Raw genomic sequence first — 72,089 nt, 5'->3', positions numbered from 1 at the left:
AAGGCAGGAGGAGAGTCCACCGTACTGATGTGCTCACATCCCACTGTCCCCTGAGTCTGGCAGGCAGGTCAACACTTTACCCACCCTGCTGAGGACGCAGCCACAGGGTGAGTACGTGTTATGGCTTCAGCCAACCGGCAGGGCCCTGCAGGTGTGGGCAGCATGAGGCCTGGGTGCTGCAGTCCCTCTTCCTGCTCAGGGGGCACAGCAGAGCACCCAGGGGCACCTGAAGATAGGGATCAGGGCTGCCATCTGACATCCGTTCTTACAGTTGTGAAGGGCCCAGAGAGGAATCTGTACCATAGCACGTGGAGGCGGGCTCCTGCCCTCAGAGGAGCCAGAGTGATTAGGTGCTGACTCAGGGCTGGACCAGGTGCGAGCCCAGCTCCTGAAGGGGGGGGTGGAGGGCGGTGCCACATACTTACAACTGTAAACCTACACAGAGCACAGGGTTTATTCTTGTATTATTTATTTATGCACGTATTATTATATTATTTATTACTGTTAACTTACCTTTGCCCCACCCTGTAGTTTGTAGGGGCTAAAAAAATAATGATTTTTCTCTCACCTTCTAAGTTCTTCTGGCTGGGCTAATAATAAAATTAACAGAGATAGATTCACAGGAGAAAAGCAGATTTTAATACATGCACATGGGGAATTCACATAAGCATGAAAATTTCAAAGACAGAGAGGCAACATTGGGTATATAGGGGATTTTGGACAAAGGAGGAAAAGGGGGAAATGAGGCATTAGAGTTCAGAAGTGAGAATGGGTGATTTACAGGTGACTGAGGAAGAACAGAACGTACATGGCAAAAAAAATTCTTCTAGGCAACTCAGAAACAGTGGGACACAGGGGAACCTCGCTAAATGGCCCCTGCCCGAAGCCCTCTTATTTACCTTACTTACTTCAAATTAGGCTAAGGCATTCATCTTCAGATTATTCCCTTTCCAAAGCAGGTTTTTCTATCTGAATCTCTTAAGCAGGAACATGGGGAAGACAAAAGTTTCTTTCTGAGCCTTGTTTTTTCATAAGCAGCTTAAAATCAATATCCCCAAAAGGCAGTTCCAGGATGGCAAAACTTTGGTTCCCTTCAACTTATACTAAAAAAGTCTTTTTTGTTGAGAACAGGCTGACAGTGACCAGAGGGGAGAGGGGAGGGAATTTCAGGGGGAAAGGGGCAGGGTTTGCAGGACAAGTATCAGGGACACATGGGCAACAACAAGGTCAGGGTAGAAACGGGAGGGGAAGGAAGGGCTGGGGGTGGACTGGGATGGGGGTAAAAGGCAGAAAACTGTACTTGAACAACAATTAAAGTAAAAATTTAGAACAACCACATCTAAACAAAAACAAAAACAAACCAAGCAAACAACTAGAACAGGAACAGAACCACAGAAATGGAGATCACATGGAGGGTTAGCAACAGGGGAGTGGGAGGGGGAGGGGGAGGGGGAAAAGGTACAGAGAATAAGTAGCATAGAGGGTAGGTAGAAAATAGACAGGGGGATGGCAAGAATAGTATGGGAAATGTAGAAGCCAAAGAATTTATGACCCATGGACATAAACTAAAGGGGGGGAATGTGGGTGGGAGAGGGTGTGCAGGGTGGAGGGGAGTGAAGGGAGAAAAATGGGACAACCGTAATGGCATAATCAATAAGATATATTTTAAGCCCTGGCTGGTGTAGCTCAGTGGATTGAGCGCGGGCCTACGAACCACACGATCGCGGTTCGATTCCCAGTCAGGGCACATGCCTGGGTTGCAGGCCGGTTCCCTGCAGGCCCACTCCCAGCAGGGGATGCATGAAAGGCAACCATACATTGATGTTTCTCTCCCTCTCCTTCCCCTCTAAAGATAAATAAATAAATAAATAAAATCTAAAAAAAAAAAGAAAATTAAAAAAAAAGATATATTTTAAAATTTTTAAATTAAAAAAAATTCTTTGTTGTTTATCTGAAAACCAAATTTAACTGTATTTTACCGGTAACCCTACTTGGGGGCCAACTGTGCACCGGATGTCCCTCTACATTCTTATTCAATCCTCCTACAGCCCGGGGGGAGGGAGCGATTGTTACACGACAGCACCCTCCCTGTGCAGGTAAGAACAGGGACACTTCGGTTTGTAGCCTGATTTGCTCCGTGGGAAACCAATGCCCTGCCCAATAACAAGATTTGTCTTTATGTGTATTAAAACTGCAGCTCTCTCAGGAAAGTTTCCATTCTATTTGGTTTGGGTCTGGGTTACATGTATTTTTACATGTATTTTTACATATTTAATTGTATTAATACTATTGTGAATGGAATATCTTTTCCATTTTATTTTCTAACTTATTTTTGCTGATATATAAGAAACATATCATATATACTACCATTATATATTTATTATATTACTAATGTATATATGTGCATATATGTATATATATATGTGTGTGTGTGTATGTGTGGGCAAGTGTGTGTATATATAGTGTCTGAATACTATATGGAACTCTGATCTTCCAAACATTTTTAAAATAATTCTCTTGGTAGTCAATTATATCATCTTCCAACGAAGGTAATTTTTTCTTCTTCTCTCCAATATTCAGACATCTTGTTTAATTATCTTGCTCATCGTATTGACAAGCACTTGTCTTTCTCTGACTTTGGCAGAAGTGTGTCTAAGTTTAAAATTTTAAAAGTACATTATGAATTTTTCATGAGACAGATTATACTAATAGACTTCCAAAATTTTGTTACCTACATATTCCTGGAATGACTATCCTTTGGTCATGATACAGTCCTTAAAATACAATTGCTGGACTTTATGTCCAATATTTTATTTGATACGTTTTATCAATGTCTGTAAGTAAGATTAAAATGTGGTGTGTGTGTGTGTGTTCTGTGTGCTCTCTTTTCTGTCCCATGCAATTAAAGTTTGTGCTATGTTTTCTTCGTTTGGGAAAGTGCTTACACCGTGACGCACATTCAGTGTTTGCCTTTATATGCAGGGCAAAGAACCAAAGGACATCAGTGATGGTAGCACTGGCCACCTAAGTGGTGGGATTGTCAGGTAGGACAGATAGCAAACCAAGGCAGGGAGGAGGAGGGAGACATGTCCCACCCACTGACTCAGCCGTCCTGAGCCTGGTCTGGTAATACCGACAGGTGTTCCAACACCACAGGAAACACCACGCTAGCATGGGAGGAGGGCAACCCTTGATATTCTATGTATGTCTCCACGATCTGGGAAAGAAAGCCTTTGAAACTGTGCTTTCATCCCAACACCTGAAAGGTAGGAGCGGATCCACAGTGCCCAAAGAGGAAGCCCATAAGACAACTCTGGTTAACTGCCTACCTCTGGTAACTAGATTTTACAAGGGAGTCTCTAGTGCCTACAGAAAGAACCTATAAAGAACTTTGGGTAACTGCCCCACCTGTAATTAACTGCCTCCTGTCACATATCTACGTATAAGATGAACAAATGGAGTCTGGAACAAGAAAAGGATTTGGGCTAACAGACCCCCACACATACCTAAGTTTGGGTAGTCATGCCCCCCTGGGAGAGCTGGCACCATCTTTACCCATCAATCAATACTTAACTTCTTCACCCCGAATCCACCAACTATATACATCCTCAGAACAAAGGAGCTGGCACACATTTGCCGCCCTGGCCTTTGGCCACCCTTGCGCTGCTTTATCTATGCCTTTCACCGCCCACCTTAGCTGGGCCCAGTCTCTTCCAAGAGAACATATCACCAGAGAACGTACCACCAATCAACCCTGCTTGCATGCTAATGATCTGCTCATCTGTAATTCTTTACTGTGTTGGCAAGAAGAATTGAGTTTCTCCTGTAACAGGATTATAGAGTTCCCTCCACCATCATTTCCTATAATAGTCGAGTGTTATTTTTATAATAGAATGTTTTAAATATATGCCATTAAAAGAGAGTGATGAGACTAAATTCACAGTTATCTCTGGAAGGGGACTAAGAAGTGACTTTTATCTTCTCTACCCTTCGGTGAACCCTCCGGCTGTAACTGCCACTCCGTTTTTGTCTGTGCCCCCTACCTGACAACCAAGAAATGCGAATATGCATGTTTACATTATCACTTTATTAAATGCTACAAACCAGGACTTAAATTATAATAAGCCAGTACAAGCAAATCTAAACTATTCTCTGGATAAAATGAACAGGAAATTCCCTGGCTATTAAGAGGGGACAGGATGAAGAAGGCTGTCAGCTGTGAACATCCCACTTTGGAAACTGGAGTCAGATGTAAGTTATTGCCTCTGCTTATATGGTATAAAAGTAGTTGATTTGTTTAGGGATCTCAGCAAAACTAGGAAGTCTTGCTCCATTAGAAAGTTAGCATTAGCTTTAGTGGGACAAGAGGGATTTTCAAAAGCTTGCAGCCTCTCACAGTACACCTGCAGCCTCACTCAGTACACCTGCAGCCTCATGCAACACACCTGCAGCCTCATGCAATGCACCTGCAGCCTCACCCAAAACAACGGTGCATAGATATTGGCATCTTTCCTCCAAAGATTCCTAATCACTGCATCCACTGGGACAAACTTTCTTCAGCTATTAAAAAAGAATTGCTGAAGTTGTGTCTTAAAAAGTAAATGTTACATACTATCTTATTGAATGACTAGGTAAGCCCTCAGCTGAAGGCAAGGGCAAGGTTTAGGCCATCAGGGACCCCTGGCTCCTGAGAATGTTTCATCAGCCCACCACAGGGCTGCACAGACTATTAAAGAGAAACACTCATTACTCAGTCAGCAGAGGAATTCATTTTTCTTCCTGCCTCTGAAGGATGTCCTAGTTTGTTGACTCTTTAAGGTTGTGCCAAATGCAGGAGTTATAATACCATTGCTAAATTCTGATGCTCACATTTGCCCTTGTCTCCCTCAAAGGTTTGAAATCCAAGGGTTTAGTCATGGCCCTGAGCAGGAAAATAATAAAACATACTGTTTGTCTTAAAACGTGAAAGTTCAGATTTTCCATATCGCAGTCACTACAGAATTTCAAGTTGGCCAAATTAAGAAACTTTTCCCATTATCTCCGCATCTTCCAGGCATTAAAGGTGATTCCAGCGCGTTTGTGAAACATGTTCCTTCGCGCAACAGTTTTTCTCGAAGCATCCACTGCTCTGACATCCACTGAGTGCTGCCGGACGTGGGACGTGGCCATGACAATGCAAAGGGATGAAGAGGTTTTCTTCCCGAAAAACCCAGCCAGGAGGAGAGACAGGTTAAAACAAAGACTCACAGCGGTATCAGGACACGCCGAGGTCAAGCACAGGGCATGATGGGAGTGCAGACCAAGGACGCCCACCGGCCCCCGGGAAAGCTGGTGCTCAGGCTGAGGGGTAACACCAAGGCAGCCAGGCCGGGAAGACCCCGCAGGAGGCCAGGGCTCCTCCTCCTTGAGCGAACTGAGACCACAGCATTTCCTCAGTGTTTACACTGTGGATTGTAAAGTACACCAAGGATACTTCTCAGCTCTTTAGGAAGAAAAAGGAAACTATATTTAAAATCAGGATGAGTGAGTGAGGTTCCTAAGACAGACGATAAGAGGAGGCTTTGCCCTCAGGACGCCCCACACTTGAGTGGAGACCCTGAGACTGACCTCCCTATGCTTGTGTCCCAGGCGGCCCACTCCTCACTCTGGTCCTTCTGAAATTATATAATTTTTTCAACTGTCAAGAGCACACACTTATCAAACACACTTCCTTCTTCAGTATCGTAGTCAACACTTAAGTCTAAGTCTGCTTTGCATTCAGCATCTGAAGAGCCTTGGGAACCATTCTTGGCCATCAACAGCAATGCAAAGCATCCACAGTGTCATACTGTTGTTCTCAACCAGAACTTGTGACCTTGACCTCTATGATACTTTTAAAACTGACAGCTAAGTTCAGGCCTGGGGAAGAGTCCTGGTAATGCCTGCATTTTCTAGGTCCCCTTGAAGTTTCTTTTTCCCTTCATGGGATTCCACATTGTGGGAATTAGATACCTCTCATGAAAGTCAAACCAGAAGTTTTGACAAACTGTCCATTATTCTAACTTCTCTGCATTTCGAAAATTCCGGGACCTACTCAGAGATGTGGCCATTCCTATTGCCTTCAGTTCAATGGCTTGGCGGGTGAAAACCGCCAATCTTCTGATTATTGTGTGATCTTCCTGAACACATTAAATAATAATTACAAACCTAAATTTAAGTTAAAATTGTCATTCGAGGAGCCATCTAAGCAAACGACTCACTGAAATGCATATCTGATAAGCAGCTCTGTCAGGCCAAGTTCTCGTACATTTAAAGGAGGCCAAGACACTCAAGACAGAGCTTGTCCTCAGCCTGACTGGAAAGTTTATTTTGATAGGATTAAAAGACAGCCCAAGATTAGCAAGCTAGGGCTGAATGCCTCCTTCTGCACTGCCCAGGAACCACAGTGGTCCTTACATTAATGAATGGTTGAAAAAAGTTAAAGAATAATACTTCAAGAACCAAATTTTAACCCCAGTTGGGTGTGACTACAAAGTCATGTCTCCAGCTGCTAGGCGGCTTGGCCTCCCCTAGGTCATGGGCGCCTCATGCAGGGCCAGACAGCCCAAGGTCAGCAGGTAGTGTGGGAGTCAGAAGCCATGCTATTTCTGGTCAAAGATCTGTTTATATACCACATCGCTTCCCTACTACAACCTACACCACCAACTCTGAGGTTTTTAGGTAGAGTTTTCAAACTTTTTTCTGTGAAAAGTTTTCCTTAGGGAAGTCAGATTATATCCGATGTCCTTGCATAACTGAAATTGCATGGTTCTAAGGAAATGCATAGGAACTCAGAATTTTAATGCCAGAGGGGATCCCCTTCATGTAATGAAAGAACAGACTAAGTGGGACTCCACAGCTTGCTCAAGGTTGGAGAATGTATTCAATATTTAACACTCCCCAATAGGCCAGCCCAGCAAAAAGGAAAAGCCAGGATGCTGAGATGCACCCCAACGTATCCATGTAACAGCATGGGCTCCGTCTCTGAAGCATGACCCCAGAAGATGGCTGCAGCAGGGTAGCCAAGCCCTGGCTTCACCTGAAAGGACGATGCTTTGTTTCCTGTCCCCTCCAGCTGGCGGGGACTGAGTGGCAGCCTGAGTCACACAGAGGGGGCTCACTCAGCTGCCCCGTATTACCACTTCCTCCTCCCCAGAACAGGCGTCCTCCACCAAGTGGATGTATCTATAAATGCCTCCACCTACCACTTGCGAGGAACCCTAGACCAGACGTTCTGGAATCACTCACCAAAGCTGGAGTGAGCATTTCCTCCTCGGGGCTCTGGCAGATGATGGGGTAACAATGGCATGAACATGAAATGCACTAAGTCGGGACCAGTGAGATGAAGCAACTCAACAGAGACATATTGCATCATAATTGCAACTCAAAAATAAAAAGAGCCCTAGTCCCAGGGTGTCTCGTGCTCCAGCTTGCTGATGCGGTTGTTTTGTGAAGAGAAGTTGGCTCAAGCCACGGAAAGAATGCATGCCACCCCAGCACGTCCTCACAACTGGCGTGAGGATCTATGTCTGAAGTATTTTGATGTGTCCCTTTTTCTTCTCTAAGCAGGGATTTTTGAGAGGTCACCAGGCCGCCACAGCATGGGAAGAAAGAACGAAGGATGAAAACCTCTCTCGTTTCTTTCCTCCTTTGAGTGCTGAGTAGGTCCGTGTATTGGCTCCAGCAACAAGTCTAAAATTACATTTGACTAAATAAAAGGGGACCAAGCCGCTGCAGAAAACACACCTCAAACTTCTAGAAAAAGAATAAGCAGCTTGAACTTAATTCCAGCAGTCAATCTATGGGAGAGGAACACGTCACAGGCAACCCTTCCAGCCCTGAATGACCCCGTGCTCCCGTGGGGCTTGACCACACCAAGGGTCCAAAGCAGAGCCACTCAGCCCTGGCTAAATGTTAGTTTAACCGGGGAAGCTATTAAATTCTGATGTCCGAGCTCACCAGCCAAACCAGAATCTCGAGAGTAAGGCTTGGGCACTGGTTATTTTTACAGAAGCTGTCCCTCCCCTCCCCCAGCCCCAGTGTGCAGTGGGGATTGAGGGCCACTGGCCTAAAGGCGAGGAGGGAGAGGCCCAGCAAACTGGAGCGCCCACAGCAGCCACGGTGGCGTTCAGACCCAAAATACGTACCAGCATTCCAGAGCCACGGACCCCTGGGAGCTTATGAAATCGTGTTCCTGGGGCACAGTTGGTTTCGTGTTGCTTTCCCCTCCACTCACTCCTTGAGGATAGGTGCAGTGTGATGGTGGGTATCTGTTGCTTTTGGAGACAAACATCTCCATGTTTCTTCGGGGCAGGTCTACGGGGACTGTCCATCCAGGCCCCCACTGCCTGGCTGAGGGATAGGCAGATGCCCCAAACTAAGCCTTTCCAGCCCTCTCTCCCAGAAACTGGACTCTTGGGTGGAGTGGCACAGGAGCAGAAACTGGTTGGAGCTGAGATAGGCTGGGACCAGACCATAAATACCTGAGAGTCCAAGAACTGCCCTGCCGTCTACGACCCGAAGTTCCTACCAGTCTGTGAGCTGCCTGAGGGTCCACCCAGTCCTTTTTTGCTTAATTTGCCAGAAGTTTAATTAATTTACTTGTGCTTTAATTTCCAGTGGTTTCTACTACTGGAAATCAAAGAGCTCTAAGTGATAACGTTATAGATCAGGGCAGCTCAGGTTTTGCCCTCACAGTTCACTGGGGCTCGGCTTGGTGTCACGGCCTTGCCAAGTGGGCCCCAGGCTGATGGAGCAACCACCCCAGGGACAGAGACAGGAGAGAGCACCTCGGAGGGGCTCACACTGTCCGTTAAATGCTCTGTCCCAGGCAGCACATGGCAGTGCCTACGGCTCATTGGCCAGAGCCAACCAGAATTCCCATGGCCCCACCCAACTGTTAAGGACAACCCTGCAGTGCAATAGTTTGCCTTCTGTATCCATTGGTTTTACATGGGAGGATTCAACCAACTGCAGATTTAAAACATTTGGGGGGGTGGGGAATCCCAGATAGTTCCATAAAGCAGAACTTGGATTTGCCACACACCTAGCACTGCACTGAATCTACGTAAATGAAGTGATGCAACCGAAACGCAGGTTGAGCTGCCTGCCACTCTGAAAGCCAGTACTTGAGAGGCAGGTGCTGATGTAAAGGAAAGTGGTTTATTTGCAGATGCCGGCCATCTGGAAGATGGGGGTTCTCTCAAAGCTCATCTCCTGGGAAGATATGGGGACTCACATCTCAAAGCTCATCTCCCCGTCTCAGTGGGGCGGAGGTTTTTATGAGAAGGGGAAGGGGAACAGAAAAAAGAGATCAAGAGAGGGGTTTGCAAAGTTCTCTACGTGCAGACAAGCACAGTCCATTCAGATGAGGCAAGATGGTCTGGAGCACCATCCTGGTTTCACCATCCTGGCTTCACCTCCTCTCAGATTCACGTCATCCTGGCTCCACGGTTGAAGGTCAGCAAATCTCCCAGAGCTGGGATGCCTGAAGGTGTCAGGGTCTGTATCTTTTGAAGTTAGTTCCTAGGATTCTTATACAAACATGCTGCTCATCTACAAGCTACATATTAGAGTCCACATTTACAGAAACAATGAGAAAAGAATGGTGGGGTGGGTTACAATTTCCCACCATTACAGTACTCGTACCCTGCTGTAGCCTATATGCAAATATAGATTATATGTAAATGCTGTACCATCTAATATAAGGAATTTGAGCATTCTAGGAGTTTGGTATCCAAGGGGGTTATGGAACCAACCAATCTCCCCCACCCCATGCTGAGGAATGACTGTCATTGACAAATACCAGTAACAGTATCCAGCTACATGTACCCAACATTCAAATACACTGAAGGCAATCACTATATTATCATTTCGGTAAGTTTTGGTGGGCTAACTTGAAAACCCAACAACTGCTGAAAGCAGCGAAGCAAGTTTCAAGTAGCTATCTTATAAAGTAAGGTGGAATGCGAACTGTTAGGAAGTTGGGCTTACTAATAATTGTAGAAACATGGTCCCAGAATTTGACAGGCTGGACTGACTTATTCGACTGTAGCCATGACAACCACAGCTTGCTACCTAATTCCCAGGCCAAATTGTCGGGCCCCTTGTTCGTAGGCAAGAAAAAAGGGTCATAAAATATAAAGCTTTTTCCTTTCTTCCATCGTTGTTTATTTGGTATTTAATATTATTGTCAGTAAAGAAAAAGTAAATGTTAAAGTATTAGCATCAAGTTTACTGTTCATCTTTATATTATGCAATGCCAGCTTTTAGAGCAAGTATAAGAGAATTTTACAGGGCCACATACCATTGGCACCTGGTCCTCTCTTTAATTAGGGCAGAGCTTCATTTGAAAGTTAATGCTGAGCCAAATCTTCCTGCTTGGTTCCCCAAGCTTGTCCCTGCAGGCTGGCCAGAGGAGTGGCACTGGGCCAGCCAGGCTGGGGGAAGCAGTAACTGGAGATTGGGGCACAGCTGTCCCCACCAGGTTTAGTCCCAGCTCCTGCAGAACAAGGAGGGCCAGGGGACCTGGCCACTCACTCACCACTCCCACCGGATCTCCGACTGAATGGCTCTGCTGTTATTATTTGTTGGCAGATTCTGCTCCATCCCTTCAGCGTAAACACTGGCATCTCTGAAGCTGGCTTTGTCTCCCACCCCATTGTTCCAGTCGGGCTGTGTTTCTGCATTTTGAGGCCCTTAAGAACTTCATGAAGTAAAAGGGACAAGAAAAGGGGCAGTCAGACAGGATACACTGGTTGCACTATGCCCGCCAGTCCATCCAGTTCCAAGGAGCTCCCGCATCTTGAATAGATAATGAAACGCGAATGCGCAGCTGGGCCCCCTTGACCCGCTACCTTGTTGTAACAAGCTAGATAAAGGCAGTCCTTCGGAAGGCTCCTGAAACACAGGGACAAACCACTCTAAGAAACAATTTATACTTGCAAGTATTACGTTCAAAAAAGAAAAAGTCAGTGTAGGTTCATTGATGGTGACAAATGCACCGCTGTGGAGCTGGACATTGTGAGGGGGGGGGGGCGGGGAGGAGGCTTGTGTGGGAGGAGAAGGGGGCATGTGCCAACTCTCCCTACTTTCTGCTCAGTGTTTCTGCGGACGGAAAATACTTTTAAAAATAAAATTCATTTAAGACTGAAAAAATGAAAAGTTATGAGAATTTCCTATTCAAAGTCGTTTTCATAGCTCAGTCATTATTACTATGTTCACATCTACAGTGGGGATGAAATGAAATGAAAACTAACAAGGAAAATACGCTTGATCTTTCAGCAGCAGCTATTTGCATGTGTAATTTGAAAGATAAGTATTATTTTAATAAACTGGAAGCCATTGACGGGCGCTGCTGTGGAGCCCTACAGGAGCGCTCTGTGCCTGGGGCGCCTTGGATGTGGGCTGCACACACTCCTCGGCGCAGACATCGCCCTGAACCCCAGCGCCCAAGTTGTGGCCAAGCTCTTCTCATTTGTCATCAACAGCATTTTATATCAGCGTGACACGTATCCATCTGAAACCTTCACCTGAGAGTAGAACTGTGGCCTCCCCTTACCTGTAACTACTGATCCTGAGCTTGGGAAATGCCTAATGTGATGGGTCCCCTAACAGTTCCATCCAGAAACTGGCGGTAGTCACCTGGGATGCTGAAAGTGGAGAGGTCCTCCAAAGACGGCAATTTGATATTGAGTGTGACGAGACTGCCAGAGACGACAGTGTACCCAGGAAAAGTCTCAGAAAGCTATCTAAGGTGAAATCTGCTCCTCGATCAGACAGGTCACAGCTGCAGTGGCATTTCTGGCACTGTTGGGAGTTTCTTGTTCATTTGATCTGTGGATTTATACAGACAAGACTTGGTTGAACCTGAAAAGTGGAGGGTCAGGGCCACACTTCATTACCAGTTCTGAGCACGCCCACCTGCATTCCTTCACTGCTACAATCCACAAAGAGCTTGGTGGCCCACAAACCCCTGTGCGTGACTGAAAATGAGATGCAGACAATAACATAACTCTCAAATATACTTTTCCTGAAACTGAGCTATAGATCATGTTTTATTTCATTGGTTAGTTTTTAGATCAGAAAAACTTAACACACTTTGCTGAGCTCGGTGTAATTGTTTCGCTTTGGATACCTGTTCAGCTTTCCAGGGGTTGATGTGATTTTTTGCACAGCGTTCCAAAGGAAACCAGCAGATTACCTCAGCACTGTGACATTAATTCCTTTGAAGGTGGTAACTGGAGATAGAAAATCTTTTGTTATAAAATTAAATGCCTTCCTAAATCAGCTGTTTTACTCAGGTATCTTTACTCACAATATAGGGAGGGAGGTATTTAAGTGTGAAACACAGCAAAAGAAATCTGAATATTCAGAATCTTTGTTTAAGTCCTAAAATAACTGATAATCCACAAATGACAAAGTGTTGCTATCAGGTCCTTTCTCCATTCATTTCATTTGTACACTTTCCAAATTGAAAAAAACTCCAATTATTTGGTTTTAGTGTAATAACATAGTGTTACTACTGTTTTAATTCCAATGATACAACACTCTTAATAATGTATTTTTTGTTTTATAAAGTCAAATGTTAAATGACAATGATAAATAAAGTTAAATGTATGTTTAAAAAACTGAAACTCTTCATAGTTACAATTAATTAAACAGTTGCTGTACCTTGAGCTAAGCACTTCAATTATCTCACGGATTCAGGAAAAACAACTCTATCAGGAAAGTGCTATCATTACCCCCTATTTCACAGGAGAGGAGACAGGTTTAAGCAGGCTAAGAAAATTATATCAAGTCCCACAGCCAGTAAATGACAGGCTGGGAGATCAGCATTAACTGAAGAACGAAGAAATTAAAGGAAAGTGGAAGTTGTCAAATATTTTTTTAAAAGTAAACAAAATTAACATGTAAAAAGATTTTTAATTAGAGGGGGAAAAAACAAACCCCTACGCTTACCTCTACCAGGCGAACAAGCTGTAGCTAGGAAGCTTGGCAGTGGGGAGAGAGAAGAGAGGAAATAAAAGGACATAGAAAGTGGGTATCATTTTTTAAGCAATACCCAGCTTGGGGGACAGTTAAAAGAATTCTGCCAGAAAAAAACACAGAAGTTAAGTTTAGAGAAGGAATTAATGGCAGAAAGGAAGGGTATAAGGAGAAAAAAAGATGTATGTTAATAAGTGGAACATTTCATTTCTGTGACTTTCTTTTTTTATTTTTTTATTTATTTATCTTTAGAGGGGAAGGGAAGGAGAGAAGGAGAGAAATATCTATGTATGGTTGCCTCTCATGAGTTCCCTGCTGGGAACTGGCCTGCAACCCAGGCATGTGCCCTGACTGGGAATCGAACCGCGATTGTGTGGTTCGAAGGCCCACACTCAATCCACTGAGCTACACCAGCCAGGCCTCATTTCTGTGACTTTCATATTGGAATTAATTGGATTCAACAAAATGATAGTTTATGATGGCATCAAGTGTGCCATCAAATATGCTGTTATTTAAATTTAATTACATGATCAATTAAAAACCTGTAAAGAGTTTGTAGTTTTTGTTCAGTGTAGATGTGCCATGCCTGCCCTCTTTCCCTCCCTGGGAGTCCCTACCATCACCTCAGTCAGTCCCACGGGCCTCTCATGGGGTGAGCATGTCACTGCTCAGTGCCTAAAGGTATGTGTTAGAGGTTCCCCATGGGCTACAGGCGAGCCAGTGGCTTCATCTGGTGCTCAAGTGAAGACATAGTCACCTGCTTCAACGCTGGAGGAAACAGAAGCTGTGTTTGTCTCACTGAGAGACTATGCAGGTGTCTTCCCAAAGGGTTTCCAGAAGGAGCCTAGTTTGACTGGCGGTTTGTCCCACGTGTTGCTGCTGCAGGTCACCCCACGTACCGATGGATGCAGGAAGCATCTGTCCTTCCATTCCCCACCCAACTGTACCCAGACATTGGAACCACCCAGGACTGTGAGACGAGCCATTAGGAGAAGCCACACCTAATACCGAGTCCTCTCTTCGCTGTTCTCATTAGCACATTCATTTTAAAGGGCACGTCTTAGCAAAATTATACCAGCGCCTTGGTTATCCCGATTAGCAAACACCACCGAGCAACTAGAAAAGGAGGAAACGTGGGTTCCTGGCAGGCCTCTGCCTCACAGCCTCTGCATGAGCCCGGGCAAGTCACCAGCATGGGTTTCAGATTCCTCATCAGAACAGGTAGAGTGGGTCAGATGACCTACAGCCCATCCAGCTAAACTTCTTTCTCCTCATAGCAAGCAAAAGCTGGAGTTAGAAAGAACTTTAAATCTCAAATTTTGACCACTATATGAGCCTTGGATATTCTCCCCAAGACTGACCGCTCACACTCACACATAAGAACACACTCACGCACACACATGCACTCACCCATATGTCACATGCAGGCTAAGAAAGCTGCATCACATAGAATACGAAAAACAGTCTCCATTGCTGGCCTGGGCTCCTTGAGAACATCTTAGGATGAGCTGAGGAGGAGGAGGACAACTACACTATGGGTCCTTCACCTGGGACGTGATGGAACTGCCAATCTATATCAACTCCTGCTGAAATTGTCACAAAACAGCAAAAGGACCAATAGACTGATGAGCTGACATTTCACAGTTGAGCAGTCATGGAGAAATCCGGAGTAAATTCAGAACGTGTGAACAACCACAGGGCCAACAACTCTGCGGATGTCACATCCAGTAATCGTCATGTGAACACATCGGTCCTTGAAAAACACAGTAGAGCCCTGAGTCCTGCCGTGGGCCCTACTCAGATTTTTATTTGAGTTACCTTTTCGTTCTCCAATCTGCCTTAGGGTTTCTGGATTACTCATCCCTGGAATTTTTAGTTAAAGAAGTCAAGGGATGAATAACTTTATAAATTAACATAACAAAGTCTCATCTAAGGATCGTTAGGTGGTAAGGTCGCTTGCACGATATCAGTGATGTGCATATATTTGGTTTCTAGGTTAAATCACAAGAAATTTATTACAGATGATAATCGTCATTTATAAAAAGGAAGGATAAACAGCTACTACATCTATTTGTTCATATCAGGTCCTAAAAAAAGTAAAATGTACAAAAAGAAATCTGTTCTTTCTTGTCTACATTAGTATTTAGATGTTCCTGCTGGGAGAACCTCAATGTCCTGAAGTCTTTCCCTCCCCTCCCCTCTCTCTCTCCATCTCTCTCCCCCCACTCTCCCCCCACTCTCCTCATTGCCGTCACATACATGACTGTGGCACATCCTTGCTTGTAAACAGGTAAGCAGGTGCTGGCAGGCCTCTTATGGCCCCACCTGACACTCAGTCACTCTTCCATAAACACTGTGTCACAGTCACTCTTAACTACTCAGTCATTTATCTCTGGTGTCATGAGACCCCTCCTTCTTTGTGCCTCTGACCATGACCCTCCCTCCGCAGGAAAAGTGCTAGGAAGGCTGCCTCCTTCCAGAAAGGCCTGACACTTCCCCCTCCCATCCTCCAAGCACCAGTTTCCTGTTATCTCTGGCCACTGGTGAGCCCCTTGGGTTGGCTCTTCACCTACACTGTAACCTCCAAAGAGCCCTGAACTTCCTTGCCATTGACTGAACTCCTACTGCTCCTCTCCCTCCACAGCCCTTACCCAAGTCCTCAAGAGCTTCGTCCCCTGGTAAAGTCTCTCTCATCCACAGTCATGTGACTAACGGGTCCTTTCCTCTGCCTCCTCAGGTTGGCCCATCCCCACAAGGACGCTGCTTCTGTTCTGTAGCCCTCCTAAAGAGATGCCATTCATTCACCCTCAGCCCACAGACCGTACCCCTCCCCGGGTTGGGAGAAGTACCCCAATACCAGTTCCAGATGACATTCAGGCTGATGCTGCACTAGCTTTTGTGCCCTACTTTGTCAACACCAGATGCCAACCTCTTGTCCTTCCTCCTCATTCAGGGAGACGCTGGCACCTTGCTTAACCTTAACCTTCTACCCCAGACCCTGCATTTATCCTGGGTAGCCTCAAGATCTCAGTTCTTGGATCTCAAGAGTGTCCTCTCAGTGTCACATAAGCCACCTTTTCTTGGTCACCTGCTGGACCTTGTCATCACCCAGAATTGCTCTGCCTATGAAAAATGAAACCCAACAGCCTATTCTGATCCCAAGGTGTCCCCGTTCATTCCAATGACTGTGACCACATCTGTCTTCAATTTCCCTAAGACCTTCCACATTTTGATTCCCTCACCTTTTTCTTCTCTACCAGCTATCTCCTGTTCTTTTTTTTTTTAATTTTTAAAAATGTACTGATGAGCAAGAGAGAGGGAGAGAGATCAATTTGTTGTTCCACTTATTTATGCAGTCATTGGCTGATTTTTCTATGTGCCCTACCAGGGATCGAACCCTAAACCTTGGTGTATGACGATGTTCTAATCAACTGGGCTACCCAGCCAGGGCCAGTCCCCTCCTGTTCTTACTTCTTCTCCTTCAAATCCAGACTCCATGACATATGGTGTCAATCACCACTTTACAAATAACCTCAACCCCACTGCTAAGTTCACTGTCTTTCCATTACACTCATCTGGCAAATTTCCCCAAATCTGGATAGCTTCACCCACACACCCGTACTCCCCCAACCCCACTTCTAAACCCAGACTTCCAAGGGCACCTACAGAAATGTCCCTTAACCTTGTGGTTGGGCCACAGACAGTCCAAGGTCTTTATCTGCAATGGGGCCTCCCCAGGCCAGACCAGCAATCCTTCCAGATTCTCTGCTAGGCTCCAGGTAGCCAATTCAGCTTCTTCATTCCTCAAAACTTCTACCCAACCACTTCTCCCCACCTTGTACCCCTTCCACACAATAGCTCACCCTCAACTTCACAAAAAAAGAGAAGTCATCAGAAGGGAGCTGGCCAGGCCATCTACAAACTCTACATCTACGCCACGGCTTGCCTCCTCCCCTCAGCCCAGTGGAATCATTCTGCCTCTTTTTTTAAAAATATTTTTTATTTATTTATCTTTAGAGGGGAAGGGAAGGAGAGAAGGAGAGAAATATCAATGTATGGTTGCCTCTCATGAGTCCCCCGCTGGGAACTGGCCTGCAACCCAGGCATGTGCCCTGACTGAGAATCGAACCATGATTGTGTGGTTCGCAGGCCCGTGCTCAATCCACTGAGCCACACCAGCCAGGGTGGTTCTGCCTCTTGGGCCCAGAAACCCATCAGTTGTCCTTTAGCTCAGCCCCTCTCTCACTCCGCCTGCTTCCTGTCAGCGTTGAGAGGCTGGACTGGCTCCCGGGTTATAGAAAAAATAGAACTCTCACCTCCAAGCTGCTTTCTGACAAGTATCCTTCTTTCTGTGGACGAACAAAAAAGGGGCCACATGCTAAACCCGACAAGCTCAGGGGAGGCCTGTGTGGCGGCCTGATAAACTTGGAGACTTACGGTAACAACATGGGGTGGTCTGAAATTAAAGCTCCTTTTTAAAAGTGAATCGTGGCCTGTAGTCATGTCTTAGGCTGGTATCTTCCCTGACAAAAGTCACTCTTTACTCTACCCGAGCCTGTCTATTGTCCTCTTGCATCTACATGACATACCTTTGTCACATCAGAGTGATCCCCTTTTTTCCAGACCCCTCAGAGCATGGTCTCCCACCAGAACCCAGAGCACAGATCCCTCAATGCCATTCTGTTCTTCCTCACACCATCTTTATATGCTGTAAACGTTGTGAACTGTCCTGCACCTACCAGTGTAAAAAAAGTATTTGTCTCTTTATTTTACTTTTTATCCAATCTCAGAGATTTCCCCACTTTGCTTTTTCCCTCCTCCCTAATCCACCACCTCCTTGTGCCTCCTCCTTTGAAACTAATGTATAAATTAAGTGCAAAACTGCCATTCTCTGAGCTTTTTCTCAATCCCTCGAGATTTTGTTTCCTGGCAATTGTCTTCAGTTTGGCTCAAATAAACTTGTAAAAATTCTCTACAGGTTTGGCCCTTTCTTACATTGACGCTTCCTAGCCAAACCTGATGCAAGGATTACCCACGCTTTTGCTCCCCATGCCTTCTCCTGCCCTGGACACCACAAAGAAACATCGGGCCCAAGCACCCCTTAAAGGAGCTCTGAGCCTCATGAACCAACAGACACTCCGACCCTGCCCCTCTTGGCTGCTCCCTCTCTCGTCCATAAAGTGCTCTCCTCCCGCAGCTTCACAAACCCTCGTTTCCCTCCCAGAATCTCATCCTTTCTAGGATGTCTTTTGCCTTTCCTTTAAATGCCGGTATTCTTGGGTGCCTCTGTTGGAATCTTCCCTTCTCTCCCTTAATAATCTCATATACTCGCCCTGGCTGGTGTAGCTCAGTGGATTGAGCGCGGGCCTGCAAACCACCTGATCACGGTTCGATTCCCAGTCAGGGCACATGCCTGGGTTGCAGGCCAGTTCCCAGCAGGGGACACACAAGAGGCAACCATACATTGATATTTCTCCCTCTCTCTCCTTCCCTTCCCCTCTAAGATAAATAAATTAAAAATCTGAAAAAAAAATAATCTCATATACTCTAATTGGATATCTCTGGGATTTAATTTCTTTTTCTACATAAGATGCTAAGCCATTTACTTTGCTTCCACACCCCCAGAAGACTATATAATCTCTGTATTTAATTTTTTGAACTAAGAATTATTTTGACACGGATATAGGTTTAAAATACTGCCAAAAGAACAAAATGAAATTTACTCTTGATGCAATCAGTATTTATAGCATCTTTACGATGAGATAGTTCCAAAACCACGGTAGGTACAATGTTTTAAGCAGTTACTGTGTGGCGGGCACAGACGGGCACAGGGACTCTCACCAAACCTACCCAACAATTCTGCAAGGAAAGTATTAATGACTCCAACTTTCTAAGAAGAGACTATGAATGAGAGAGATTATATAATCCATATAACCCGCAGGGTCATGCCCCTAATGAGTCACAGGGCTTGGAATGTTATCCTGGTTCTGACAGAAACCAAACCCGTCTCCTTTCCACCCACATTGCTTCTCCTATTTGGGTGTTTCTATTCTCATCCAGTTCAATGATGGGCTTCTCAACAATGAGAAGAGAGTATTTGTTTTTCATGACATGTAAACATTATGCAACATATAATCAACAGCAAAAACACCATCTATAAAATCAACTTTATAGATGACATCCCTAAAAGAGATTATTCCATGCCTGTACCATCTATTTTTTTAATATTATAAAGTTTCCTTTATTGAAATGTATTATATCAGGCCCTAGCTGGTGTGGCTCAGTGGTTTGATCACCAGCTTTTTAAAAAATTTTTTTTTAAGATTTTATTTATCTTAGAGGGGAAGGGAAGGAGAGAGAGAGAGAAATATCAATGTATGGTTGCCTCTCATGCGTCCCCTGCCAGGAACCGGGAACTGACCTGCAACCCAGGCATGTGCCCTGACTGGGAATCGAACCGTGATCCTGTGGTTCGCAGGTCCGCACTCAATCCACTGAGCTACACCAGCCAGGGCGATCACCAGCTTTCTGAACGGAAAGACTGCCAGTTCGGTTCCCAGTCAGGGCTCATGCCTGGGTTGCAGGTCTGGTCCCCAGTTGGGGTGTGTGAGAGGCAACAAATTGTTTCTCTCACACGTTGATGTCTTTCTCCCTCTTTTCCCTTCTCTCTCCCAAAATAAATAAATAAATAAATGCACTATACCAAGATTTTGTTTATAAAGCTTTCTTGTAAGGGAGTGCTATTTAATGTCAGTTCTCAACTTTCTTTTTTGCCACTAGAAACGAGAGTAATACCAAGCTTTATCTTTCAAACCCTGACCACCATAATGTTTTGTGCGAAACTTCTAAGATCTTGAATTTTTCTCCAGCCATTGAGCCTACAACGGAATATCAGTGAAACCCTGGAAAAAGACTGTCATTCTCTGGTGACTAAATACACATCCCTGCAATATGCATATATTTTTTTTTTTTTGGAATTGCCAGCTGATCACAGTCCTGACCTCTGCTGACGTAAAAGCCAGCCCAGGCTTCAAAGGAGGCAGCTTTGGGTTTCTCACTTCATAGGAAACACAGTAGTAAGTCCTGTAACTTCAAATAAACAAGGTTCAAATTATTTCCAGAGAAAAGTCAGCAGAAAAGCTTTTCCTCCCATGAGGCACTGGGAACCGGTGGAAGTCTGCCAAAAGTTTAGTGTTCTTCCCCTAGTTTGAGAAAGTGAGGAGAGCTGAGCCTCTCAAACAGGTGGGAATGCTCTTCCATTACTTGTCCTCTCCTACATATATTTACTTCCTCCTCCAGCACTCCCCAAAGAGCTCCACTCTGCGCGTGCGCTCGCTGGTGGACACCTGCTCATGAAAGCAAGGTGTTCCCGGAAAGCAGAGAGCCCCGCTCTGCCCCTGTTCAGGTTGATGCCAGCTCAGCGCGGGAACCTGGCAAGCAAAGAAATCTACTCAGCGCCTGCGTTTAAAATCCAGCCCTGCATAAGCCAGACCCCTGCAGGAGGTCAGGGAGCCCTACTTTGCTGCGTGCGTTCCCTCGGCGCATCCAGCTCCCTCCCTTTCTCCTGTCCCTCCACTTCATTTTCAGCAAACCCCTTCTTCCGGATTTGTTTCACCTCTCCAGATTTCTACCTGGGGGTGAGAAGCGGGAAGCTGGGGCGGGGGGCAGGGCACAATAATCCCTTCACCAGTGACAAAGGATCTGAGTAACTAAAGTGAGTAGGAAAGAGGTGAGGATGCATACAAGAGACACACCTCACTTTACAAAGCTCACTTTGAAAAGGAAAAACCAGCAGAACCATCCCCCGTCCCCCTGGCTCNTCCCCCCCCCCCCCGAGGTAAGTGAAAATCAAGAAAAGGCCCCTGCTCGGCAAAAATAGAACACAGAATGGCAAAGTGGTACCCATGCCTTTCCAAAAACTCCTGGCCACAAACTTGTCCTTCTGGCCCTCGGAACCAGAAGGCAGGGCAAGCTAGCCTCCTGGTAAGTAGGAAAGGGCAGCCTGGCGTTCCTTGGCACGCTGCAGCAGGCGAATTAAATCAACAAGCAGCAGCGCTTCATTTCAGCTTTCAACACTTGCTTAAAGAAAATGTGTGTATGCAGACCCAGAAGACACTGATCTTTCTCCTAAGAGAGGATACTCAAACACTTCCATGGCATTCAATTCACATGTCACACACTGACATGCTGAAGATAAAAGGATAAACCTGCCCCTAGTGAGTCCCAAACCAGCCTAAGAAACAGGCTGCGATAAAGCAACTCTAAGGCGACAGGAGATTAGACTTAGCAGGTGGATGCAGTTCTGTGGGAGGGGAGGAGTGGAGAAGGCAAGGGGCAATGGGGAGGAGAGTGCGGGAAAGTGTCTCAGAAGTGCTCACACTGAGCTGGGTTTTCTCCCCACTTCCAGAGCCAGGAGGCAAATCCCAACCGTTCAAAACTCAGTGGTCTAAGTAGAACTCACAAAGACTTGAAAAGAGCTACATTCTTTAAATATGCAACATCCTAATTAGTGGCTGTCCTCTGAAGCCAAACAGGGCGACTGGGTAGCAGACTTCAAAGCCACTCCTGATGACAGACTGGGACACAGGAGGACTTTAAATGAGAGTAAACCCTGGCTGAGCTACATATCACTAGCATCCCAATTATCACCATTGCTGGCATGCCCAATGTATTCCCTCATAAAAGTCTCTTTCTCTTTGTCATCCCAAAGCAAGATAAATCTTTCTTCAGTAGTCTTCAAAGGGAAATATTAACAAATTCATTCACTAAAAAACGCATGTACACTTGACCCTGAAAACCATCATTCTGTTTAAAGTCAGTAAGTGAGCCAGTCCTTGAATCCAAGTCAAATACTCCTTAGCAGGGTCTACCCTCAACTAAGACCAGAGGCCAACTTTATTTTAAGCAGTTAAACAAATGTTCATCCTTCAGAATGGAATGATAAACTAATAGTTGGTTCCAGTTTATAATAGACTAGATTTCTATCTTGAGTTTATTTTTCATTCGTTCCAGCATTTATGAAGCATCCACTATGTACACAGTAGGGTGGAAACCGAGCTTTCTCCATTTTCAACCCCTCACCGTCTACTTTATCTTCATCCCAGCACTGATATACCACTGGCATTGTATTACAATGTACTCAAACGTCATGAGGGTGGGAGCTTCAGACTGCTGTGATAACTGCTATAACCCAGGGCCTAAAACATTGCCTGGTGGAAAAGTACTTACTAAGACACTGTTTGTTCGCTCAGGTGAATGAAGGAGCCAGATATTGGACCGTGTAGTTGACACAAAGTTACAGAACACAAGTAGCAGCTACATTATTTCCATATGAAGGGAGTTGATGGATGGAAGGTAGGAATGGGAGGAAAGGATGTGCCTTAAAACTGGTTTGTGCAGCAAGCACAGTGTTTCTACTGAGATTACGCGCTGATTTGGTGAGAACACTGGAGATTACGGCAGAGCAGCTAAATTCTTGCCACTAAATGGTAAATGAATAAAAGTGAATGTGTTTTAATAAATATCAAAGTTCTAAAATAACATAGGAACCTCGCCCTCAGGAAGTCACATTCAGCAGGGGGAGTGGACACCGGACGACTGGCATGGTGGATGCACACATACATATACAGCAAGTGTCACAGAAGCCCCAGAAAACCAGCCACGAAATGAGCAATACAGGTGAGGACACGTGAGCTGGGGCTGACTGGGAATGTGCCACCTGGCCTATCTACAAAAACTTCCCGTAGTTCTCTCAACACACAGAAGACTTCCCCAACTGGCACAGCCTCTCAAAGTTAGACACAGGAGCACGAACTCTAAACCAGGCTGCCTGGGCTCAGCATCCTGAGCCTGCCGCTTACTTACATGCGTGACCTACCTCCTTATCCCTGTAAGGTGCAGACAATAAAATATTGATACCTACCTCACAGGATTAACATGAGAATTAACTGACCACAAATGTACTTAGAACAGGGCCTGCCATGCAGAGGAACATCAAATGTTACTTGTAATTATTTTTGTCATTGTTTTTAATGAAATAACTATTCTTATTGTTGTTACAAACAGAGTAGCATGCTTCAGGATGAAATAAATTACCAATTATGACTTAAAGGCAGCTTTAGTTTCCACCCTAGGCAGTGAGGTCAACTGAGCCCAGACCAACTGAGCACCAATAACCAGAGAGAAGACCCGTTTTAACCATCCAGGTAAATCTTGCCCCTAAAACACACAGCACAGCTTTCAATGGAATGGAGAAATCTAAGTTATTTACACATACACACCATAAGCTCAGGTAATAGTCAGATATCGCAGAGGGGAGAGGCTCCCAGTGAAATAAGAAATTATGTAAATTTATAACGTTCAGCCCAGACTCTACAATTTGTCTTGATTGGAATTAAGATAATTCAGCATTTTAGCAACTGTCCGAGTGCAAGCAAATTCTACAAGTCATTTGCTTATGTTTATAAATCAAGCATACATTTTACTCTTCTATTCATGCAAAGCAACAAGGAAAATTTTGACCTTTATTAGCACAGGTGTTCAGCTTCTATGCCCAGGGATGTAGATGAAATATCCCCCTAAATGCTTTTAAAAGACAGAAATCTATAAAACTAAAAATCATACTTTATGCTTTATTACCAATTTAAAAGTAAACTGCTTTAAAAAAACAGGTATTAAAAGAATTTAATCTTTTAAACTCATTGTCGTTGCTCTAGCAATTTGCTCTTTTTTTTTAAAGATTTTATTTATTTATTTTTAGAGAGGGGGGGAGGAAGAGAGGGAGAGAAACATCCATGTGTGAGAGATACATTGATTGGTTGTCTCTTGCACACCCCCAACTGGGGACCTGGCCCACAACCCAGGCATGTGCCCTGACTGGGAATCCAATCAGAGACCCTTTGGTCCACAGGCTGGAGCTCAAGCCACTGAGCCACACCAGCCAGGGCTGCTCTGCTTTTTCTATTTCTCAATGACACATTACTCTATGTAACTGCTGTCATTTAAGGAGCAATATTTCCTTTGTACATGTGAATATCAAAGCTCCTATTTAAATATTTTATTTTTCTGAAATATACCGTGATTTACCACATTGGCTCAAGCACAAACGCAGAACTGTGTACAAAAGCTGTCACTTATTTTTCATATCACAGAAATACATTCCACTTAGGAATTCTTCATCCAAATTGAGGCCCTACATCTCCTTCCTCCTGTTTAGTCTATGACACTGTTAAAACAAGCTGACTTATTATTTATAAGTAAACTAAAGCTCCAAAAATAACACCTTTACTTTCCATCATTATTAAATAAGAACTGGAAACCACTTATTTTTGGGCCACCTAGCCCATGCATGCTAGGACAAATGTCACCTGACTTGGTTTAAAAGCCATGGTTTCCAAGTCTCCTGGGGTCTTAGCCAAGTGGAGTTAGGACAAGCACAAGTCTGGCCTGGTTCTTGGCTCACCAGCCCTCCCTTCAGCCAGAGCAGCTCAGAGCTCTGGTTTTATCTATGTTACCAGGTGTTTCAAAAAGACATCCCCTGGCCTCTCCACCCCAGCTTCCTTTTCTAGGAGTTAATATCATGTGCATAACCCTCCCCTTCTCCACCTAAACAATTCAATCCTAAAACTATTAAGTGGGCCAGAGCAAGACACAAGTCTGTGCAGGGGAGGTTTAGAACAGCAGGTAGGGGTGGCCATGTTGCCGGGGGAGGCCAGGTAGCCTGGTGCAGGGAGTCAGGGCCCAGAGAGGACGAGGTGTTCACAGGGGTTACTGGCCTGACACTAGTTGGAGCCCGGGCAATGCCGGAGGGCATGCTCCCACGTAAGCAGCTCAGCACACAGTTCTGTATCCCACACACAAGTGAGGAGAGCACCCAGCAGGGGTGAGGCTCAGGGCCTGGTGCCAAAGCTCAAGCAGTGTGAAAGGAGCACTCAGGTACAGGAGGAACTCTGAGGAGAGTCAGAGACCACGCAGGGGGGTGTCCTTGTGTGCTGGAGGCCCAGCGTGGGATGACACAGGGCACCCCCACAGAGGTGGTCCATTGTTGAACTCTGGAGCCCACGTGAGGTATGGAGGGTGCCCATATGTGAGGGAGCAGAGAATGAGGTGCTGAAGACCAAAGAGGATGAGGACATACCAGAAAAAGGACCAGCATGGAGACTCAGGGTCTAAGGAGGCACCATACCAGGATTAGCCTGGTTTGAAGTGTCAGAGCCTATAGTATTGTTAGAATTGGAGGTATCACTATGACGTCATGGATTTCAACATATTGATGTAGAAGTTTGAACATGAATGTGTATGTATGTATGTGTGTATGTATATACACACACACACACACACACACACACACACACACACACACACACATATATATATGTTCCCCAGATGTGTCTGCTGACAGGCCTAGGTGTGGTACTTTCCCCAAAGCAACAAGCAACACCTAGTGCCCAGATCTTTGATTCTAAGGACTATACTCCACTAGAGAAATCAGGGCTCTTTGGAGAAATGGCTAATTCTTGGGTTGCAGCAGGGAAAGTTCAAGATGAATCTAGAAAATCCTGTTGTAGCAAAGATGTAGCAACTAAAGATGTCAACAGGGCACAGAAGTCAGCTTGCCAAAGGCCAAATTAGGGACAACTGGAACACCAAAGTAAGTTATGGTAACAACAGGTAATGAAGTACGGCACCTGGGCCAGCAGCAGTAGCATCACCCAGAAACTTGTTAGAAATACAGATTTCTGTGTCCTGGCCCAGTGCTACAGGGTTGGAACTCTGTAGAGGAGCCCTCCAAGAGATGCTCATGCACACTCACCTCTGAGAAACACTGAACTAGAGAACCGTAAGTCCATAAAAGAAACCAGTAACAGTTTGATGGGGATTAAGATATCTACATGGTCTCCAGAGTAACAGCTGAGAAAATACTTATTATAAAAAAAAGTAACTTTACAATGAAAAGAGGTCTGGCACACACATTAATCAAGTGACTGAAGTTAACGTAAGTAGTAATACAAATTGAAATTGAGCACCACCTGATGTGATAAAACATCGTAACTTCTGTGATATTTGGGTTGCATATACGCATAACCTGAATTTTTATCTATTTTTAAAAGATTTGATTTACTTATTTTTAGACAGAGAAGTGAGGGTGAGAAACATCAACATGTGGTTCCCTCTCACATGCCCCCTACTGGGGAGCTGGTCCACGACCCAGGCATGTGCCCTGACTGGGAATTGAACTGGCAACCCTTTGGTTCCCAGGCCCGTGCTCAATCCACTGAGCCACACCAGCCAGGACTCATAACCTGAATTTAATAAGGAAACATCATACCATTACTGAGGGCCATTCTACCAAATCACTGGTAGAATGTGTCTTTAAAAATATCAAGATCATGAAAATTAAGGAAAGAACAAGTTGCTGTTCCAACTCTTTCCAATAGTAGCAGACACATTAAAAGTGCTCAATAAACATCACGGAAAAAAGCCTGCCTTAAGGAGCTCTGGAATTTTGCCTCAAGTCATTAGAATATTTCATCTAAACCTAAAATTTTACCCTATTATTTTGTAATAGATGATCTTAAGTTAGAATAGTTTCAGTCATTCTTTCTGACAGTAATTGGACTATAAAGCCAAGTTATATTAAGGCAGCTCCCAAAAACAATAAACCATGAGTTCAGCATAGAGCAGAATGTTTGTTTTCTGAGCATGCCTGCAGTACAACCAAAAGTACAGTTTTATCCTACTGACTTGAAAGAAAGGCTGATGTGAACACGCTGCTATTTTACTTCACTGGAAATCCACTAATGAATCGTCTAATTCATTAGGAAATAGTTCCTATTCTAATTCTGGAGGTAATATTAAGAAGATGGTCTGCATAACCAATAACCAAGAGTCCTCCTCTGACTCAGAAGAAAACGTAAGAGTAAATCTTGGTGATTTTGAGTTAGGCAACAGTTTTCATAGATATAACAACAAAATGAAATAACTGATAAACTAGACTTCATCAAAATTAAACCTCTGTGGTTCAAACAATGCCATCAAGAAAGTGAAAACATAATTCATAAAATGGAAGAAAATACATATAAATCACGTGTGCGATAAAGGTCTTGTATCCAGGCTATCTAAAGAACTCTTACAATTCAATGACAAAAAACAAACCTCATTTAAAAGTGCACAAAGGATCACAGGAGACATTTCTCCAAAGACATGCAAATAACCAATAAGCACATGAAATTATATCATTAGCCATTAGGAAAATGCAAGTCAAAATAAGATACTCCACATGCCGTAATTAAAAACAGTTCAGTGTTGTGAAAGATGTGGAGAAGTTAGAACCCTCCCGCACTGCTCGTAGGAAAGTAAGATGGTGCAGCCACTTTGGAAAAGCTTGGCAGTTCCCCAAAAGGTTAAGCATAGAGATAACATATACCTGGCAGTTCCACTCCTAGGTATATGCTCGAGAATGAAAACACAGCCACACAAAAGTTGTACACAAATGTTTGTAACATGATCCATAATAACCAAGAAGTGGAAATAACACAAATACCAACTGACGAATGCAATGTAGGGCATACAACAGAATACTGGCAATAAGAAGTTCTCACACATGCTACATGAATGAATTTTAAACACACACTAAGTGAAAAAAGCCAGAAATCACAGACCACATGATACACGATTTCCTTTGTGAAATGTCCAGGTAAGGCATCTCTAAGAGAGACAGAAAGTAGAGCAGTGGTAGCCTAGATACTGGGGACTGGGGAGTGGACTGCTAATGGACGAAAGGTTTCTTTTGGGTGATGAAAATGTTCTGGAAACTGTAGTGATGGTTGTAAGAAATATACTAAAAACCATTAAACCGTACACTTTATATAGGTGAGCTATACGGTACATGAATTTTATCTCAAGAAAGCTGTTAAAAAATGAGTACAAAAGCATACAGCACCTCTAAACATTAAGCTGACAAGAGCATGAGGACACAAAATCTGATTAAAGTGGCACTTAATACTTTTTTCTTCATTGACTGTTAAGCTAATAACATCAAAGCTTTACAGCAACCATTTTAACTAACTTGAATAATTAGATACAATAACGATTTGGATGAAGTTAAGATAGTGTTAGCAATATCACCACCAATTTTCTCTACCTTTCTGTTCTTGATCAATTAAACTGATACAAGGCTCAAGTCAAGCAATTCCACTGTTGCCAGTTTTGTGCTTGCCTACTGTTAGAGTGGACACAGAGAGATACTGTTGGCTCTCCAGTTCAAATTCTACTCTTTAATGCTGAAAGTTGGTATATAAATGTCGCATGACTCTAAAATAATTTAGCTCTCAAAGACAGACCTCAAAAAGAGTTTCATGTATTTTCAATCTAGACATCACAAATAAATTTCATTCATCTTTTCAAATGTATAGCGATCTAATACATGTGAATATGTTGGTAATTGCTACAATACTGTTTAAAGCTACAACATCTATTCGAGAACAAAATTACCATATCCAAGTAAAGGAGACTGCAACCCAAACCCTGGACCCCTCAAGAATCATAAGGTATACAATTTAATACTACCTATTTGTAAGAATTTCAACATAAAGATGATAGAAACAAAAGACTTTTTAGCTATGGCCACTTTATGCACTAGACCCAAAAGCGTAAAGTTCCTGTACTAAAGATATACCCGACTGAATGCTTTTCCTTGGCATTCACAAAATCTTACTTCCTTTAACTAGTGGTTACCAATTTGGATAAAGTATCTTACATATGCAGTCCACGTAAATTTCATTCGGGAGAAAATGCATGACAAATTGGCATCAAAATCATTTCAGTTATATGTAAGATTCACAAAAGTTTTAAAAATTACAGAAAAAGAATGTGGAAGAAAACATATCTTGGATCGTATCTGTGTGTAAACTCCATAAAAGAGAGGGAATTTTTGTTCACCACCCAACTCCAAGGGCCTAGAAAGATGCCTGGCACAGTGAAGGCACTCCCGGCTGTTAAACGAAGCAGAAGATGTACGGCATCTCCATTACCTCAGTAAAGGGAAAAAACCTTCAAGTCACAATATGCACAGAACAGAACATAAGTTGTAAAGTATTTTTTATTGTAAAAAAGGGTCAAGAGGCTGACAACGCAAATGTTACCGCAGAACATTTCCCCTTGGTTCCTGAATCTGCTAGGCTCCTACGTACCAGCAAGTCTCCATTAGCACTTCTCAGGTTTCATGGTCCTATTCAGATGTTGATTATCTCACATACTGCCTGGAAACAAAAGTCCATCTGATATTAAAACAAACAAACTTATTGTGCCTTTCTTTCACATTTCCTACAGGGAGATCTACATATCTCAAGATGCTGTCACAATTTAACAGTAAAGTTAGTGCCTTAAACAAACCAAAGAATCCTCTGTCACAAGTTACTGAATCAAAGTTCTCATAACGTATGCAATACATCCAGATTTATAGGTTTTAAAACAAAAGAATTTAGAATTTAATACAATCTTTAGGCTGACTTTTTTCATTTTTGAAAGACTGCAGTTATTTGCAGCACACAAATGTAGAGAGTAGTGCAAGATGCATTAAGTTTTATATGATAAATATGCTTTCGACCTATTGGCTGCCTCAAAGCAGAGTGAAAAATTACCACTTCTCAAAAGCAATCTAGACTGACTCAGTAAAGTTCACAATTTTGAAAGATCAATTTCTACTCTAGTTCCATATATTGCAAAATGATTTCAGAAACAGATTAAAAATACAATTGTTTTATAAAAATAGAAATATTGTTTGGGACTTTACAAAACTTTATAAAATATAACACTATATTTGTAAATTCAAGATAGTTTCATACTAAAGTAGACAGTACTTCCATAAAAGTCTAGTCAAACTTAACTGTCTTGACCATTCTTTCATATTATTTCTTACATATCTTGGCCTAAGTACATCTGTGCTCTATCATAGGATTTTAATCTATTCCCAGAACTTTATAAGATTTTTCATTCTAGACATAATGTTAAAGCAGATCAATTTGTATCTATAATGTCTTACTAAAAATAGAAACTAATGCAGTATGACAATTCTGTACTGGATAAATTCCAAACCAAAATGCTAAGAATGACCTCCTATTATTTTAAAATGTATATTTGACAATTATAATTTGGTACCTATAAAACAAAAATATAATCAGAACTATTTTATGGAAAAAATATTTATCTACATAGAATGAAAAACCTCTAAATTTAGTTATTTGTAGCTGTCAGATGGCAAGTATTTTCTAATTACGCCCATTCATAAACACTCATTTAATGACCTCAAAGAGCACCAGTGTATTTTCAAAACAAACTAAAAAGTGAGACAGTAGGGGTTTATTTTGTGTAACAGTGCTATTACAATAAGGCACCACTTGGTATATGAAAAAGCCAAAGTATTTCCAAATCATGTATTTCTGTTACTGGTGTCTTAACCATTAGATAGAACGGTTAGGAAAAAGCTTGTAATATTGTCAACTAACCACATTGTATTCCTTTTTCCATCATTCTTTGCCTTTAGTTTTTCCATATAACATATAATAAACACATGTAGTATATGACATGTTAAACACCTTTCCCTAATCTCCCAAGAAAATAATCTAAAATTAAAGAACAAGAAACCAACATTTATCTGCTGTATTTGCAATAGGCTATGCCTGTAGAACAGTGGGGAGTTGGGGGGATGGTGGTGAAGGAGTTGAGGGGAATGACAGCAGGACCTATTTTCTATAGAATATATTGAGGCACAGAGGTTAAAAGTTTCTCAGGCAAATCCATGGCTAGAGCAAAATTGAAAGAGCTCAGAATTTTACATTTCCTCCAAAGCTGACTTCTCCGATAGTCACACCCAATTAAATATTTCAAAATATGTCCTTAGTCACTGCTATCATCATCGTCATCATCATCAGATACATCATTTAAAGTAGACTTCAATGACTGACTGTAAGAGTCCGACCTAGTAGGCTGGCATGTGGCCATGTCCCCAGTAGAAAGCAGGTCATAGCAGAAGTCACAAATCCGCACAGGCTTAGAGGACTGGCTGGGAAGAAGAAATCTCTTTTCAGAGCAGGGCCCACAGACGACAAAACCACACTTGCGGCAATGGTGACGACGATTAACAGGTGTGAATTTTGCTTTCTGACATCGCATACATACAGTTGCCTCCGAGTCAGGAACCCAGACAGCAGCGTGTTCATTACTGGGTGTCTTCCCACTTTTGGACAGTAAATCAGTAACACACTTATTTATGTGATTCATCCATTCTGACTTCTCAGTGGCAGTAGCAGCATAAACTGCAAATGACTTAGTTGGTGTCTTGATAAGCCATCCATTCCTCAAGTCTCCCTCATCTTTGATGGAATCAATAGTGACATTTTCCAGGGGAATAATATGTTGTTTGTTATATTTTTTCTTCTGGATGACAATATTGCCATACACAAGAATATCATTAAATAAGAAAAACTGCCTTGCTTTGGGCTTTTTTCTGCACAACTTAGTCAATACTCCTTCTCCAATTAGAACCCGTCCGGGTATAGTTAAGGGTTGGCCAGCTGCTCCAAAACAGTTTTCCACTATATTTATACGTCTAGTATTCGCTTCACTGTTTGCCAAGCGATCCACCATCTTTTGCTAATAGCCTTTAAAACAAAGAAGAAAAAAAAGAAAAATTAGCACATAGAAGTTATAAATTCACATGCGTTAAAAAATTATATAACCTAAATTTAGTGTAACAAATCATTACTTTTACCCAAAAGGCAAAAATGCTCTAACATTATCTCCCTCTAAGATGAACACTAAGCATACTAAAAGGGCTAACATCTCCCAAATTTTATAATCATCAAAAACACTTAATCATCTCCAATAGCACCATACTAGTCAGGCAGGTATTTATAAAAATATAAACTTCTGCCCTGGCTGGTGTAGCTCAGTGGATTGAGCGCGGGCCTGCGAACCACAGGATCGCAGTTCGATTCCCAGTCAGGGCACATGCCTGGGTTGCAGGCTGGTTCCTTGCAGGCCAACTCCCAGCAGGGGACGCACGAAAGGCAACCATACATTGATGTTTCTCTCCCTCTCCTTCCCCTCTAAAGATAAATAAATAAATAAATAAAATCTTTAAAAAATATATATAAACTTCTTACAGACTCCAAGGAACAACAAACAATCAGACAACAACTGTAAGTCATCTCCGCAAAATAACAAATCCAGCCCTGGCTAGTGTAGCTCAGTGGATTGAGCGCGTAAGTCATCTCCGCAAAATAACAAATCCAGCCCTGGCTAGTGTAGCTCAGTGGATTGCGCGCGGGCCTGTGAACCACACAATCACGGTTCGATTCCCAGTCAGGGCACATGCCTGGGTTGCAGGCCAGTTCCCAGCAGGGGACTCATGAGAGGCAACCATACATTGATGTTTCTCTCCTCTCCTTCCTTTCCTCTCTAGAGATAAATAAATACAATCTTTAAAAATAATAATAATAATAATAAATCCAGTTTCATGAAATTCAATCTCCGAGGGATTCTGAACAAGGCAGTCAAATATTATTTAAACTAAGAGAAATGACTGAATTTTCCAGTAAAAAATTACCATTGAGTTAAGGCCTTAATTATTATTGAGCTAAGGCTTTAATTCTCTCACATGGATTATCAGAACTATTTCCCAACAAGTACCTAAATCAGTCTTCAGGCTGTGCCCTGAAAGTTGTACCTAAGAATTAACCTGATAATGTACGACTCCAAACCGTGATGCTTCTCTAATTAGGGCAAATCTGCCAGCCAATTACAGGTCTACTATCCTATGCACAAGTGTATCACAGAAGAGGAAATAAAAACAGCTAATAAACATGAAAAGAGGCTCAATTTCATTCATAATTGTAGAAAACATTAGGATATTTTTCACTTATCAGATTAACAAAAAAAATTTAATTTCCAAAACTGCAATACTACTGAGGGTATAGGGAAACAGGCACCCTCATATACTCAAAAATATGTGTACCCCAATCTGGGTATTTAATCAAAAGATATTTCACTCAAGAGTTTAAAGATATATACAAGGATGTTCAACACAGTACTGCTTTAAAAACAAACAAAAAGTAGAAAGCTCCAAATGTCCATCCAGAGGAATTGGTTGAACAATTTATGATATACCCTCAATAATATGCTAGAGAGCTGTTAAGAATGAGATAAAAATGCAGTGATATGAGGAAATGCTCAAGATATTTAGGTGGGGAAAGAACTGAACATCGTATCTTTTTTGTTTCAAACATACTCATATACCAAATCTAAAGGGCTACAGATTTTAAGACACAACTTCATTTTATGTGACACTGGAAAAGAAAAATGCTGCCAATTCAATCATGTCATACCCTTGATTATATAACAACCCAATTTCAAATATAAAACAAAGTTAAACAATGTTCATTTCTTTAGACTCAAATATGGTATAAATACATAATCATAGAAACTTATAAATATGTAAGCACACGTATAAAAAATAAAATTAGAAAACTATATATTTGACAATATCAACAATGATTATCTCTAAGAAGTGCAATTTTGGATATTTTTTATACTTTATATTATATTCAAACATTCAGGAAAAAAATGACACAGGTAAGGTTAAGGTCCCTGCTCTTCAAGGGAAAAAGAGAAAAAAAATCTAAAACCAAGTATTAATTAATGTTGTGATTTTTACAATGATTTTTTAAAAATTCACTGGAAACTACACAGATTGGATAGTCAGGGAAGGCCTTTCTAAAGTGATATGTTATTTTCTTTTTTAGTTCTCACCTGAGGCTATTTTTATTGATTATAGAAAAGAAGGGAGGGAGGGAGAGGGGGAGGGGGAGGAAACAAAAAGAGATACATCAATAGGTTGCCTCCTGCACCATACCCTATGTATGCACCCGACTGGGAATGGAACCCACAACCTTTCTGGTGTAAAAGGCAACAATCCAACCAACTGAGCCACTCAGCCAGGGCAAAAGTGGTATTATTTTAGCCAGTATGGAAGAACTAGATATGTAGGCATTGGGAGTAGGGACAGGAAAATACTCCAGGTAAAGGAAATAACTGCCTAAGTCCAAAGGCAGAAAAGAGGTTGGTTAGAGCCTTCAAAGAACTGAAAATATCTATTTATTCCCATTACAATCAACTGCTGATTCTATTTATTTGGACAGAGTTATTAATCATCTCATATGCAATGCAAATAGGCTTCCTATTATTATATTACTGGAATTAATATCACCACAAATTTATGTGGTACTTTTCACATTTATTATCTTCTCTTTTTTAAGATTTTATTTATTTATTTATCTTTAGAGGGGAAGGAGAGAGGGAGAGAAACATCAATGTATGGTTGCCTTTCATGCGTCCCCTGCTGGGACCTGGCCTGCAGGGAACCAGCCTGCAAACCAGGCATGTGCCCTGACTGGGAATCGAACTGCGATCCTCTGGTTCACAGGCCTGTGCTCAATTCACTGAGCTATACCAGCCAGGGCCTCACATTTATTATCCTCTGATTCTAATGGTCTCAAACTCTTGTGAAGTAACTAGAGAAATCTGTATTATCTCCCGAAGTATCTAATAATATTAACTGAAATGTGAGCTTGAGAAGAAACTAAGACACAGAAAGATTCCACAATGTAAAACAGCCTGGAATTTATTCACTGGGAGCCAAAGCAAGCAGTTGAATACTTTGCATTCATTATCGTATTTCCTACTGGGGTAACCTTACTGTAATTATGCTCTATTACGTCCATTTCACAGATGAGTAAGCAGAGACAGAGCAGTTAATACCCTGCCCACAGCTGTCACAGAACTGGGACTCAAACCTGATTCCTCTGTCACCAGTATATTACACTATGCTAATCATTCCTTAAAGCTTCACTGACTTTACCAAGAATTAAGAAAACTATTTCTAATCTCTGGACCTTCACTGCAAACCCTAAAAATACTGACGAGAAAGATAACAGAGTACTATCTTGAGCAAATCGCCTGAAACAATAGGTCATCATAATTTATTTAGCCAGTCTCCTGATGTTTCATTGTTCAAATTCTGCAATATAATAAAGCCTGACCCTGTTCACAGATCTTTAAGAATGACGCAACATAAGTCTGGGGCATTTATTAATCGGTATTTGGCTAGAAAAAGCAGCTTTCAAAAGTTGACAATGACCAACATAAGAAATACATCCCACACGGCGAGGGATTTTTAGGTAAACTGGATTAGAGCGCCACCCTTCAAGAGGGCCTCTGCCTTCCTCCAAAGCCCAAACCCTAATGCACCACCAGTACACGGAGGCACCCCAAGCATAAGAACTCTTAAAGATTTTGTGAGAGTATTAGAATACAAGATACCAGGTCTCTCCAAAAATTTAAGTCCTTTGCAAATCTATACTCACTGGGGCACAAGGAAGAGCAAGCAGAAGACAACGACAAAACACAGCCCAACAGGAGCTGTCTGCTTTTCTGAGGAAGGAATACCAGTAAACATAGGAAGAGCTAGGAAGAAAGCTTCCCCATCTGTTGGCAGACATGACTTCTTCAGGACTGAATCCAAGAAGTAAACTTACTGGGTCAGAAGACATGAATGTTTAAGGCTTTTGCTACCTTTTACAGAAGTTCCATTCTGAAACGTGACACCAATTTACCAAGCAGCACAATGACTGTACCCATCCTATTTTGTCTCACAGGGAGTACTGTATTTTTCCTTAAAAGTTTTAGCAACCAGGATTTAAAAAATGTTCCCTCAATTTTATTCATTTCATTCACTTCTCTTTTACTCATTCTGTTCATTCATTTGACAATTATTTATTGTACACTTTCCAGATGCTAGATATTATTCTTTTCCTTTCAGAGCTTAGAGTCCAATGTAGGAGAATGGCAGTAAAATAAGTAAACAGGTGATTCTGAAAGGTTAAGTGCAAAGAAGGAAATCATCAGGGTGCCAGGAAATCACACAGCGGGGAAACTCACTGAGTACAGTAAGTCCTCACCTAACATCATTAGGTTCTGCAACTTTAACCAAAATGACATACATGTATCAAAACCAACTTTACCATGGGCTAATTGAAATAAACAAGAGTTTGTTTCCTACAGCATCTCATTGACCTTATAACCAAACATTATTCAAGCACCTGCTGCAGTTCTAAACAGCCTCACTGAGATCATTCTGTACACTGGGTCTTTAAGGATAAGAAATCACCCATGCAAAAGAACTAGTACTATAGACAAAAGTCCTAAAGACAGGAAAAAATAGTACTTTTAACTTGAGTGTTTTATTTTATAGCAACCTAGTGAGGCCAACCACTTTCTAAATGTTAATAACCACGCATTTCTAAGATCATATAGTTAGGGGTTATTAATCTGTATGATTATTTTACACATAAAGGCTATTAACCCATTTATGTCTTTGCCTTTAAGACATAATTAATTAATCTATAATTTATGGTATTTGATTAGGAGGCAGTTTTATTTCTTAAGTAGTTAAACTTACAGATCTTTTCCTTTGTGATTTTCTTCCATTACTCCTGTTTCCCCTACCCGGATATCAGACACACCTATTTATTATCCATGTCTTACAACATGGATTTTATATTTAATTCTTTTATCCATCTGAAATTTAGTTTCACACAGGTAAAAATTCCTTTTTTTTTCTTTTCAAATATTTGCATTCCAAAGGAGCTAACTAACTGCTCCAGAATCACCAAGTACTATGTGTGACCTCAGGTTTCCTCACTTGTAAACAGGAATAGTAACTATGTCACTAAAATGATTAAATGGAATAATGCATATAAATGCTCAGCAAGAGGTCAACAAGTGGTAGCTCTTAATATTGATTTAATAAGCTAACATACTGATAATGACACTCTCTTGATCACATCAAATTGTCATGTATTCTTGCTCTGGGCTGTATGCTGCAGTATATCCATCAGTTTTATAATTTTTGTATCAGTACCATGAATCTGGTAGAACTAGCCAGACTATTCCCCAATAATATTCCAAAACCATTTTACCCAATTTCCTGTTCATTTGTCCAGATGAAGTATACTAAAAACAGTGGTTCTCAACCTTAGCTGAACACTGGGACCGAAGGGAAGCATTAGCCTTCAGTATACCAGAAGCATTAGCCTTTCTAGTATACCAGAAAAAATAATCATCCCAATTTACTATCTGGATCCAAAATACTTTTTAAAAAATATTTAAACTATTTTGTAACTAATTTATAGAAATAAAACAGTAAAAAATAACTTTAAAAGCAATCCAAATATAAAAATTTAAACACAGCCAATATCTTATTCCGTATTTCTTTGGTTTTGAAGGTGTATTTATCCAATAGCAGCATCCTTTGAATGCAACGAACTGCTCGTAAGTTCTCACACATCAATCTGTAATACAACTGACCCCTGAACACGGGGTTAGGGCACCAACGCCCTGTGAAGTCGAGAATCTGTGTTTAACTTTTGACTCCCCAAAGTTTAAGCTGTCACTCAGCATCTGTGGGGGGACTGGTTTCAGCCCCAGACCCCACCCTCACAGATACCAAAATCTGTGAATGCTCAAGTCCTCTATATGTCCTAAACTGATATATAAGTTGACCCTCCACATCTGCAGACTCCCAAAACTCAGATCAAAACAGTACAGGTATTTACTGAAAAAAAAAGTCTGCATATAAGAGACCCACACAATTCAAACCCACATTGTTCAAGAATCAACTATATTTTCATTTTCGTCTTTAGGAGTACTAATTCCTCACTAATCTGAGTTTGAGAGAGCTCACCTAGACAAATCATCATCTGAAGACTCACAGTCTTAAGATTTCACTTACAATAATTCACCATCATTAGTTTAAGTGTTGCTGTTTCTTTGCACTCATCTTGACTTGTCTAATAGTTCTGAAATGTCTCCCTTTCCCAATTTTTTCTTCCCCATTAAAGATGGAAAATAAGAAATGAAATTTAAATTTTCAAATACATTAAATGAAAACTTAAACCACACAAAAAACTAACAAAAATATCTCCAAACTACTTTTTTAAAATGTATTTTATTTATTCATTTTTAGAAAGCAGGAAAGGGAAGGAGAAAGAGAGGGAAAGAAACATCAATGTGTGGTTGCCTCTCGTGCACCAGGCAGTGGAGGCCTGACCTAGCCTGCAAGCCAGGCATGTGCCCTGACTGGAAATTGAATGGGCAACCCCTTGGTTAGCAGGACAGCACTCAATCTACTGAGCCACATCAGTCAGGGCTCCACACTACTTTTATATCTTCTTGAAAGATGATGTTGTATTTTAGGCAATGCAATAATTAAAGTGAAAAATGGTGCAAAAATTATAATTTATTTCTTCATTGTCTCATTACCTAGGCAATTACATCACTCTTCCATTATCTTCTTTTTGGCTAAATAATTCCTAAGATAATGAAATAGTAAAATGCTTCAAGATATAAGAAAAACAAGATCACTGAGATCCCATAATATATCAGATTCACACATGCCCAATGAACACATGGTAACTACAAGACAGAATGAGTTTTATTCTATTCTTTAATGATATCTAAATTTCCTTTTTGTTTTAAAAATCTCTAAGAATAAGTTACAAATATCAATTACTATTAATAATTAGAGCTTAAAACAGAAATTCAAACCAAAATTGAAACCAATGAACTCTGATGATAATCATAAAGTTAAAGAACTACTGACACTAGCCCCTCCCAATATCCTGATTTTACTGGTCTAAGGTATGTGGAGCGTGCTCTGGGCACTGAACTATTTTAAAGCTCCCTGGGTAACTCTAATGTGCAGCTAAGGTGTAGAACCATTTTTCAACTGCAATAAATAAATGAAAAAATAAACAGACAAAACCCACTGAAATTTTGATGGAACTCATGTTACACGCATACATTATTTTGGAATGAATTAACATCTATAGCTTTGAGTGTTCCTGGTCAGGTTAATAGTGCCTCTTCCCAAGATTTCAAATATTCTTTTGTGGGACAGCAGTTTTGTAGGTTTCTTCTCACAAGGTTGTTATACTTATTATGTAGGTCCCCATGTATTTTATAGTTTTTGTTGCTATTTTGAAGTTAATCTCTTTTCCACATTATATTTCTTAATTTGTTACTACTATCAATTAGAAAACTTGACATTTCTGGGTTGTTCCCCCATCCCGCCACTACACATCACAGACTCTATAAATCCCAAAACTTTTCCAATTGACTTCCTCTTCTTTTCCAGGAAATAATGTCTGGAAGTCTTAATTTATAGTTAAAAATGTAAGAACCAGCCCTGGCTGGTGTAGCTCAGTGGATTGAGCATGGGCTGGGAACCAAAGGGTCCCTGGTTTAATTCCCAGCCAGAGCACATGCCTGGGTTGGAGGCCAGGTCGCCAGTGGGGGCCACATAAGAGGCAACCACACATGGATGTTTCTCTCCCTCTCTTTCTCTCTTAAAAAAAAAGCAAATAAATAAAAAAATTTTTAAATGTAAGAACCAGAGCAAAAGCATACTTCCCCCCACCCCATGCCAAACCTCTTTAACTTTCATAAAGCCAGCTTTATATACCAATTATTAAAAAAATTAAACAATTCAAAGTTTCAAGTTATCTCCTTCACAAATGTAGACAAGAACTGCATTTGGGTTCAACTTCCACCCTAGTCTTTTGGTAGCATCTTGTTTCTAAAGTAACACATTCTTTAGCAGAGTGTCTACCACCTGTTAAAAGTGTAATACTAGAAGAGGTAAAACTCTTTTAAAAAAGAGAATACTATTTACAATTGAGAAGAGGGCCCAGCTGTCACAAAATACTATGGCCCAGTTCTTCTTACTGAAAATCAATACTACTTATCTCATCCTTGAGGGTGAATTAAAACAAAAAAAATCATCATCTAATTAATTTCTAACATGTACCCATGACACCTGAGATCAGTGAGCTTCAGTATTCAGCTGTGCATGATACTGAAAAAAGACCTAGAAAAAAGACCTACAAACCAAAAGACCTGGATTCTAAGCTTAGCTCAGGCACTGAATAAGAGATTTCACACAAACGACAGAAGAAGAAAAGCGGGGAAGGCAGAGGAGGAAGGAGTAGAGTAGGGAGGAGGAGGAGGAGGAGGAGACTGTGGCTGCACGGCAGCAGCAGCAAGCCTTACTTGCTTACACATTAATTTTTAATCAGACTTTTTAAAATTGATTTAAGAGACAGACCAATCTGTTGTTCCACTTATTTATCCATTCATTGGTTGACTCTTGTAAGTTCCCTGACCAGGAATCAAACCTGCAACCCTGGCATAGAGGGATGATACACAAACCAATGGCGATACCCACCAGGGCCTAATCGAACTTCTGACTGCCTTAATACAAATCAAGATTTTAAAATCTGTGTTACTGTTAAATTAAGACTTTACCGGAAAGGGAGAAACAAACAGGAAAGGAGAGGTAAAGACAACAACAAACTAGGTACATCCTCCCTGCATATTAGAACAAAGTATACCCTCTACTAATGCAGCTAAGTCAAAATGAACAATTATTCTGAGTGCCCACCATATGCAAAAAACAAGACAGTTCTTAATTTAGAAAGTTCTATACTGTAGTAAGCAAAGAATAATCAAGGAATTATAGCTAAGACTTTCAATAAAATATTGGGATGACAAAGAAAAAACACTTGAAAGTTCAGCTAATTAAATTTATAACTCTAAAAAATTTTACTTATTCCATCAATAAGAGACAAAGTTTTTTCCTGCTCTTTACACTAGGATTTCTGCCAATGTGACAAACCGACTATATAATACATATTGTAAGAAATTAACAGGGATAAAGGAAACAGGTTCATTTCTTAGAGGTAAAAAAGAGCCTTTAAATTTTAATTTCAAATTCATGTAAAGCTGGATTAAGAACTAAAACTTCAAATTTTGAATCACATTTAGGGAGAAGCAATAGTAATTTTTAAATCTCTCCTAAACACCAAACATGCTTATTACTGAACTAGACTCAAATGCATTATTAGTCTACAATCTTAGACAAGAACACTTTTACTCAATGCCTACGATTGTGCTAACATGCCCACACTTTCTATTTTGTTTAATAATTCCAATTTTGTTAAGTGATCTATTTCAATAAAAAAGTAAACTGAATCATAGGCTAGTTAAACAGTTTTCCCATGGTTTCACAACTAGTTTTTGTAAGAATAAATGTTCTTTCCACTATATTTTGCTACCTTCAAAAGTAAATATTCTAGGACTAATTCACTCATATGGACTTCATTATATATTTGGGGAAAGCCACTGATAAATAAGAAAAAATAAGCATATTGTAGTAAGTATAAACTATGCTCAACATTATTCTTCAAATACTAAAGGAAGTGACAAGTAAAGCTATGACTAATTTAGGGTGTCAGTACAGGCAATTTCAAATAAGTTAGGCTTGACAGAGAAACTCACTATGGTATATAAGACCAACCTATATCTTAGTTGAGGATTTCAGAAAGTTAATTTGGAAAACCAGGACAGCCCCACTGGTAATTACAAATGGTTTTTCTTTACAAAGGTGGGGGAAAGGTTAAGAAAATGGACCTCAAGCTTTGAGTCAGTCCTCTCTCTAGTCTTTAGCATTTAAACCATACCACACAAGGTGAGATTAATATTCTTCAACTAGGATCAGATACCCTCTAGTCAAAAACCAAAGGTTCCCTGGCCGATCAAATAAATCCAAAACCCTTAAGCCAGTATTCAATGACCTTCATAGTCAAGCCCCAGCCTGTCCCAGACTCCCTTTCCAGTTCTACCTCTTGCCATATGTTCTCTTTGTTACAGTCATGCTCCAGGCTTCCTCCTCTACCTCTGGCCCAGTCTGTCCTCCCTTGCTCACTATTCTGCAATCTCACCACTCCTTCCAGATGCAATCAGTTCAGTAGCCTCACAACCAGATTAACTGTTCCATCTTTAAATTCTCATACCATTTTTTCTGTTCCACTTTATGGCATTTACATTCTATTATGTTTTATAAAGATTTGAGTACCTGCTTATTCCCAGATCTGAAGGTTCCTGAAAACAAAGCTTTTCCTCTAACTTTGTATCCCAACAGCATCTACAAAAACACTTGCATCTACATGCCATCAATGTGCACTGAGCTGATTATGACCAGCACTTTAAGTGGCAGCAGCTTCTCCACCTGGAGTCTAACAAAAATCAAAAACTTTATTTTTGACATCTATACTAATTTTCACAGAAAACAGGAACCACACCCCATACATCAATTGCTTCATTAGGCCCACAGATTTTACATTTACAGCAAAATATCCTAGCCCATGTAATTACAGTATCTAATTATGAATTCTAAGTATTGAGCACAACAGATCTTGTTTTTAAGAAAATCTCAATCTCATGGTAATCTATAAAAATGATTTCTTCTCTTGCCAAAAAGCACAGCTGTTTAGTTAGCAAATAAAAAGAATGCATGTTTTCATCATCAACAAAATTCATATAAAAAAACTGCATCATTTCAAAATGTATTTGTACAGGGACAGCTGCACAGTGCTGACAGCTACTAGAAACTACTGTATAATATTTGAAAAATAAAGCTGCCAAAGCTTAACTAAAATACTACTGTGGAACTGGTTATCCCAAAACATCCTTAACAAATCTTCTTCACTATTTTTCTAAGCAGTTACAATCTGCTCACTACATTTTTAAGGCTGTATGCTTTGTGTTAGAAAGAAAAGAAAATGAACCAGGCACTGGGAATTAAGATATGTACCACAAGGTATTAATACAAAGCACAGTGAGATAAGTACTATAATATAAAGATTAACAATGTGGTAAGCAAGCTAAAAAGGAAATGTGAAGGCATGGCTTGGAAAATGTAGCATTTGAACACTTGAAAAAGGTTGTGAATGATAAGTGGAACTTCAAATGGCAAAAAATGTTGAAGTAAAGGCACAAAGCTCTCCAACTAAAATGTGAGTTTAAAATTAAAAAGTCACATGTACAACTGCAGTAGATGCTGGAGGGAATTATTTAATAGAAAAACTGGGGAGAAAAAAATAAGAGAGATCTTGTTGGCTCTTGAGAACTCTTTCTGAAGCTTTTGGAAGGAGTGGACTGAATTGATCTGGAGTTTTCTAAGATAACACAGACACAATGAAAGATAAACTGAGCAGGGTAAGTCTAAAAGTAAAACCCACTTGAAATATTACTGAAAGAGTAGGGGGAAAGTTGATGAGAGTCAGAGGTTTGCAACAAGAATAGGTTAGATTGAGAATTGCCCTAACTAGATGTGAAAGAGTAAAGCTGAAATTAAATGCCCAGGTTTTCAGTCTAAGCTATATGGAAGCTAGTAAAACCAGTATTAATTTTCAATGACTTTCAAGTAGAAAACATTTACTGGCCACTTACTCTTTACAAAGTAGTATTAAAAAAATAGAAGCACTCAAAACTAACAATCCTTGTGAAGAATAAAGACAGCTATATTCCCAAGTTATATATGCAAGTATATATAATTCATGTATTATACATGATATAATCAGGGTGTGTTTCTGTTGGAAAGAGGATTATAGAAGTAACTGATCAGGAAGGAAAAAACAAAACAAGGAAGAAGTTTTGGTACCCATGCAGTGTTCTGTGGACTGAAGAATGCGATTCACCCAAATGTGTGGACTCAAAGTCTAAAGGAGTTTAGGAAAAACAAACCAAAAATATAATTTTTTAAAATTAAAAGATAAAGTGATAAAGCCTAGGACCAAAAGGTTAGGAGGTAATTTTGGTCAGAGGAAGAATCTAGGGAGAACATTTAAATGACTAGAAATTCAAGCTGGGCCTTAAAGCAAAAGTAGTGGGTCAAGGGACGATGGTACATAAATATATCTGCCAGAGAGGAAATAGTTGAGCCCGGGCTGTAGGAGGCAGAACCAGGAGAAAGTATAGCAGAAGAACAGAAATCTGTTAAGATGGGGGGAAAGCCAAACTGCAAAGGAAGTAAGCATCAGACTGAAGAGTTTAAACTCTATACACAGGCAATAGAAAAACAAAGGTTTTTAAACAGGAAAATATTAATCAGTGCACAGAAATAGTACTCAGGATGGAATAGCGAGACTACTGAAGAAGCAAAATTGAAGGGGGAAAAAAAAGAAGAGTATTACAACAGTTTGTAAGTGAAAGGTAGTAAAAACCTGAGCAACAATACCTGACGCAGAAATAAAAGCAGGAAGATTCAAGTAAGACTACTGAGATACAACAGCTAGGATTTAGGAACCAACTCAGTATGTGGATGAAAGTGAATATAATATGACTTCAATAGGCATAAGCCGTTATTCAGATGCTAGTTTTGTTTCAGGAGAGAGAAGTTTGGGACATATTTATCTTGAAGTACCTTCAGGGTATCCACAAGCCAAACATCTGTCAGACAAAGAGAAATACCAGGATGAGCAGGTAGCTCCAGGACAGAAAGAGATTTAGTAGTCATCCCACACAGCTGGCTGATGCTGTAGAAGAGAGAAGACGGCCAAGGACTAAACTCTGGGGAACACCTAGTTTAGAAAGCAGAAGGAGAAGTGAGAGAGAGACAAAGGGGGTAGACACGAAAGAAGGACAAAACACTTTCAACATCTTTCATATGTTTCATAAATCTCAGAGACTAAATAACCTTTTTGTGCCAAAAGTCACAATAATCAGTGGAACACATGGAAAAATAGAAAAGTTATGGTAATGTAGTATATAAAATACTTCAGAAAGCGTTGCCCTTTGACCTTTTAAGTTATTTTTTTTAACCCTTACTCACCGACATACTTTTTTTTTTAAAATAGAGACAGGGGAAGGGAGGGAGAGAGAAAGGGAAACATCGATCAGTTACTTCTTGCACATGCCCAGACCAGGGACCCAACCCACAACCTAGGTGTGCACCCTGACCAGGAATTGAACCCTCCGCACCTTTTGGTTTACAGGACCACGTTCCAACAGAGCCACAACGGCCAGGGCTGACATTTCAATTTCTAACCACTTAAGTTTATCCTGAGAAATAAACTATTGGGCGGGGCGGGGGGGCGGGTAATATAGAAAGTTTTCCCTCTGGCATTAACTCTTAACTCTTAAGAATGAAAAATAGAACCTAAATTTCTAACCTAGACAGGAATGGTTAAATATAACATGAAAAAGCCAAATATCATAAAAGAACACATTTTATCACACATAAACTTTTAAAATTCAACAATGAGGGGGAAAGCACTAAAGAAAAACATCTGCAATGTATGACAAAGGGTCAACATTTATAACACATGATAAAAAGTTCCTGTAAATCAGTAAGAAAAAAATGAAAATATCCCAAAAGAAAAATGGGTAAGATACAAACAGCAATTCCAAAAGAACAAATGAAAATATGACTAGTAAACAGAAAAATGTTGGCTCTCCATGTGAATCAAGGAAATAAAAATTAAAATGATGTATTATTCACCTAAAATGAAGGGAAAATGGACACTCATAGTTTTAAAGAATATACACTGGAACAACTTTTCTAAATATCATTTTTGGTAATACAAGCATTTTATAAAGTTCACACAACAACTGTATTTCCAAGAATACATTAGACAAATAATTAGACCACCACACAAAGTAGTTCACATAAAGTTCTCTGTAGCTTTGTCTATAATGCTAAAATGTCAGAAACAACCTAAACATTCAACAATAGAAGACAGGTTAAATAAATTATGGCATATCCATATAATGGATGTTTAGACTGTTTTTGAGAGAACAGTTAATATTTAGTGCAAAAAATGTTAAATAAGGAAATATATTAAGTAAAGGTTTTAAAACAGCACATATAGGGGTCCAGCACATGTAACACCCCATTTGTTACAAAATCACAAGCACATAAGTCTGTAAATAACATTATCACACTCAAGCACATCATATGACATTTTAGGTGAAATGTTCAAATTAAAACTATAAATTACTACACCCATATTATTACCCCACCTACAATACTCATGTAGGCGTTACTTCTGCTGGACCCTATATAATAGAAACCTTTTTTTAAAAAAGTCTGGAAAGAAGCCCTGCCTGGTGTAGCTCAGTGGACTGAGCGCAGGCCTGCGAACCAGAGGATAACGGTTCCATTCCCAGTCAGGGCACGTGCCTGGATTGCAGGCCAGTTCCCAGCAGGGGATGCAGTTCCCAGCATGGGGCACACTAGAGGCAACCATGCATTGATATTTCTCTCCCTCTCTCCTTCCCTTCCCCTCTAAAGATAAATAAATAAAATATTTTTAAATAAATAAATAAATAAATAGGGGTGCTCAGAAAAATAAACATCCACATATAAAAGAATAAAATTGAATTCTAAAAAAAAAAAGTCTGGAAAGATACACACCAAAAATTAAGTACTGGTTATATCTATGTAGTAGGGTGAAATATTTTGATACTGCCTAATTATTTTATAATGAACAGATATTCCCTCATAAACAAAGAAAATAGCTTTTCGAGTAAGAAAATAAAAATGTGTAATTAGCAAATACAAAGTTATAGGTACAATTAATAAAGATATGAACAAAAGATATAAAAATCATTTTGATTTTTCCCTAACAACTTACTGTTTAAATGTAAAGTATAAAGAATCAAGGGTAGCACCACTTATAAAAATAGAGAGAAAAAGTTGATATGAAAAAAAGAAAATAGAAAACTCACATCATAAAATCTTAATCATTTTAGAAAGAAGGTCATCTGCTAAGAATCAAAAGTTTCAAAATTGGGGTTAGCAACCTGAATTGGAGTGCAAAAGCAATACACCCCCCAAAATGAATCAACTTTGGCATAAGAAAAGGATTTGGAAGCAACTAGTACACAGGTAGTTGGAAAACAATATTTAACAGTCACCACAGCTGTGACTTTTTGGGGGGTGCTAGGCAGGGACAGAAGTAGAAAAAAATAAACGGTGACATTTACAAATTCAGAATTGACCCACTGTCAAAGGTCAAGGAGAGGAGGACTGCTAGTGAGTTCACAGAACAGGAACTATAGAGTTCAGGATTGGAAGGAAGGAACAAAAGTAACAACCTGGGAGGTACTGGAGGAGACAATGAAGGCATAAAGCTTTTTCATCAAGTATGATGGAAAACAGAAATACATAGAAAGGCGTTGAATCACCATCTCTAGCCACAGAGCTCAAGACTAGATGTATTTCTGAATGAAGACAGATTAAAAAACAGTCAACCATGTAGGACATTGATGCAGAGTAAAGGTGAAGGTCACTGGAGTTACTAAAAGGTAGTTCCAAACGTGTGGCCTTTCTGGTCAAAAACAAACTTAACTGTTACTTTAACCTATACACACTTTACTTTTATCCACTGCAAACACATTCTTTCTAACCTGACTAGTAGGAATTCGGCTGGCACTTAACCTCTCTCTGCACTTTATTCTACCACAAAATAAAGAAAATAAGGAGATATGAGACTGAATTAAATCACTGGTTCGAAAACCCAATTACACATTAAAATCATGGGTGCAAACAAACAAAAAAAGGCAAAATTCCCTATTACCCAAACTCAGAAACTCTCATTTATTTGTACCAGGGTACGGTTCAGATATCAGTATTCTCCTCAGGAAATTCTAATGAGCAGCCAAGTTTGAGAACTGAACTAAGTTTTTCTAAAGGGTGCATCCCTTTTAAAATGTTTAAATTCTGTGATTCTAAATAATTCACTGTCACTGTTTGTTAAGGTAACTTACTGAATATCATATACCTGACACTACACAAACATCTTAATAAATCCTCACAACACCGTGAGACAAATATTTGTGTCCATTTCATAAATGAGTGCGGTGAAGCATAGAGAAGTAAAGGAACTTGTTCATGAGTCATGGGCCAATAAGAAGCAGAGCTAGCATTCAGGTTTGCTTTTTTGTTCCAGTCCCGTATATGCAACTTGCTTTCTGTAGCACTCACAGAAACGACCTGAATGTCTTCTATTCTCTTCCCAAGACCTACCAAATTGAACACGACGGTTTGTGGTTTATGAATTGACTGGAGAGAAAGTTATCATGAATTAACACAGAATCAACACAGAATTAACCTCAAATTCTATAGTACTTTCATTACAGAATTATAAAATACCTCCACCACAGAGGCCTTGCAACTTATAAACAGCACTCTTTCAGAGTGCGTATCTATGAGGCACATTTTATTTAGTTAGGCCAACATGCATATTGCTATTAAGCATGCAGCTGGTGTATAAAGCTGGCTCTCAAAACTTATCAATAGAAAAGTGATTCTGATATGCTTTCCATTAAGCAAAGCATTCTAAAGTAAAATCCTAAGACAATCCATCAAAACAATAACTGGTAGAAAACGAGATATGCTCTATCAAAGAGCTTAAATGTATAAACATGACTCAAAATGTTTAGGCATTAACTCTATTTCCATTCAGGGCAAACAAATTCAACTACACTTTAAAATTATGATTATTATCCTTTTGTTGATACAGGGCTTTTTCTTTGTTGCTTATACTTCAGTCCATCATGTACTTGGAAATTTCACAAACACTCAATTTCTGTATCCCCAGGCCAAAACTACTATGACCAAGGAAATTGAAATTTAGTGAGAAATTCATAAAGTATCTTTACAAAGAAGTACATGTATACTCATCCACTCAAACCTTTCCTGAGCATCTGTTATGTTCTCTGCACACTGGGGATGGAGAGGCAAATCAGACTGGCAAAGCCTGCTGACAAGGAGGTGCCATGACAGGTCAGTGTAAAAGTACTGGGACAAGTGAATTATTCTCGGGGAGAGGAAGGGGTTGGGGTTAAGGAAAACAGGACAGAAAAGACTCCAAAGATCCTACAGAGGACGGAACCCACAGCCCAGGCAACTGCCCTTGGAATCCAACCCATGACCTTCCCTCTGCCAGNGAGAGGCAAATCAGACTGGCAAAGCCTGCTGACAAGGAGGTGCCATGACAGGTCAGTGTAAAAGTACTGGGACAAGTGAATTATTCTCGGGGAGAGGAAGGGGTTGGGGTTAAGGAAAACAGGACAGAAAAGACTCCAAAGATCCTACAGAGGACGGAACCCACAGCCCAGGCAACTGCCCTTATGAGGAGGAATCCAACCCATGACCTTCCCTCTGCCAGAGGACATGCAACCATCTGAGCCACACCAGCCAGGGCTTAAGTAAGTCTTTTTAAGACGAAAACGTTCAGTACAAAAACCCATGTAAAGCAGCTCTCTAGAAAATAAGTACTGAGTAAATTAAAATCAGAAAGAGCAGCAAGACACAGGAAACAAGGTGGGCAGAGACTGTTCAGCAAGCAGGAGTTATACAGCCTACAGAATCATGCTACAGGAAAATGAGAAGGCTTCATAGCCATAAGACCTGAGTTAATACCAGCTTGGCTGCTAGACTCATGAAATTAGTTAAATCACCCTCAATTCTACATAATTCTTCATCAAGAAAAACAAAAGCATTTATTTGCCAGTGAAACAAAAGAAAAAGGGAAAAATGTTTAAAGAAATTAGCAATCAAACCTGAGCATAAGCTATATTTTTACCTATAGATTAAGAGAAATTCTTCCAGATGCATTCCAGGGTTTATTGTTGGTCAAGCATTCTGTCAGTTTATTTAACAGAATTTTAAAGCTAACATGCCTTCATTTAAAAATAGCAATTCGTATTCATTTACTGACTCTCTTTTAATGCCTTGGTCAGTCCACCGATTTTTATTTTCTGAGGCGATTTATATGTGCTTTCCAATTAACTTAATACCATTCACCTCTAGCGCTGTCAGGATCTGAAGAGATTAAAAATAGAAGTCTTGGTTAATACTGAATTAACCTGAGGTCCCCATAAGCTGCCAGAGTAGAGACCGAAAAAAGTAAATGCTCCAAACATGGCAGGCATGCACCTTTAAGGAACCAAAGAGAGAGGAAAAAAACAAAATCGCAACGTCAGGATCACTTCACCTTGTTTTTAAGAGAATCACACACGCCTTTAAGTCTCTCAGTCACGTTCCTGTCTAAATCTTTCTTTAATGAGCCTCTTCAGTCACGTACTGAAACACAACAAGAAGACATTTATCAATTTACATACTTTGTGAATCTATGAATTACAGGGAAGGGCTTAGTTATCTGCAACCTTAATACCACTCATTTCTAGCGCATACACAAGTTATTGCTATCGTGTACCAACAGCACACAAGGGTATTCAAGAAACATGAACAGCAAGCTGTGTCGGCCTTCAATAAAATTTTAAAAAGAAAAAATAAACTCGGCAAAACGCCACAGAAGTTTTAAATTCCAAATAATAATGTGTGAGAGCCACCGCTTCTATCAGAGCCAACCCTGAAGTGCCATTTTTGCCCCAAGTCACTTAAAATTTGCCGTTCAAGTTACAAAGTCGCTGTGACCAGCCTCTGCAAACTTTTGGGTAGAAAGACGTTGGGACCCTAAGGTGCCCTGGCCACATAGGGGGCCCTGACCACGTCTGGGACCCTAGTCCTCAAGCCCCAGAACTTCTATCTAGCCCGACCTCGGGGCCCCATTAGCGCGTCTGCTGGATCCCCGCCCCGCGGACCCTCCGGACGGCTGGCGAGCCCGCCCGCGGCACCGGCGACGGCGTCCTAGGGGCTGCGCGACTCGTTCCGGACGCCGCGGGCCAACCCCAGCGCGAGGGGAGCGGCCCGGGAGCGCCCCGTTTCTCACAGACCCCAACATGGCGTCGGCCGCTGCCGCCCGCGACGACAACACCTCCCCGCGCCGTGGACGGCCCGGGAACCGAGGGGAAAAGCGCCGGAAAGTTTCGCTTCACCTCCCCCCGCCCGCCAGAAGCCGGCGGACAACCAACCCAAGCTTCACCTACCCGGCCGGGCGCGGACCGCGGCGGCGGCGGCCAAGGTCCGACTCCTCCTCGTCCTGGGCGCGGGCGCGGACTCTGCGCGCTCCCCCGCCCCGGCCTCCCAGGGTGTGGGCCAGCGGCCCCGCGCTACCGACTGGGATCTAGACGCTGCGGACGACAGGCGTAGCCACTCGCAGGTGACTCCCCCGCCCCTCTACTCGAACCCCACTACGGCCTCCGGGGCTGGCCTCTTCTCTGCGCGCGCACCGGCGCGCCGCCGCCCACACGCCAGGCGCGAGTGCGCGCGCACTCGCACTCGTCCCCCGCCCTTTCCTGCCTGTCTCGCTCTCCCCGCCCGAGCTGCGGAGTGCGACTCGCTCGAAGGGGTGGGACCACCCTGGAGGCCACACCCACCTAGGCAACCAGGCCTGGAATTGGTTCTTTCGCCCAATGTGGGGAGGGCTGCTGGGAGCGGTTTGACTGCACGTGGAAAGTCTTACCTGGCCTGCGCTGCTCCGGCAAGCAAGCCTTAAGAAAGAATTGTTCGGCTCTCAACGTGGTTCTTAGGTAAACCAGAATGGAAGGAAGGCTGCGCCCTTCTCTCCCACTAAAGTGGGAACCCCAGGAACTCAAGAACTTTCTTCGTCCGGTAAAGAAAGTCTTAGGATTTAGATGCCCCCAAACTGCTGGGTGAACATGTATTGGCCATTCACACTTTGCGGGGCGTCTTCCATTTGCTTTCCCTGAAACTGCTAGGATTTGAAACTGAGAGAGCCGCCAACAACACACATAATCCTACGTTGTCTGCACGGCCCACCCCCATTTTTTTTAAGTGTGGGTTTATTCCTTGCGTTATATCTCTGGTCTCCAAAACTCTTCTCTGATGACAAAAAAACCTCATTTAGTATTTCACGTACCTGGAAACTGTAATGATAGTACGTAAAGTTAAACCTTCCTTTCATTTATACAACTCAACTGTTTGCTAAGCACGCTGGTGGGTACCCGGAGAGATGCCGGAGATTTCTAGGATAGACAAGGAATTGGAGGTGGGGGAACAGCGTACTCACTTAAAGCGTGTAGGTGGAAATTAGGTTTGGGTGAATTTATCTACCCCATGGAGCTCTTTCAGGGATTGATTACACTTGAATTAGAGCCACCAGCAACAAAGGCGCACATAACTGAGCACCCACCGAGGGAACGTGAGCAGGTTTTGATTCCGGACCTGCATTCTTTGCATCTGCTCTTGAAACTGGGAGTCTTCTCCCTCCAGGTCTTCAGCCTCCCACCCTCCCCTACTTCAGAGTATCAAAAACAAGCAAATATTTTTTTAAATTAATAACGAGAACAAAACTAACAAGGGTAAACTTTTTTAAATGGGGAAACTTACAGGATTGCATGACACAAGTCTTCACAGGTGTTATTTACAGTTGTCTCTGTTATTTACAGTTGTCTCTTCACAGGTGTTATTTACAGATGACCGGCACCTTACCCCGTCTTCATTCATCTTCACACCCCTCACTGCAGAGCAACAGTGAAAAAAAAGATGGAGTTGATTATCTCCAAAATACCTTTAAAATTTGAGATTAGGAATTGTTGTACCTCAATGGTTGTTAAGGTCTGGTATAGAGCATTAGTCACCAAACATTTTTGGTTCCTCACCCATCAGTAAAAATGTTTTCCTTCTCCACCCCAACCCCCCTCCAATGTACTTATGTAGTTTATCCTGAAAAGCTTGGACTTAGCAGTTAAAATGTGCTCTAATCTCGCCTTTGCCACATCCAAATATTGCCTTAGTTTCTTCATTTGTAAAATGAGGAAAATAAAAGTATCTACCCAACAATGTCATTATGAAGATTAAATGAGTTAATATTTGCAAAGTGCTAAGTGCCATATAAAATTATCATGTATAATATATTAATTACATATTATATACTTAATATTTTAGGTACATTACAAAACACACAGAAAAAAAACAGTAACAATGATTTAAAATGTGTGTGTTTTGTTTCTGCACTCTGCAAATGCTGCACCCTCCCGGGGCTGTGTGGACCCCTATTTGGAGACCATTCGTTTACAGCCGTACGGCATCTACGGGAGTCACTTGCCATCTCTAGCACATGTAGTTACAAGTAAAATTAAAAATTCAGTTCTTCTGTCACACCGACCACATGTCAGGTACTTAATAGCCACATGATTACTAGACAGTGCAGATATAAAGTATTTCATCATTGCAGAAAGTTCTATAGTATAGCACTGACAAAGGTAAAAAAAAAAAAACAAGGGACCCGGGCAGCTCATAGGTGGCTGAGTGGAGGAAATGAGAAAAGGTGTATAAGTCTCTGGCAGAGTACCTGAAACAGAGAGGAACTTGGAAAGGTTCGTAAAATCTGACCTTAAATTAACCCAATTCTAAAAGCCGGAAAGGCAAAGAAAGATCTTGCCATTGTCCTTGATTCTAATGGGTAAGTTTATCAAGGATACTGATTTGAGAAAACACAAAAGTTTGGTTAACTTTTAGTTGAAAACAGAGCATTCAAGGGGAGATGGCCAATCCCTGGATGTTAATTACTTCTGCTTTCTTTGTCTCTCCTTCCCACAGACCCCAGTCTTCTCCCGGCCATGCCTTCTCAGTGAGATGAAGGCACGGCCATCCACAAACCTGATGAGTCATCGTCATCTCATCCTGTTTCCCGTCTCCTCATCCAATCCATTTGCCTCCAAAATATTGTAGGACTGACCTCCAAAACACTCCCCCTCTCCTCTGTCCCATCTGCACAGGACCACACAGGATGGTGCCACTCCTCTGCAGAAACCCTTCCGTGGCGGAAGGGGTTCCCCATTGAGGCCGCCATACACAGTTACACAGGTTGTAGTGGAACAACCCTGTGGAAGACTGCTTTTCACAGTGGAGCACTGTAAAGTAATGTTCATGACAAATATTCTCTGGTAGACTTTAGGGAAGTGCCTTGTTCTAATAAAAGTATTTTACTACAATTTTCCAACAAAGTGGAAAAGTCTTGAGGAGTGCATACCTTTCTCTAATTTGCCCGAAGGTGCCACATAGGGTAGGAACCTTTCTATTTTACTCAGACACAAAAATGCCAGCTCATCATCCGGTCCTTTAAGCCCAGTGCAATCCAGCCTCTGCCATCCTCTCCACCTAAGAATGAGGCCAAGCTCCACCAAATTCCAGTCACATGAACCTATGGGTTGTTGTTTTGTGTTTTGTTTTGTTTTGTTAATATACCAAGCTCTCTCCTGCTGTGGATCCCACTGCTCTGGCCACTTCTCTGTGTAGGCAACTACAGGCCACCCCTCCCTGACCTTCACAGAACTGTGGCCCCCGTCTTCCTTCAGGCTTCTGTGCCCTGAGAGAGCGCCTTTGTTATTCTAAGTCACAACCCTATGTATTTTGCCCACTGGATTTATAGATCTCTCTGAGGATTGGAAGCTCCCCAAGGGCAGGCAGCTCACTGTCTTGTTCTCCTTTCTATCTGGAAGTCCTAATAGAACAGGAGTGTGTACCACTCAGCGTTGCTGCCACCCCTTTCTACATTCTCCTCTACACTTCGGAGAGAAAGCCTAGAACTCTGTTTTCCAGAGGACTTTTCCAGAATGGTTCCGGGTTAAATCCTGCCAATGGAAACACATATGTGGCATATAAAAGAAAGAAGAAAAGGAGAAATCATTATTCTCCAGTACAACTTCCAACAGGCAGCTCAGATCGCAGGGCACTGTTTCCCTAGAGTCCTGGTAAGTGTCAGACAAACCTGAAAAGATGAATATTCTATTTTTTAAAGAGGGTGGGAATATATTCTTTAAAAGGGCGGCGAAAATGTCCCAGGTTAAGAGATGCAAGAGACATGACACTAAGCGCAATACTTGACCGTGAACTGAATCCTATATTCGGAGGGGTGGATGCAACAAGAGACATAATTGACAAAATCAAAATATGAAGAGAAAAATAAGATAAAAGTGTTGCACCAAAGTTAAGTTTATTGTTCTGATTATATAAAAGAATACCTCTATTCTTGGACTATCCACACTAAAGTATGTATTTAGGCTAAAGGACCATGATGTATATATAATTTAACCTCAAATGACTCAGGAAAAAAATTCACATATGACATATATTATATATCAAAGAGGGAAAACACCTACATAAGTGATAATGCAAATGGTATGAATGTTAGTAGGTAAATCTGAGTAAAGAGTGTTCTTGGTACTATTTCTATTCTTTATAAGTTTGAAATTATTTCCAAAAAAGTTTAAATATATATAAAAATAAGCACTAAATAAAGTATCCTGAATAAAGTAAAACAAACGATGTTCGTTGTCTTAAATATTCTGTCTCAAAATAGGCCCAGACTGACAGCTACATGATTAAAAAACAATACATTTTATGCTTTTTTTTCTAAACAAAAGTGATTTTACATTTTTTACAGAAGGCAAAATGCTCCCTGTCTATGGGAAAACAACCTGTAATACACACAGCATGTCTTTCTAAAATAAACATTTAATTACGCACGTTTGTGGCTTTGCTAGCCACTGTGTATCCTACAAACGAGTTTGGCACAATTGCATTTGCTGCAGAGCCTGGGCTGCAGGAAGTGGGAACCAATACTATGTACCTTATAGAAATGTATTATGTAAAGAGAATAATCTGAGTTATAACCACAGCCCCAAATTGCAGCACTGTACACCTTTTGCTTTGAAGCAGAAAGGCCCTGAGGCCCATGAAAATACAGTTCAATGCTGTTTTTCAATACAGAGAACCTTATAGTCACCACTTAGAAGATTATTTAGAGCCCTGGCTGGTGTAGCTCAGTGGATTGAGCACGGGCCTGCAAACCACCCGATCAAGGTTCGATTCCCAGTCAGGGCACATGCCTGGGTTGCAGGCCAGTTCCCAGCAGGGGACTCACGACGGGCAACCATACATTGATATTTCTCTCCTTCTCTCCTTCCCTTCCTCTCTAAAGATAAATAAATAAAATGCTTAAAAAAAAGATTATTTAGAAAAGTTTCCCAATTAACACAGAAGATTGCTTTTAAAATATTGCAAGACAGTAAACTAATCAATAGTTGCCAGGTGTGAGGAGAGGAGAGAGAGATAAACAGACACAACGCAGAAGATATTTAGGGCAGTGAAATTATTCTGTATGATACTAAATAATAGTTAAAACTCATAGATGTACAACACCGCGAGTGAACCCAATGCAAACTATGGACTCTAGGTCGCATTGACAGATCAGTGTAGGTGCCTGGGCTGTAACAAATGCACTGCTCCGGAGAGGGTGTGGGTAGTGCGGGAAGCTGAGCATCTGTGGGGGCAGGGGTGTGTAGGAGCTCTGTACTTTCCACTCAATTTTGCCATGAACCTCAGACTTCTCTTAACAAATAAAATCTATTCAAAACACTATTGCATATGTCTCTTGGAGAGGTGGGGGTATTACTTGAAAAACTTTTGGGCTTCAGACATTTTAATTCATTTCTTAAAAAATTTATTGTAAATCATATTTCTCAGATAACTACTCTTTTAAGCATCTCTCAAGCTATCTTTGCTGAGAATCAAAAAATGATATTTAACTTTGAATAGAGATGCTTAGCCGTATTTTCAAAAATTACATTTTTTAGCAGAAGTCTGGTTTTGATCTTGGGGAGTTTAACATATAAACCTAGTATACATCAAGAATCTTGTGAATTTTCCCAACATGGCTATAAATTGATCATGATTTATCTCACTCCAAACTAAGTTCATATAGTTCTCACAAGAACATAATGTATTTGTCATATTGGAAACTAAAGGAACTAGTTTTGTGCTCATCATCTCTGTCTTATCCTAAACATAAGCCTGAAAATAAATTCCAGGGAGATGAGTGAATTACATGTAAAATAGGTAAACTTTTGTATAGAACAGACATATAAAATATACAACCATATTAACTTTTATATTTGATAGGATTATCCATGACTCTTTTTCTTCTCTGTGAATTACCATTTTCTATATTAAATATGTATTGTTTTATTTTTTAGAAGGCACAAACTTATGGGTAAGTTTTTTAGTGAGGTAGAAATCATATTCAAGTGCTCATGCACAAAAGGACACAATGGCCACTTTATCCTGTAGAAAATTCCTAAAGTATTTATACATAATCTTCCCTTCTGGGAGAAGGAAATTATACAGCCAATGACTTACTCCTCAATACTAGCTACTGTAAATGACAAATAAAGCATAAACTTCAACAAGCAGTTATTGAAAAAGATTATCTTCTATAAAACTAGTAAAAATAAGTATACAACCTGCAAAGTTAGAATACCATATTAAGTTTTTTAAGTTGGTACCAGAATAAATAAAATTCAACAGAAACTTTAAATCTAAATATTATCAGGAGAATCTATTTTAGAAAACAATACATTTTTCTAGAATTCATACTGGAATAAGTAGACCATTCATAGTTTTATGTAAAGAGAAGAAATTTAAGCATGAGTTAATCAAAATGCATTTTTAAAATACAAACATTTATAGTTTAGAGCCAGATAGACCTGGGTTCAAATTCTAATTCTGCAATTTATTAGCTGCATAACTGTGTAAATGGCTTAATTGTTCTGTGCCTCAATTTTCTTACTAGTAAATTTGTAAATAGAAAAAATAATCTGTACTCCCTAGAATTATAAAGATTAAGGATAATGGATGTAAAGCAAGCAAATATAAGTAAATTGTAAATGTCCGGCAAAGAGTAGGTGCTCGATAAACAGTGGATGTGATGGTAATAGTTGTAGTCATAACTGTGATTGCTGCTGACATTATTAGTAAAATACAATGGTTTGTCACTTATGTGAAAAGGCAGAAAATAGTAAATGAAATCTTGACATGCCTGATCCACAGACCCCTGGCCGGTTCTGACAAAGTCCTTCCTCCACATTTGTGCCTCTCTAATAACTCTTCATACACTTCAGGTTGAGATAAACAAATAATGCTCACAAGCATTATTATTAAACAAATAATGTTTACAAGCAGGACAAACCCTGTGTAAACGAGCCATCACTCAGCAGCAACCACCGGGTTGCACTCCTTACCCCGTGTCCCTCTGACTCTGTGTGGAGCCGCCCCCGACACCCATCTGCAGCCCATCTGCGGGTTTCTACCCAAACCCTCCCACATATTTCTTCACTTCTTAGCTCAGGCTCAGCCACCAGGCCTGGTGGGCTCAAGGACAGGCGGGCATGGCCAGATAGAACAAAGCACCTAATCCCAGAAGAGGGGCAAGGTGGGCGGACCACAAGCACCCACAGAAAAGGTCCAAACTTGCAGAGCAGTCGTCCTGCTCCACCTCAACTGGGCCTTGGCGCACACAATCACTATTTTTCTCATTATGACTCACACATAAGGAAACTCAAAGTTGGAAATGAAACTGAGTGGCTGGCAAGGCAGCCAAAGCCCCCAAGAAACAGGGAACGGAGGCAAGAGACCTGGGCTCACAGCCAGAGACCATAGGACTTGGTACAGAGGACTGTTTCTAAAGCTGGGGTCAAAACTCCTAAGGATTGGAAATGACATGTCGATTTGGAAAACACTGAGTAGCTTTTTGGTAGTGGAAAAAAAGTTTTTTCAGTGGAAAACACTGAATAAGTTGTTTGACACAGAGTCATGAAGGGCCTCTTCCTGCCGTGCAGTACCTTCTTCCCACTTTCTCCAGGTACTGAACTGTTCTCCTATTTGTGTTCCAAATCATCTCCAGTGTGTCTTCACCTTAGTTTCTCCTAGCCTCTGCTCTCCTGCAGTACAACTCCTAATACACATTCTACTCCCCAGAAATGAAGGAGGATGTGTATGTATAGAAATATAAATATGTACATCAATGTATTTGAAGACTAAACTAATCCATGGAAATCTTTCACTTGGGGATAAGTTAGGGTGGAAAGAAAAGATAGTGTGAATTAGATCTTATTTATTGATATGTTAATTCATTCATTTATTCAAAAAAGTATCTATTGACTGCTATGTGCCAGGTATTGTTTTAAGAGTTGAGGATGGTGTGGGGTATGTAGGGAAAACAGACAGGGACCATTCTTCATGGAGCCTACACCGTAGCACAGGGAGAAAAGGCAGATAATAAACAAGAGAATTGCAGACTGTGGTGAGCACAATAAAGGATATAGACATGGCAAGTACCATGACATCACTTAGGTCTGTATAGAGTCCCTTGGCTCCATAATATTCATCAATCCCACAATCACTATTACTCTTCTTTGAGAGGGACAGTCGTGAGTCTCTTGATCTCCCATAAATTGCTGTGTGCATGAATATTCAAGACAAGTGTCCTAGCCTAAAGTCACCACCAGCCCCTCCCACCACCACACTTTCAACCAGATTATTGCCCCTAAACTGCTCTCCTATAAAAGTTCTGGAGGTACAGAAAACTAAAAATGAACATGCCTTTTGACCCAGCAATTCCACTGTTAGGAGTATACCCTAAGAGCCCTGAATCACCAACCCAAAAGAACCTATGCACCCCAATGTTTATAGCAGCACAATTTATAATAGCCAAGTGCTGGAAGCAACCTAGGTGCCCATCAACAAATGAATGGATCAAAAAACTATGGTACATTTTACACAATCTAATTCTATGCAGCAGAAACAAAGAAGGAGCTCCTACCCTTTGCAACGGCATGGATGGAACTGGAGAGCATTACATTAAATGAAATAAGCCAGGCTATGAAAAACAAATACCATATGATCTCACCTTTAACTGGAACCTAATCAACAAAACAAACAAGCAAGCAAAATATAACCAAAGACATTGAACTGAGAACAGGCTGACAGTGACCAGAGGGAAAGGGATAATAGGGGAAAAGGGTGAAATGTTTACAGGAACAATTATAAAGGGACAATAACAAAGGGGGGGTGGAAACAGGGGAAGGAGGTGGGGAGGGCTAAGGTGGTGGGGAGGGGTGGGGGGGAGGCAGAAAACTGTACTTGAACAACAATTTTTAAAAAGTTCCAAAGGTAATAAGAAGTACAAACCTATAGTTACAAAATTGTCACAAGGTGCAAATTACAGCATGGAGGACAAGGTCAATCATATTGTAATAACTATGTTTGGGACCAGATGGGTCCTAGGCTTATCAGGGGATGACACCATAAATTACATGTCTAACTAGCATGCTGTACACCTGAAACTAATATAAAGTAGCACTGAATATCAACTGTAATTAGAAAAAAAGTTCTGGAGTCATCATGGGATATTTAGTGGAGAGTGACTGGTTATATCAGACAGGATAGTTCATACAGCCTCTCTAAGGAGATGATGATTAAATGGAAAAATAAGGGCAGCAACTCTGGGAAGAAGAAGTAGGAGAAAGTGTACTAGACCAAAGGGGGAACACCATGAAAGGCCCTGAGGCAGAAAGAGTGTATTGTATAGTGAACTCAGACTAGAAAGGTTGGTGTGGCTGGAGGAGGGACCAGCTGTAAGGAGCTCAATGAGGAGGGCGGAGGGTAGAAGGGTTCTGGCCTGAAGTAAAGGGTTGAAAGCAGGAGACTGGTATTCTTTGATTTACACTTCTGGCAGATTTAATTCCGAATGGAAAGCCAAAATGAAAGGAAGAAATCTCTCAGCAGGCCAGTGTGGTAAGTAGCTCAAGGGAAGATGATGATAGCTTAGACCAGGACGGCAGCTTTGGGAGGAAGGAGAGATGGACTAGTGAGATACATTTTGGAGGCAGAACGGGTAGGACCTGTGTACTGACTGCAAGAAGGCAAGAGAATGGAAGGAATGAAGAAGGATTCCGAGATTTAGGCTTGAGCCGTTGGGATGATTGTGACACCATTGACTGAGAAGATGCCTGGGAAAGGAGCCGCTTCGAGAAAATGGGTGGAGAATCAAGAATCATTTGACATATTTAGTTTGAAATGCCTATTAGGGATCCTAAATAGTGATGTCAAGTTTAGAGTAAAGGGAGAAACCAGGGCTGAAAACTTAAATTGGGGCATTGTCCACAGGAAGATGGGGAATGACGGTATAGTTAGCTCTCAAAAAATGACAGAAGCTCTCAAAAAATTATTGGAATAAACCTTTCAAAACCAAGGATTTAAAGATGAATGAATATAATCTAATAAAGAAATACTGTGTTGTACATGAAGATATTTATCGTAGCCTTAGTTATAATACCAAATAAATGGAGAAACACTAAGTGTCTATTTGGGAGCAGTCAAGTACTTCATGACAATGAAATATTGTTCAATAATTAAAAATCTTTTCTAAGACCTTAATAAGAAAGAAATATGTTCACATTATAATGCAAAGCGGGAAAAAACACTATCAGTTTGTCTAAATGGCATGATAACTATATAAATGTGTACAAAAGACAAGAAAATATATGAAAGGTTAATCATATTCATTCTTTTCTTTCAATCTATTCCTATTTTCTATAATTATATTCACCAGCTTAGGCTATACTTATGCTTAAGTAACAACCTCCAAAATCTCAATAACTTAACATATAAAAGTTGTTACTTGTTCACCAAAGTCCACTGTAGGTCAGGTGTAGTAGATAATGAAAGATGGTCACTATCAGTAATTTCCCTCCCTGTACTATACGTTACTCCCTGCATCAAGAGTAAGAGTCTAATTCTCCTCCCTTTGAACCTGCACTGGACTTAGTGACTTGCCTTGACCAACACAATATGACAGGAATGATGGATCGGGACATCCAAGGTCATAAGAAGCCTTTCGATTCCTCCTGGGTCTCTTGGAACACACACTCTTGTGTGTTCCAAGGGGCATGCTTCCTCTCAGAGCTCAGGACGCATGCAGTGAGAGGCGCAAGCCACAGAGGTGTTTGGGTAGTCAGTAGCCAGCATCAGTTTTAGCCAGGTGATTGAGACCTCTTGGATGTCAGCTCAGGTGTGTTGTTACATGACGGCAGCTCCAGCTGGCAACTGACTGCAGCCAGGGGAGAGACCACTCGTGAGATCTCCCTGCTGAGCCCAGTCAGCCCACACAGAACCACAGAGATCGTAGTAAACTGTTGTCCGAAGCCAGTAAGTTTTGGAGTGATGGGACACATAGAAATCCATAACCAGATCATCTGACAATTCTCCAAGGCAACTGACATCTGTGCAGCAACTGAGGGATCCAGGCTTCTTTGCTCTTGGAGCTTAACCATTTCCATCGGGCCCTCACTAGCGCCCTGAGGAGGAAGGGAGAGCTGAAAGCTTGCACAGGACTTCTCACTGCCTCCATCTGGAGGAGACACACTCACTTTTGCTCACAGTCTATTGGTCAGCACCAGGCAAACCAGGAAGTGTAGACTCTTGTGCATCCAGGAAGTAGAAAAAATGATATACTGGCCTCATGCTACTTTCAGTTTTTAATTGTGAAATACTGGAATCGTATAACCCCAGGACTGCTGACACCCACCTCAGAACCATAAAGGAAGTCTCCCCTCGGATGCAGCTCACTTAGTGGAAGCCAGAACAGAGAGAGGAAGAGAAACAAGAACTTGACATCATCAAGCCTTATATAGTCTGAACACTCCCTGGCTTTTCAGGTGAAACAACAAATTCCCTTTATGGTTTAAGCCAGCGTAAGTTGGGTTTTCTGTTGATTTCAACCAAGACTCCTAATTCATGATACTAACGCTCTGGTCTGGCCACCTCGAGTCACTTTTGGTTCTCTAAAATACATTTATTTTTATTTCAAAATATGCTTAAATTGAACCCAAAGGTATCGAGTGCCATCATCACAAACACATGATCTGGGCCTCTGTTGTCATGGCTGAAGAACAAAATCACCATCTGCAGCATCTAGGAAACCTTTTACAAACTGAGAACATCGCAGCTGTTGCGGAGTGCCATTCCTTAAGCGTTAACTTGCAAATATCTGTAATTTTAGGGCATCTGCCTGGATATAAATGACCGTGGGCAGCTCTCTGTGGTCCAGGCTTCTCTCAAAACTACCTACTGAGCAATCAGGTTGGGTGCTGCTGAGAAGAAACCGAGGTGCCCTATGAAGACCCCACCCGGGGCCTGACAACTCCTGTATGAAAAGCATGTGGATAGAAAAACTCCTGTTGAGTCAAAGTTACACTTCTAACTTCCTGATGTGGTCACATGAATGGGGAAGTGTGCGTCCCTCTGAGCGTGAGCAAGACAGCTCCAGCCAGTATGGCTGAGTCAACTGGAAAGGGTTTCAAGCTAACACAAAAGGGGGAAATGGAGAAACACTTTTGATCAGGGAAGCCAGCCTCTCCCCTCCCTTCACATTACACTTCTCTCATTCTCTCGCCATATTTAACCCGCTGGAGAAGCCTCCAAGAAAAGTGATACAACAACATTTAAAGTTGCCAAGGGAGACCTCCCAGAAATAGTGTAGCGAACAAAACACTTAGTCCTCTCAGTCATACCAGTTCATCTTTTCTTGGTCTCCGTATATTTTTGTCTTCTCTCCTTCAGCCTTGTTGGTGTTGACAAAAACTGAGGTAGGTATTCAAGACGAAGGGTTTAGACCTCAGTAGCAATGATGGATGAAGTAGATCTATTAAACATACAGAAATTTAAAGAACTGGCAATTTGGCAAGGTGGGTACATAATTTGATAAGTCCTTCAAGTGCAAGGCTGACTTGATACACACTTTCAGTTACTGCACACCTCAGAAGAGCCTTTATATCAGCTTGTTTGTAATTTCAGGTATGAGTGAAAGCACCAGTGTCAAAGTGAGTTGAATAAATCTCCATGAAATATTTTTACAGGTTTCTTTTTGTTTATTTATATTTAGAGAGAGGAAGGGAGTGAGAAAGAGAGGGAGAGACACATCAGTGTGTGGTTGCCTCTGGCGCGCCCGCTACTGGGGACCTGGCCCACAACCCAGTCAGGTGCCCTGACTGGGAACTGAACCAGCGACTCTTTGGTTCACAGGCCGGCACTCAATCCACTGAGCCACACAAACAAGGGCAAAATCTCCTTGAAATATTAAAGAAAACCACATCTGTCTTTGTTGTTGTTATTGATTGCATTTTGCCATTTTGATTGCACAGCAAAAAATGTCGGGAAAGGTAAAAACATAACAATCACCTCCATACACTGAATGAAAGAATGCAATTATAAAAGAGTAGTAGAAAGTATCAAGTCAGCAAATGACTCATAAGTACAAAGCCCTGAAATAGCTCAGCTTTGCTTCTGCGTGACACATCTGCCAACGACTACCTAATGTATCCGAACAATGAATCACTTGGGACTGGATTTATTTAGAAGTTCCTGTAAAGTACACCTACATTTCCAGTAGCAGAAATGCCACTGGCTTTCAGCAAGCATGCCTATCAGCAGATGGGCAAAGAGGCGCGGAGGTCAGACGTTGGTAAATTCCATGACACCAGCCCCACTTACTTTATCCTCCCCTTGCCTGTCTGGGGAGCACAGGTGTTCAGCAGTTAAGCCCCAGGGGCCACACCCCTGACTGAGGCTGGTGTAGTTCTCCCTGGTTCCCCTTTCTTCTCCTCTGCAAGCCTCAGGCGGCTGAGGGCCCTTCCCTCTTTCAAGCGATACCACCCATTTTCTCTCTGGTTTCACTTCTTCCTTCCAAGACTAGAGATACAGGTTTTCTTGCTTTACCTGACCTCTGGTCTCACCTCACAGAAGCATGTGTCCTCACCATGCTAAGACTTCATTGCAGATCCGTCCGGATAAGCAGGCAGGGAAAGAACAGCAGGCGTGGGGAAGCCTCTGGGCTCAGGATGTCTCACCAGGTTCTCGCCTTCCGGGTCCTGGCAGAAATCCCTGACTCCCAGAAGTCCCTGGGCCTCTGCATACTCTGTGTTCTCTGCACTAGATTGTGTCACGAGCACACAGCGCACCTCTCCCTGGCACTTGCTTCACCACTTGTGTGACCTTGGGCACATCACTGAACCCCCGTAAGCCTCAGTTTCGCCAGCCTACCAGGTTGTAGTAAGGTTTCACAAAGATATTCCACTTATCACAGTGCCCGGTGCCCAGTAAGAATTAACATTAGGACTCTTGCCAATATCTGGCAGCCACAATCCAGCACGTAAAGAGGTAATGCCTGGCACAGCGGGGCCTCCTGGACTTTGCTCCATCATCACAGCAGCCAGCGTCCATTCCAGCTGTTTAGCACCTGTGCCACCCTGGCTGCTAAAGGTTTTTCATCTTAATGCTGTTTGTACTACGTGTACTGAAAGCAAAGTCAGAGAAATGCGTAGCGTTGGGTAATTAAAGCACTGGAGGGGTGAGACAAGGATCACACGCAGAAGCATGGAGAAATGGAAGGGCACAGGATGGCAAGGTGTCTTTTGCCTGTAACACAAAAGGCAAACAGGATTTCAATGACTTTCGACATGGTAGACAAGTGTAGGGAAGACGGTTGTGTCAGTTTTCTCAGGTGCCATCCTGGTGCCACAAACAAGGTTTGAAGACAAAAACAATCTATTCTCTCACAATCCGGGTGGCCAGGAGTCTGCACCCCCTCTGCAGGTGTTGGCAGGGCCATGCTCCCTCTGAAACTCTAGGAGAGAACTCCTTCTTTACCCTTCCAGTGTCTGGTGGCTTTGTGGGCTTTGGCAGCATAGCTCCAGGCTCTGTCTTCCTCTTCCTCTTCACATGGCTTTGCCCTTCTGGGTCTCTGAGCCTCAAATCCCCCTCTGCCTTTCTCTTACAGGAACATTTGTCTGTTTGTACTAGGTGTACTGAAAGCAAAGTCAGAGAAATGCGTAGCGTTGGGTAATTAAAGCACTGGAGGGGTGAGACAAGGATCAAGACAAGGACAAGCGTTGGAGTTAGGGCCCATCCTAAGTCCGAGATATCATCTTGAGTACTTTAATGTAACTATATCTGCAAAACCTTTTTTTCAAAATAAGGTCACATTCACAGGTTCTGGGGGTTAAGGCTTGAACGTATTTTTGGGCGGTTTTTACTCTCAGCCCAGTACAATTATACGTAAAACAGGGGCCTGTGCACACAGAGGGCACTTAATAAACACTGTGGCCAATACACGCCTTCATTGCACTTGCTGGTTTTCAGAGGCTAATTCTACAACATTGAAAAATATAACGTGGGAGCTGTGGGGGCGACTTCGCAAGTCCCCCCAGGTGCCACAGATGAGAGTAAATATGACTGAGACATGATGTGATCTGGTTGGGAAGGAGAAGTGAGCAGTGGCCAGTTTCACAGGAAAAAGGCCAGCAGTGGCAGTTTCTCTGAGGAGAAAAAGGCCCCAAGCCCCCTCCTCCAGGGCCTTTTATTGGGTTGTAATACACAGCAATATAGGGTGGCAAGGATCAAACAGTAGATTCTACTTCAAAGAAATCTGAGGGCTTACTATGAGTCAGAGTCTGTCAGGAACAGAGTTTTAGGGTTTCTTGCTCAAACCCTTAACATGTGAATGAAAGCACTCTTAGCAGAGCAGATTTCACAGGTTTATCAGGAAGTCTGTGATGCCAGATTTTCCCCCAGGACACACTCTAGCAAGGCAAGGAGCTGCACCTCTCCCCATCAGGTATTCAGGCTTAAGGGGATTAGAGCCAGGAAGCGCTTCTCCCAGAGAACATGGGGACTCTTCTCCCAAAGAACATGGGGACGTGGGCTTTATCAAAGCCGGGGGGGGGGGGGGCACAGGTATCAAGAGTCCAACTCTCCCTCTTTGTTGCAGACCCCTGAGTCCTTCCAGGAAGGCCTCCCAAGTGATCGAGTCTGGCTTAGTTTGCCCCCTGCTGTGAGGGGTCTTACCTGTCATTGACTTCCGATCAAGCTTTGGGGGCAGGGAGAGGAAACTGAGGCAGCATTTGCTACCAGAGACAGGCTTTGTCTCCTGCAGCTCGAATTCCAGAGGTCGCCCCTTGTCCTTAGCCACAAGGGGTCGAGATACAATTCCCAGGACCAGGCAGAGCGGTCTACAACAGGGAGCCTTGGTGTTCCTCAGCACCCTCTTGCTGCTCTGGCTCTAGGGGTGAATATGTCTTTTTCAGCTTTTAGAGGCACTCGCATGGCTTGGCTGGGGTGGGCCGGGGCGGAGGTGGGGGGGTTGGGAGGGGTCTCCTCACACCCATCTCTGCTTACATCATCACATGACCCTTCTCTGACCCTGGTCCTCCTGGCTCCCTTTATCAGGACCCTTGTGATTTCACTGGGCCCACTCAGATCAGACAGAATAATCTTCCCTTCACAAGGACCTTCATTTAATCACATTGTCAAAGTCTCTTACTGCGTAAGATAACATAATCAGGTTCCAGGAATTACGAGGTGGACATCTTTGAGAGCTTTTATTCCACTGACCATAGTTGGAAACTTGGGTTTTATTCTAAGACCAGTAGGACTCAATGGAGGGTGTTAATTAAGCAGGGAAGTGAAACCAGCAGAATCAGGATGACAAGAAAGAGGGAGAATTGGACTGGATAGCAGGGACTACAGGGTTAGCCACGCCCAGGGGATTTAAAAGTTGCTGTAAAAGCCCCCTCTGCCCCCTCAATATTTTGAAACATATGAAATATCTGATCATGTGTAGGAAAACTGGTATATAATATATTTTATCATAGTCTCAGTTCGGCCTTTCTTAATTGATCCTTTGAGGGTTTTATGAAGCCCTGAGTCCCAGTGTACCTTTGGTTATTGTTACAGGTGAAAACCTGGACAAAGGGTGACTATTTTGTTCAGGATCCTGTGTCCACAATGAGTAGACCCGGTGTCTGTGTGCCAGGAAAATGTCCCTTTAGCCGGTACAGTTCTGTAACACCTTACCAAAGCAGTGCCCAGAAGGGAACATACCAGAACCAATTCAAAGATAAGGAAATGGCCAATCAGCAATAGGAAAAAATGTCATAAAACTATCAGAAATCTAAGAATGTGGACTATGTTGATTTCTGGAAAGGTTCCACCCATAACACTAAGTGCAAAAAATGCACAGAATAGTTCATACTGATTACATGTTACTTACAGCATCATAAATCAATAAAGATTTTGAACAGAGTTTTAAGTTTTCCCTGAAGTTTGGTAAGTTCATTGAAACATGCTGTACTTCTGGCAACAGCTTCCTGTCTCTGGTCTTGCACGGAGCCACTCAGAACGGTCCAGAATGCCCTCCAGCGACTCCCTTGGACTTGCCTCTCCTTCCCCCGTCTTCACTGGGNTATGTTGATTTCTGGAAAGGTTCCACCCATAACACTAAGTGCAAAAAATGCACAGAATAGTTCATACTGATTACATGTTACTTACAGCATCATAAATCAATAAAGATTTTGAACAGAGTTTTAAGTTTTCCCTGAAGTTTGGTAAGTTCATTGAAACATGCTGTACTTCTGGCAACAGCTTCCTGTCTCTGGTCTTGCACGGAGCCACTCAGAACGGCCCAGAATGCCCTCCAGCGACTCCCTTGGACTTGCCTCTCCTTCCCCCCGTCTTCACTGGGTTTTTGATCCCATTCCACTCGGCTTCGGCTCTCTGTAAACCTGCCTCGCCGGCTCCCCCACCCAGTCTGGGAGTCCCGGCTCCCCTTCAGAGCTGTGGATGGGAACCTCGGACTCCCTGCTGTGCCACTCAGGGGCAGACAAGCCAGGCCAGCTGAGCGGACTGCACCTCCAGACAGGGGAGGAGAGAGATGGGATGGTCACTCCTTTCCAGAAACACACTGGCTGAAAAAGCCCTAAGTTTTTTACCAGTCAGCAAAAAAGCTGTATTCAGTCAGAAAATTTTCATAGCAACGCAATCTTAGAATGTTGGAATGCAGAAGGGATGTTATCTAATGACACTTTGACAGGAAAAAGCAAGCAAACGCACACGTCCTTTGGGGGAGTGGAAGACAACACAGTTCCAGTGTATAATTACCCATTACATCAAACTATACATTATGGGGGCAGAATAGCACAATGACTTAAAAACGCAGATTCTTTCTGGGCTCAAACCCCAACTCTGCCATTTATTAACTGCTGCTTTTGGACGTGGGACTCAACAGCTCTCCATGTTTGTTTCTGTATCTGCTCAGGCAGGGCCAAAGTAGCACCTATCTTACTGAGCTGTTCTGATTATTCCAATGAGTAAATACATAAGAAGCACTTTGAGCAGTGACTGGGATGCAGCAAGCATTCAAATGTGTGCTAGCTGCTAATGTGCTTATGGAATGTGTCTACCACTACAGCACTGATCCTGGAAACTGCTTAGAGAGTCCATCTGGCTTCGGAGCAAGCGGCACCCGTGAACCGAAGCTCACAGAGCAATGAAACCGTGTCTGTCAATACAGAGCCCCACAAAGGCTGCTTGGTGGTTGCTGGGTAGGAAGCTGAATCGCATTCTGTTTGGTGTGTGGTTTGTTGGTTGAGGCAAGATACTAATAAGACCACAGCAGTAGTCTTTACTTCTCCAGCCATCCCCGGGTATATGCCATTGGCCCTAAGAATACCTGGTCACCGTGATTGGCTATTTTTGGACTAAGGGCACTGTTCTTAGATTAATTGCCACAGCACCATGGGCAGCACATGATGGGTCATCAGGATTCCCTTCCTGAGTGCATAAGAATGTATTTTACCACCACCCACCGAGTTGGATAAAGATGATTCAAAGAATACAGAGAGAAGAATTCCTATAAGGACATGCTAATATACAACTTCAAATTGTTTGAAAGTGAAGCAAAATATTCCATTAAAGAATATTAAGGAATAGAGCTCTATTAGGAATAGAGCTGCCTGCGTAATCTTGCATAAGTCACCGTCACTTCACTAATTGGCATTTCAGTTTTCTTATCAGCAAAGGGGGGCGGGGGGAGGATAGTGACCTAAATCAGCCTCATTGGAAGAGCAAATCCTTTCTTACATGGAGTGCCCAGAATCTCACAGGACACCGTCCTAAGGGTCTGTGAGGAGGACTGTCTGGTTCACTGTGCCCCAGGCCAGCAGCAGCAGCAGCTCAACTGGCTCCAGCAAAGGCATAGCCAGCTGAGCCCTGCCTCCCCGCAGATCTTCTCTATGCCCTTGGTGCTAGGTGTTACGTCCATTTACACTATTCCAACTTACAGACTCCAAATACATGTACGAATATGAATATTTATGTGTAGGCTTGGAGAGAGAGAGGAGAGCCCTAAGTGTCCCGTTCAATTCTTCTGGGTTCTTTATCTTGATAAACCAGGATGGGGGGCTCTGGTGCCATTTAATGCCCTTTCTGGGCTAATCTCACTGCCCGCCTCTCAGGCCTTTCCTGCTTTATAGGAAACAGTGCCGTGGCCGCACCACTCACGTTCCCAGCAGCAATGGGCAGGGGTTCCAACTTCTTCACCTCACACCAACCGTTGTTTTTCTGTTTTCTTTTCTTCTTTCTCCCTTCCTTTCAGTAGTCATCTTCATGAATGTAAAATGCCAGCAGACGTTTTTAAGATCGTTTGGGTGGGAGCACTTGCCAACGCACTCTAACCAGACACCAGCCTCCCAGACTCTGTAATCCTGCAGTCACCTGCCCCTTTCCCCGCACGTCTACCATCTGTCTCTCTGGTGCTGTGCAAGCACCTAGGCCACAATTCCCCATCCTACAACCTCAGGGCATTGGTTATAGCCTCCCAAGCTCCTCTCGCTCCTCAAAGGCAGGCTCAGTCTGCCCCACACATTAGTCCTTTATCACCTCCCGGATACTTTGAGAAAATGCCGTAATCTGTGTTTATACTAACATTTTAAAAATACACTTTTTAGCAGCGGGTTTATGGTTGTATAATTTATACACCATAAAATGTGTCCTTAAAGGCTGTTTTCTGGTTCCTATGGTTAAGACAGTTGCCCTAAACTCATGGTCACTCTTTAGCAGAGGAATATTCGCGAGAGAGCAATAATAACGCATCCCTCAGCTGTGCATCTGTCTACAGGCTGGCTGTTTCGGTTAGGCTCCTTTGACTGATTAACACCAAGTCTCAAGTTCTTATTAAAAAGAGCATTTATGATAAAATCTCCGGGAGCAGAAACTAGGAAGCCGTCGGCAACCAAAACTACTTTCCCCTCTTTTCCCTGGGCTGTACCATCTCTGTCTTTCTGTTTTTCTCATAATGTCGTTGCTTTTCTGAGTGTCTTTCTTCCACTCAAAATTTGAATTGCTTTTACTATTCACGGCCCCAACTCATCTGCCCACTTTCTAGGCACGCTTTCCTCCCCTCCTCCCCAGTGAACAACTTCATTCTCTCAGAGGGAAGTTCTGATTGGCCCAAGCCTGTCCTTTCCAGCTGGGACCTGGTAAGTGCTGACCCGCCAGTGTAATGCTGTCCTAGGATCAGGTGCCCAGCCTGGCCCATTTCACTTTGCCGTGAGGGGACCAAGGTCACAGAGTAAACACAGCTGTCAGGGTGATATGAAGAGGTGCCCGATGGCGAGAGGACAAGTCGAAGCCTAGGAAACATTAATCAGCCTTTCACAGTGGGCAGTGATAATGCCTTTTGCTCAGAGCGGATATTATCTGTAATACACTGGACTGTAAGCATACCTGCCCTTTGCTCTGCAGGAGGATATTATCTCTATCTTTCAAGGCTTTCCACCATATGAACATCTTTAGATGAGGCTAAGAGAAACAATCCAGAATAAAGGGAAGTCAGTGTCTCTTGCAAGCCACGCAGAAACACAGAAGATCCATAGAGAATTCTCTCCCAACAATAGTTACCAGCAAATTCCCCCTTCCCACCTTTCTGAGATATGTTCATAGTATGAACACACACTATGAGGATTGTAGGATTTTTATTGTGTTTTATTGTGATCGGATGGTGTTCATGAATGTGAGTGTGAATGTGAACGTGGACATTCTAAATTATTTTCTGCATGGTGCTTATAACGGACCACCACAGCAATGTTTAAATGTGAAGGTAAGATGCCTATTGCCATTTTATTCTCTTAAGAGTGGTAGAAATAGACCAGTCTGTGCCTGGGCCCCTCTAAGCTCCACTTGGTAAGTGTTGACCAGCCCCACCTAAAAGGGTACAGACAGGGATCCACCTGGTTGGACCCAGCCACCCAGAATGGCAGGGGAGGCACAACACCAAGGGTTTAACATAGCAGTTTGCAAATGTAAATGCCTGAATTGGCCAGGCAGGTAGGCAAGAGAGTGAGGTGGCCGGCTGTAATAACCGAGGGCCGTGGGGCCACAGCAAACAGGAGACACCACGCTCTCTCTGAAGTTGGCAGCCGCTACTCAGCTCCAATGAATTATTCCCATATGAGAATCAGGGTCCCAAGTTGCTTGATTTTTTTCTCCAAAGAACTTGGAAATGGGATTTTTCTAGGACATTATC

At 42.0% G+C, this 72,089-nt stretch overlaps 1 protein-coding gene and 1 pseudogene across 5 annotated transcripts; one reads left to right on the top strand and one right to left on the bottom strand.

Moving 5' to 3' along the window:
• The first annotated feature begins 10,844 nt into the window (after positions 1-10,844).
• LOC118988351 (mitotic spindle assembly checkpoint protein MAD2A-like) lies at positions 10,845-12,006 on the top strand (annotated as a pseudogene).
• Positions 12,007-29,086: 17,080 nt separating this feature from the next.
• PLEKHF2 (pleckstrin homology and FYVE domain containing 2) lies at positions 29,087-50,956 on the bottom strand. 5 transcript variants are annotated; one of them, XM_037048232.1, is made up of 4 exons: positions 50,857-50,956; positions 49,962-50,050; positions 49,551-49,789; positions 29,087-31,664 (listed from the first exon to the last, which is right to left on the bottom strand). In XM_037048232.1, exon 4 carries the CDS (start codon positions 31,648-31,650, stop codon positions 30,901-30,903), a length of 750 nt encoding a protein of 249 aa, XP_036904127.1. In that variant the 5' UTR covers positions 31,651-31,664; positions 49,551-49,789; positions 49,962-50,050; positions 50,857-50,956; the 3' UTR covers positions 29,087-30,900. The 5 variants fall into 5 exon arrangements, with proteins under 5 accessions (XP_036904127.1, XP_036904123.1, XP_036904125.1 ...); XM_037048228.1 differs by lacking the exon at positions 49,551-49,789; XM_037048230.1 differs by lacking the exons at positions 49,551-49,789; positions 50,857-50,956 and adding an exon at positions 50,704-50,790.
• Between the last annotated feature and the right edge of the window lie 21,133 nt (positions 50,957-72,089).

This window comes from Sturnira hondurensis, unplaced genomic scaffold, assembly GCF_014824575.4.
Source record: "Sturnira hondurensis isolate 20B ecotype Veracruz unplaced genomic scaffold, ASM1482457v3 Scaffold0006413, whole genome shotgun sequence".
In the NCBI taxonomy this organism is placed as follows: domain Eukaryota; kingdom Metazoa; phylum Chordata; class Mammalia; order Chiroptera; family Phyllostomidae; genus Sturnira; species Sturnira hondurensis.
Note: the sequence above shows the minus strand (reverse complement) of the source record. Positions and strands in the feature narration are given on the sequence as shown.

Bases quoted from the DNA above. Each gene is read 5' to 3' on its own strand.
- PLEKHF2 (XM_037048232.1), bottom strand. From the start codon at position 31,650: ATGGTGGATCGCTTGGCAAACAGTGAAGCGAATACTAGACGTATAAAT.